This window comes from Hermetia illucens, chromosome 7 (assembly GCF_905115235.1).
Source record: "Hermetia illucens chromosome 7, iHerIll2.2.curated.20191125, whole genome shotgun sequence".
Lineage (NCBI taxonomy): Eukaryota > Metazoa > Arthropoda > Insecta > Diptera > Stratiomyidae > Hermetia > Hermetia illucens.
This window is the reverse complement of record NC_051855.1, coordinates 4,604,756-4,676,844: the sequence shown is the minus strand read 5'-3', so window position 1 is coordinate 4,676,844 and position 72,089 is coordinate 4,604,756. Positions and strand designations below refer to the sequence as shown.

The 72,089-nt window shown below is 45.1% G+C and overlaps 2 protein-coding genes across 6 annotated transcripts in view; both read right to left on the bottom strand.

Annotated features, from left to right (window-relative positions):
- The window catches only part of LOC119661026, a 25,329-nt gene extending 13,358 nt beyond the window's left edge, over positions 1 to 11,971 (bottom strand). The window contains exon 1 of one of the 2 annotated variants that reach the window (XM_038070182.1): positions 11,539 to 11,971. In XM_038070182.1, the coding sequence (XP_037926110.1) occupies positions 11,539 to 11,712 (174 nt within the window). In that variant the 5' untranslated portion in view covers positions 11,713 to 11,971. Of the gene's footprint in view, positions 1 to 5,056; positions 5,622 to 11,538 lie in introns of those variants that run through there. The other variant, XM_038070183.1, reaches the window with a different exon arrangement.
- A 4,696-nt stretch (positions 11,972 to 16,667) lies between these two features.
- On the bottom strand, positions 16,668 to 41,337 carry LOC119661025. 4 transcript variants are annotated; one of them, XM_038070178.1, is made up of 3 exons: positions 41,106 to 41,337; positions 40,806 to 40,995; positions 16,668 to 16,946 (listed from the first exon to the last, which is right to left on the bottom strand). In XM_038070178.1, exons 2-3 carry the CDS (start codon positions 40,977 to 40,979, stop codon positions 16,785 to 16,787), a joined length of 336 nt encoding a protein of 111 aa, XP_037926106.1. In that variant the 5' UTR covers positions 40,980 to 40,995; positions 41,106 to 41,337; the 3' UTR covers positions 16,668 to 16,784. The 4 variants fall into 4 exon arrangements, with proteins under 4 accessions (XP_037926106.1, XP_037926107.1, XP_037926104.1 ...); XM_038070179.1 differs by having other exon boundaries at positions 40,806 to 40,991; XM_038070176.1 differs by having other exon boundaries at positions 40,806 to 41,337.
- Between the last annotated feature and the right edge of the window lie 30,752 nt (positions 41,338 to 72,089).

Sequence of the window (72,089 nt, the reverse complement as noted above, 5' to 3'; positions counted from 1 at the left end):
CTACCTGTTGGCAGCGAGAATGACAAAGCTGCAGGATTTCCCCTATATCTTTCTGGTGCAAGAACCGTGGGTTCGTTTTAGCAGAATCTGTGGCATTGGATCAGTAAAGGGGGCTAGGATCTTCTACGACGAAAGATCCATAAGACCGAGAGCTTGCATCCTGATGTCAAGACGGTTAGAGGCAACTATGCTGAGACAATATTGTTCCCAGGACTTAGCTACGGTCATCATACAATACCAAATAAATGGCGAGAGGAAAAACATCATAGTTGCCTCCGCTTATTTACCCTATGATTCTTTGTATCCTCCACCGACGCAAGAACTGAGGGATCTGGTGGCGTATGCAGAATCAAGTGGTTTCGAACTCTTAATAGGTTGCGATGCGAATGCTCAACATATTTGTTGGGGCAGTAGCAAATGCAATCCAAGAGGAGAGAAGCTATTTGATTTCATCACTTCAGCTGGTCTTATGACTGCAAACGTAGGGTGCGCCCCTACGTTCGTGGGACCGAGAAGAAGCGAAGTAATTGACCTAACAATCTGTACCCCAAAATTGTTAGAGTTGATTACACACTGGCGAGTGCTAGACGAGGCCTCACTGTCAGATCACCGATATCTAAAATTTAATCTGACTATTGCGGGCGAACAGCCTGCAGCACAAAGACGTAACCCTAGGAAAACGGATTGGGCAAAGTTCAATGAACTTCTTGGCAATAAAGTACAGTTCCCTAGGCGACTAAGGACTCCTTTGGCGCTGGAAGATGAATTGAAAACTCTGAACGGCACACTTTTAGAGTGCTATGAAGAGGCTTGTCCTATTTCCCGAGGCCAAAGCGGTAAAACGGTTCCTTGGTGGAACCGAGAATTAAAAAACTCAGGAAATCAACCAGGTGACTTCTAAATCGTGCTTGCAAAAGTAACAAGGACGAAGACTGGTTAAATTTCAGGAACTCACAACGTGAATATAAGAGGCTCGTGAGGTGCTCAAAACGAGACTCCTTTAGAGCGTACTGTGAGAAACTGGAAGGCGAAAGAGAGACTTCAAGGCTGTGCAGAGTCCTCAAAAGGAATGAGTCGGTCAAGTTGGATTCTCTTAGAAAACCCGACGGTACTTTCACGAGCTCCAGACTGGATTCAGTACAGACCCTCCTGGAAGTACACCACCCGGGAGAACGGGTGAGAGAAGTGGTAGGTCGAGAGTTTACCGTTCTTGCAACCCCTTCAACACGCAAGTGTTGCAAGGGGAACTGGAACACTGCGAAAGCGGTTGTTACCCATGAAAAGGTGAGAGCTGCCATACTGTCCTTTGAACATTTCAAAGCACCTGGCATGGATGGCATCTATCCGGCAATGCTAAAGGAGGGTATGGAGCATTTAGAGCGACCTCTAAGAAATATTTTTCAAGGATGTCTTGCTCTGGGCTACGTGCCTTCTTCTTGGCAACAGGTTAAGGTAGTTTTCATACCGAAACCTGGGAAAGATGACTATTCTAATCCAAAGAACTTCAGACAGATCAGCTTGACTTCATTCTTGCTGAAAGGTTTGGAGAGACTGGTGGAGCGTCACATTCGTGGAAACGCACTTAGGTCACACCCACTTAGTGAAAACCAATATGCTTACCAACGTGGAAAGTCCTGTGAGTCTGCTCTTCATTCTTTGGTCACAAAGATAGAGGATGCAACTTTGAATGGTGAATACGCGATGGGGATGTTCGTGGACATTGAAGGGGCTTTTGACTGTGCGCCTTTTCAAAAACTTCGTGATGCCGCCAGAGCGCATGGTGTTGATGATGCTTTAATTAAGTGGATCCATGCTATGCTAACGCAAAGATTGCTGTGCGCTAAGGTAGGGGTCGATCGCTACCTGACTACCGAAGCGACGAAGGACTGCCCCCAAGGAGGTGTGCTTTCGCCGCTTCTGTGGAGTATGCTGATCGACTCACTGCTATTCGAACTGCAAAATTTGCGAATACACGCTCAAGCTTATGCTGATGACGTGGCTGTACTTGCTGTTGATCGGGATCTTGGAACGGTGTGTAGAAATATACAGGGTGCCGTTGATTTGATAGACAGCTGGTGCCTTAGACATGGTTTGTCAGTTAATCCAAATAAAACCACAATGGTTTTATTCACAAAAAGGAGAAAACTGGATGGACTTTGTCTCCCTGAGATGAGGTGTACTACCCTACAACTCTCCGAAGAAGTGAAATATCTGGGGGTCACTCTAGATAAAAAACTTCTTTGGAACAAACATGTAGAGGTAAAGATGAAACGAGCTCTCACAGCTTATGGGCTGTGCAGACGGACCTTTGCCTCGACATGGGGACTCAGGCCTCATGTGGTAATGTGGATATACGTTGCCATCATTAGGCCGATGTTGGTATATGCATCCGTAGTGTGGTGGGTTAAGGTGAGACAAAAAGGTTTTCACCGTAAACTAGACGCACTGCAAAGAACTGATTGTCTGGGTATCACTGGTGCCATGAGCACGACATCCGGCGCAGCTCTGAATGCACTACTCAATTTGCAGCCCCTGGATATATTTATTCAAAGCACTGCAATGAGAGCAGCTCATAGGCTAATTCGATTAGATCTATGGGAAAAGAACGGATGTGGGGGGCACAGAGCATTGGAATAGTAACTGGGAGGACTAAATCCAGTTCTTACAATGCCTTCCGATTCCCGTGTCTCCATGCATCTGTTTGGTAGAAGATATGTAGTTACCCTGAAGCGTAGAGAGGACTGGGAAGACCCAGACGAATGCGTGGCGGGATATACGGAAGTCTTCTACACCGATGGCTCAAAAACAGTAGAGGGTTCTGGAGCCGCAGTCTACCTCTCGAATAAAAACGAGAAATGGGCTTTTCCTTCGGGACAATATGCAACGGTTTTTCAAGCCGAAGTTTATGCAATTCTAAGGGTGGCAAACTGGCTGATTGACGAGCGGTTGAAGGGCAGGCGCATCGCAATCTGCAGTGACAGTCAAGCTGCACTGAGGGCATTGAGCAGTCCTTTGATCACCTCGAAAATCGTTCAGGAATGCAAAAACCGTTTGAATTCTACGTCTAGATTCAATACGGTGGAACTACTCTGGGTACCTGGTCACTGTGGCGTAGAGGGAAATGAAGCGAAAAAGAGGTCAATCTCCCCTATGTAGCATTACTTCCACTAACGGAAATCCTGCGATACGTTAACGAATCCGGAATATTCCGTTAGACGGGGGAGGCGAGTACAATGGGCCAACACGGCCTGAGTGCTCAGAAGCTGTAGCTTCTCCCCCACCAAACACACACATACACACACCAATGCTTTTGCCACTTGGTGGAAACCCCAACACACAGGATTGAGACGAAGTTTACAGCCACTAGTTGCCGCACGACATGACGTCCAGCAATAAAGTACAACCACGAACCTTGGGGTGGTTTGTAATGCATCTTAACAGACGCCATCAGTACTAACTCTCAACAATATCCCTCTGACAGGGTCATGCATTCAGGAGAGCCTATTCCGCACATCTATGAGATGGGGAGTTCATTGACACCTATGTCATGATGTCGACATCAAGAAAATGAATAGGCAAATAAACTTGGATTTTCGCGGAAAGGATTATCAGGGCATACTATGCTGAGGTCATTTCTTGGAACTGAACAAACACTACAAACTTACTATGGTCGCTCATTGGACCGCTAGTGACCGTACTTAATGTTAAAAATATTGCGGCAACAAACGAGGATGAGCATCCCATTCTTCAACTTCTACGTAGACGACGCGCTGACTGAGAGAGATTCCGTTGCCTGAATGAGAGGACTTAAGTAAAACTTAATGACAGCATCCAAAGGGGAGGTTTTAAATTACGGAATGGGGTGCCAGCAACGACCCCCTTTTAACATCATTTCACTACCGCGACAGTGAATGACCACATTAAAGAACTTAGATTTCGGTGTCACCTAGCCTGAGATTTGCTTTCTTTCAAGGTACAGTATGAATTACTGAGTGAGGAAGCATTTATGCACAGACAATTTATCTTTGAAGTTGTCAAACTATTTGGTACAATGGGATAATAACAACTATATGTAGAGATCGACAAAATCGTCAGGCAGCAGTTGTGGCACAATTACTGGATACGTTGGGTTCCAGGCCATGCTGGGTTGGAAGGCAATGAGGCAGCGGATGAACTAGCCAAGAAGGGAGCAGGGATGCCTTTACACGGACCAGAACCCTTCTGTGGAATCGGAAACGGTTTCATGGCTATGAATCTAAGAAACGAAGAGAAACGGTTGAGGGAACTATATTGGGCGGGCCTACCAGGGATGGAGCAGTCCAGGGTGCTTATTGGGGGATATGAACCCATGCGCACAAAGGATTGCTTAAACCTCACCAAAAAGAACCTCCGAATCATAGTGGGAATTCTCACTGGTCATTGTCGGCTGAACTATTACCTAGGGAAGCTAGGAATATCTACGGACACTGCCTGCAGGTTCTGTGAGGAGGAGGACGAAAACTCTATGCACGTCCTGGGACAGTGTCCGGCACTTGTGCAAAGTAGGTCGATACATCTGGGAGAACACTTAATACCAGATGCAAAGCTGAAACTTCTGGAAGTGGGGAACATACTAAAGTTCCTAACGGTTATAAGCCTGCTTGAGATACTATGATCAAAAGGTACACTATAACTAGTAAAAGGGGCACAATAGTTCTTCAAGGACGCGGTGCGACTTTCCCTTAACAGAATAATAATAATGGTCGACAAAAAGTTACTGTAGAAAGGCCCAACGGAGAATCGACAGATTGGACGGCTACTGGGGCAATTATCGCAAAATGACCCACAGCTTATGTTTCGTTAGCACTGAGAGTGAAAATAAGGTGGATATTTTAAAAAGATTCTCATTAAAGTGTTAAATGTATATATTATAAATGTCTTCTAATTGACTTCTAATTCAACTCTATCAACGTTGTGAAGGATAGTTTCAGCAATTTACTTATTCTCTTTTAGAGTTCGAGACTCCCAAGACCAACAGGATTACTGAACACACCCAAAAAAAATTTGAAAAACTCACCTTCAACAATCGGAAGAAGAGAAAGAACAAAAACAGGATCAATGTGAATACAAGATGTATATAGGGCCCAATCGGGAATTCATTCTCTGGAACTGCTAGTAATCCTTCTGTATTTCTACCGAGGGGCAAGTCACTAAACACAATAGTTCCACTTGGCAGCGTGTATCGAAACATGTTCTTTTGTAACTATCTTTTCCGGGAGAACAGAAAACGGGTTAGAGGGAAAACTGGAGCAAAAAATCTAGATAACAATCACTATCCCGGTGGGGGAAAGGATGATACTAACATTTAGTTTGATGTAAGTCTACTTTAAATGAAGGTTTACAATTTGCCAGAAGATTACACATAAATAGATGTTAACTGATACACTTAGAAAGGATTTGCGGTTTGTCACATTATCTCACGGAAGGTCAAAAAATGCAAATTGGATATTATCCCGGAAATTAGATGAAAGGCTTTTAAGGTCACTACATCACAACTCTAGAAACGCATCGTCCAAATATTCAATACATACTGAATAGTCCTCAAACCGTTTGGAAAAATAGACATCACATGCGTTGCCATGGTTTCGTGGTTCGAAAATCACAGCCAACTATGCAGGACTACTATGATTCGAGTAAGATGCTGTCAATTAAGACACAATCTATCTGGGAAACTCATGGCCATCCTAGATTTGAAATCAGATAAGGATTCATTGTAAAGAAGTGTTACTTCTGTTTTAAGGTAAATAGTTTGGTGACCTTGTAAGTTTATAGGAAACGCAGGTAGAAGAGGCGATAGGTGGGTATAATCTTATTGCTGTAAGACAGATTTATGGATTTGCCAGAGAATCAAAGATTCAACCGAATTTGACAGAACTTCACATACTGGAATTTTGTGTATTTGTGGTCTGTGTTCTCCCTCCGTCCATTCACAGCTGTAGTTCCCACGCCGCCGCTTTTGTTTTACGAATCGTTCATCTCTGTATACGATAGCTGTTTGTTTGAAAATGTGGCTGAAAATAGAATAGCCCCTCTTCTTTTGTCAAGATTATATTAATTAAAATTATTGGATAACTTCATTTTTGATTGATTCTTTGGTGATGGATTTGAATGAATCGATTTAATAAAGTTAGGTGTTCGCTCTCTATGGTTCTGAGTGTTGGCCGACTAGAAAAGACAATGAACGGCGTCTTGCGGTAATGGAGACGAAGATGTTACGTTGGACTAGTGGCGTTACACGTTTAGATCACATCCGAAATGAGGATATTCGCGACCGTTATGGGGTTGCACCGATCGTGGAAAAGTTGCGAGAGAGGCGTCTTCGATGGTATGGTCACGTAATTCGTGTTAACGAGAATTCACTTGCCAAGTCTGAACATCGAAGTTGATGGTAAACGACCGAAAGGCAGGCCTAAACAACGGTGGCTTGATACGCTGGATGGGGATTTGAAAGCCTCGAAATTGCACGCAGATCAGGCATTCGATAGAGCCAAATGGCGAAACCGATCACGACGAGCCGACCCCGTTTGTGAATGGGACAAAGGCTGAAGAAAAAGAAGAGGAGGTTTTCTAAAACTCGTCCAGTGTCGATTTATACTGACGAAAAGTGACGTATGACCTGAAAAATCATTTCAACATCATAAGGCAAAAACTTTGTGTTTCAGTTCAATTAGGATTCAAAGCAAAACCATTGCAATTCCAGGAATCAGGCAGAAGCTAACAAGGAGTGAGTCCAGGTTCAAGAAAATATGTATCCATACAAATTACCCACTGGTCATTATCTCTATTCAGAAGAAGAATTGGGGTCATTAATTGATGGTCTGACGATCCGGTTCCGAGGAACATTTAGAAACCATCCAGCGATGGATTAGTAGCCTTATTGATATTCGTATCCAATTATATCTGCAGGAAAGTATATATTGAACAAGTTGGAATACCGGAAACTGGGCGCTTCGGCTTTAAAGGTTTTGTGTTCACCTATGCATGATTTTCCATTCGTGCATGTGTGTGTGTGTGGGGGGGGGGGAAGGTAAAGCCTCTGAGCACTCAAACCTTAGTGGTCCATAGATTTTATTTATTTAAAGATACACACTTGTTTCGGACACAACCTGTGTCCTTCTTCAGTGCTGGTTCTGTAAATCAGCACCAAAACTCAGATATGAAATGTTCCGTGAATCTGCTTCCTCATTACAGGATGGACACGTATCATCTTGATGAATTCCTATTCTGAGCATATGCTCGGCTAATGAATTATGGCCAGTCAGAATGTCCCCAACACTTCTGCATATCTTCGTGCTTTTCTTCTTGATAAACTTGGGCGTATGTTTGTGTGGTTCTGGCACGAAAAGTTTGGTGTGTTTAGCAGCATTAAAACTCAGCTACCTGTCATTATGGGAAGCTTGTTCCCAGTTTTTAATTGCAGCAATACCCCATGCTACTAGTACCACAATTGCTAGTTTCGGCCCGGACAAGGGAAATTGAATCCTCTTTTGTTAAAGCATAGTGGATTTCATTTCCCTCTACACCGCAATGACCACATATTGAATCTAGAAACAGAGTTCAATCGATTTCTACATTTCTGAATGATTTTGAAAGTAACCAAAAGGCTGCTCATCGCCCTAAATGTTGCTTGACTATCGCTACAGGTTGCGATGCGCGTGCTTTTCAACCGTTCGTCAATTATCTCGGTTGCCGCCCTCAGGATAGTAGACACTTCCGCATGAAAGACCGTTGTATATTGTCCCAAGATAAATGCCCATTTCTCGTTTTTATTCGAAAGGTTGACTCCTATTTCAGGACCCTCTTTGAGCCATCAGACGTCAGTATATCCTGACACGCATTGTTCTGTTTCGTCCCAGTTTTCTCGTCGTTTCAAGGTAACTTCGATCTTCTACCAAACGGAGCCGAGAAAGAGAAGGCATTACGAGATTTGATGCTAGAGCTGAAGAAGTCTCCGGGCAAAACAGTGAAAAATTTCCTTGACAAAGCGGAGAAGTCCTTAGGAGAAGAAGCACAAGTACGGACCAGAAAGCAGGAGATTGTTATACGATGTATGAACATTGATGAAATCACGATCGGGGAAGATATCCGCGACGCTTTAGAAATGCAGTTCGGGCCACTTGGTTTGCAGGATTCTGCAATCAGAGGACTGAGGAAGGCATACGAAGGCACGCAAACGGCAGCGTTCAAACTACTGGCGGTTGGTAAAGTAAAAGTAGATCGAATCGTTTGTCGACTCAGGGAGCAGGTGTCCCTCAAGCATAGGTAACTGTGACACGTCAAAAAGTTGTAGAAAATGTGGGGGAGAAGGTCATATATTCAGGGAGTCCAAGGCTGAGCCTGAATGTATGCTTTGTAAGGAGAAAAAGAGCGTGAACTGTCGGCACGTAGCAGATAGCAGCAGATGTCCAGTGTATAGGAGAGCGTCGAATGCGGTAAAGAAATGAGGTTGATACAAATCAACCTCAACCAATGCGAGGCAGCGCAAGACCTTCTTTCGCAGACCATCTATGAGAAGGGAATCGAAGCCTCCATAATCGGCGAGCCTTATGGGAATAATAAAAGCGGTGTCTGGACTATAGATGTAACTGGCAAGGCGGCAATATGGGCATGTGGAAATCAAGTCATTCAAGAAATGATGGAGTTTCCAGGAGTTGGATTCGTCAGGGTAAAAATAGCTGGTATCTATAGTTGCTATGCTCCGCCAAGCGCGACGATACCAGAAATCGAAGGAATGTTAGGTATGCTAGTGTAAGATGCAAGAAGTCCAGACCCCAAGATCATAGCGGGTGATTTCAACGAGTGGGCCGTGGATTGGGGCAGTCGCATTATGAACACCAGGGCCCGTATCCTACTCGAGGCTTCCGCGAAGCTAGACTTGGCGCTTGCAAATACGGGAAATGTTTCCACTCGAGAACAGGGTCGGGATCAATAGTCGATCTGACATATATCAGCACTACATTGGCGAGGAGAATGGCATGGTTTGTCAGTAAGCATTATACTCATTGCGACCACCAGGCGATTTTCCTCCAGATTGAATATGGGCCATGCGGCGATGTGCGTTCCCGTGAAGCTGGAAACCAGGGCTGTTCCGTGGAAAAGTGTGAAGAGGATGTATTCATAGAGATGCTATTATGAGGCCACAATTCCGGTGATGCTACAGAAAGGTAAACCAAATGATACATGCGACGCTGCTATGCCGAGGCGGCGGGTTCTCGCAAAAAGGCGCTGAAACTATTGATGGAGTGAAGAGATCGCCGAGCTGCGGTGTGTATGTTTTCGAGCTAGAAGGATCTGCCAACGATCTAGAGGAAGACCGGACTTCGACTTGAAACAGTAAGTGTATGTGAACCTTCGAGGTAGGCTTAAGTAGGTTATATCGAGCAGCAAGCGAGAATGCTTGAAGGAACTTTGCGCGAAGGCAGATCAAAGACCCTGGGGAACAGCGTACAGTTTAGTTATGAAGAAGATGAGATGGCGAACGCCACAAAATAGTTTCTTTCAAACTTCCCAGAATTATGGACTATTATATCGTTTATATTAATACCAAATTTTAAACTTCTACGATACACTCAAAGGTGTTGTCGAGTAAATTCCTAAAATATGGCAATATACCATTATTGACTTTATTTGAGCAGTTATCTGCACGGGATATATTTCCAGGCCTAAATTTCGTAGATGCACCATTGTGATATTTTCTGAATTTTTGAGCAGACTAGGTTCTGAAAATGAGACCTGTTTGACATTTTGAGGCCCCCCAATATCAAAAACAGGGCCAATTTCAAAAAGTGCTAATCGAGCCCTTTCATTTGGTATCCCACACTGCCGTATTCTGAGGAAAAATATTTCACTTTCACATGGGGAGCCACTCCTTAAATTCAATAGAAATTGGCGCCACTTTCTATACGTAAAGGTATTCGCAGACCACATGTTCTCGCCGACGATAGGTTCAACCCTTTCCGAGTGGATCGGTTGTGAAGGACCGACAGACAGGCAGACATGCAGACAGGAATTCCACCGATTTTAATAAGGTTTTGTTTCACAGTGTTGGAGTTAGTGTCGGCTGGACACTGCCGGACTAGTGCGCGCAGATCAAAAAACAAAAGCTGCTTTGATAATAGGCCGGAGGATGCTGTAGTACTTCAAAAATTGGGTTAGAAGCCACATCATAAGAAGCCAGGATGCGGTTAAATACTTAGGTGTGACCCTCGACAATAGACTCAAATTCAAAGTGGATGTTAAGTACGTAGGAAATAAGTCAGCACCTAAATATATCAGTAGATTGTTGCTAACTCGAGTGATTAGTTCCGTCTTACTCTATGCCGCTCCAATAACATATGGGTTGCAACACTAACAACTAAGGAAATCAGGAGAAGCCTATTGCGTTCGTACAGATTATATGCCCTGAGAGGGATTTGTGACGCTAGTTATAGTCGGGTTGTTTCTGGTACACATCTTGACTGAAGAAATATCACGAATCTACATCAGGAGCATGTCAACCTAAGGCGCTGTGCAATTGATCAAGAGCGAGGAGAGGGCATCATCAATGGTCAGATGGCAAACCCGATGAGATAGCTGAACGAAAGGCCGATGAACGCATAAGCTTATTCCGATCATCGGTATGTGGGTCAATCGTCACCACGGAGCCTTTAGTTTCCAGCTAACGCAGTTTCCATCTGGTTACGGTTGGTACTGCTAATATCTACACATGTTTGGGCATGATGACTTGCCAAAATGCCCAACCTGCCTAGGCGAGGAGGAAGAAGCAGAGCATGCAATATTCTATTGCAGTTGCCTCGTGGAATGGAGGACCAACATTCCGAGCGTACATCTGCTGGTAAAGCGCATGCTTTAGTCGGTAGACAAATGGCAATTAGTGACATTCGCAAGAAGACCTTCGTATAGCCGGAAGGGAAGGGTGAGCGGCAGCCATACATGAATGACAGCATAATTCCTAACCACCCACGAATCGTGCACGTAAGTGGATTCTGATTTACTCATGATAGTTGACAAAAATGTTATAGAATATGCAGGATGAGAAAAGTGCCGTGGGTCGTTCAGCGTTGTGCCTCGCATCGAAAGACGGTCTTGCACCTTACACCGGTGTCGGTGCTTTCTACCTCCGAAGTGGAAGGGGAGGGGGAGGCTATTTCTTTTACTTACTTCTGACACCCCTTAATCTACCACTCAGCCTTCTGAAAATATTGTATACAGCCCCAACGGAAAGTTGACAGATTCAACGGCTTCTAACGCTGGGGCAGTCATCGTAAAATGACCCACAGCATACGTTTCGTTAGCACTGAGAATGAAAATAAGGATATTTTAAAAAGATTCTCATTAAAGTGTTACCTGTATATAAATGTTTTCTAATTGACTTCTAATTCAACTCTATCAACGGTGTCAAAGATAGTTTCAGCAATTTACTTATTCTCTTTACAGAGCTCGAGACTCTCAAGACCAACAGGATTACTGAACACACCCAAAAACATTTGAAAAACTCACCTTCAACAATCGGAAGAAGAGAAAGAACAAAAACAGGATCAATGTGAATACAAGGTGTATATAGGGCCCAATCGGGAATTCATTCTCTGGAACTGCTAGTAGTCCTTCTGTATTTCTACCGAGGGGCAAGTCACTAAACACAATGGTTCCACTTGGCAGCGTGTATCGAAACATGTTCTTTTGTAACTATCTTTTCCGGGAGAACAGACAACGTGGTGGGTTCGAGCGAAAACTGGAGGAAAAAATCTAGACAACAATCACTAACCCGGTGGGGGAAAGGATGATACTAACATTTAGTTTGATGTAAGTCTATTTTAAATGAGGGTTCACAATTTGTCAGAAGATTACACATAAATAGATGTTTAGTGATACACTTGGAAAGGATTCGCAGTTTGTCACATTATCTCACGGAAGGTCAAAAAATGTAAATTGAATGTCATTCCGGATTAGATGAAAGGCTTTTAAGGTCACTACATCACAACTCTAGAAACGCATCGTCCAAATATTCAATACATACTGAATAGTCCTCAAACCGTTTGGAAAAATAGACATCACCTGCGTTGCCATGGTTTCATGGTTCGAAAATCACAGCCAACTATGCAGGACTACTATGATTGGAGTAAGACGCTGTCAATTAAGACAACCTATCTGGGAAACTCATGGCCATTCTAGACTTGAAATCAGATAAGGATCCATTGTAAAGAAGTGTTACTTCTGTTTTAAGGTAAATAGTTTGGTGACATTGTAAGTTTAGAGGAAACGCAGGTAGAAGAGACGATATTGCTGTAAGATAGATTCATTGATTTGCCAGAGAATCAAAGATTCAACCGAATTTGACAGAACTTCGCATAGTAGAATTTTGTGTATTTGTGGTCTGTGTTCTCCCTCCCTAAAGTATATATTGAAGAAGTTGGAATCCCGGAAGCGGGGCACTTCGGCTATAAAGGTTTTGTGTTCACCTATGCATGATTTCCCACACATATACATGTGTGTGGGTGTATGTTTGAGGTGGGGGAGAGTCAAAGCCTCTAAGCATTCTAACCTTAATAGTACATAGATTTTATCTATTTAAAGTTAACAGACACTTATTTCGGGCACAACATGTGTCCTTCTTCAGCGCTGGTTTTGCAAATCAGCACCAACAATCCTATGCCTGTCGGGGCACTCATTACAGGATGGACATGGATCATCTTGATGATGAATGATTTATGGCCGGTCAGAATGTCCCCAATACTTCTGCATATCTTCGTGCTTTTCTTCTTGATAAACTTTGTCTTATTTTTTTTTTGGTTCTGACACGAAAAGTTTGGTGTGTTTAGCAGCATTAAAGTTCAGCTACCTGTCATGGCGTGAAGCTTGTTCACAGTTTCTGATAGCAGCAGTAGCCACTACTAACACCACAATTGCTAGTTCCGGTCCTGACAGGGGGGAAAATGAAACCTCTTTTGTTAAAGGATCCGAGATTTCATTTTCCTCCATACCGCAATGACCACGTATTGAATCTAGAAACAGAGTTCAATCGATTTCTACATTCCTGAACGATTTTTGATGTAATCAAAAGCCTGCTCAGTGCCCTAAATGCTGCTGGACTATCGCTACAGGCTGCGATGCGCGTGCCTCTCGACCGCTCGTCAATTATTTAGGATACCGCCCTTAGGATTGCATCCACTTCAGCCTGAAAGACCGTTGTATATTATCTTAAGTTAAATGCCCACTGCTTGTGTTTATTCGAAAGGTAGACTTCTACTCCAGGACCCCATGTGGGCCATCAGACGTCAGTATATCCTGACACGAATTCTTCTGGTTCGTCTCAGTTTCTTTGTCGTTTCAAGATAACTTCATATCTTCTAACAAACAGATGAATGAGGATTTGAGAATGAAAAGGCATTAAGAAAACTGCATTCAGTTTTCCTAATCACTCTTTCAATGCCCCCCCCCCCGTGTTGAAAGGATTGCAGAAACCGCCAATTCTCTTCCTCCCACTTCTGAGACCTGTTCTCTCAGGTGGGGTACTTCCGAGAGAGCCTGTATAGACTCAGCTATGGAGTTTGTGAAAGCACTGCGGTTTGCTTAAAGAATCGAACCTGGCGACTTATCCTTATTAAGGACTCTGCACAGTTCCTCACAGTATGCTCTAAAAATATCTATTATTAACTTCATATGAACAGGTATCGATATGTAGTATATTTCGGAGCCTAGACACCATATAGTGATAGTCTTCCGATTTTTTGCAGATGATTCGGTTGGGAAGTTTCTAAGCCGTCCCCATATTTCCAACAAATGTCATAATTAAAACCTGCTTCGGAAAGTACTACTCGAGACCTTTCAGTTCATATCCCATTTGACTACGTTTGGTGAAAAAAATGCACACCCTCCTTATTACTGTAAAGTTTTATGATTCTGGTATGAACTTACGAACAGTTGTTCAGTCAATTGCTAAAAATTGTGGTAGCAAATTATACTATTATTGACTTGATTTGAACAGATATCATTATGGTAGGTATTTTGGAGCCTGGGCAACGTATAGTGGCAGTTACGTGATTTCTTTTAGATCTTTTCGGTTGGGCAGGTTCTGAGATTAAAAAAAATGATTACTTTCCAGCCCATATATTTCACCCAATATCAAAAGCAGGGCCAGTTTCGAAAAGTACAAATTGAGCTCTTTCATTTGATATCTCTGACAGCGGCATTCTGAGGACAAAGGGGGAGCCACTCCCCCCCCCCCAACAGAAATTGGCGCCGCTTTCTATTTGTAAAGGTACTGGCGGACAATATGTTCTCGCCGACGATTGGTTCAACCCTTTCCGAGTAGATCCACTGTGTAGGACAGACAGGCAGACACGCAGACAGACTTTCCACCGATTTGAATAAGGTTTTGTTTGGCAGTGTTGGAGTTAGAGTTAGCTAGAAACTGCGGGAGTAGTGCGCCAGAATCACAAAACAGAAACCGTTCCGATAACAGGCCGGAAGACCCTGGAGTGCTTCAAAAATCGGGTTTGGAAGCTACATCATAAGAAGCAAAGATGCGGTTAAATACTTAAGTGTGATGCTCGACATTAGACTAAAAGTGAAAGTGCATGTTGAGTATGTAGGAAAAAGGGCAGCACTTTCGCGAATATTGCCAAATATTGGCAGACCCCCCCGTTAGTAGAGTGTTGCTATCTGAAGTAATTAGCTTAGTTTTGCTCAATTCCGCCCCAGTAACATATGGGTTACAGCAAAGAAATCAGGAGAAGGCTGTTGCGCTCGTACAGATTATATGCCCTGAGAGTGATTTGTGGCGTTAGTTATAGCCCGACTAGACATCTTGGCTGAAGAGCTATCACGAATCTACATCGGGAGAATCTATTTGCTCATTGTGGGTATCACTTATATCTATACAGGTTTGACGACTCCCCAACATGCCCAACCTGCCTAGCCGAAGAAGGTGCGGAGCATGCAATATTCTATTGCAGTCGCTTCACGGCGAGGAGGACCAACATTCCGAGCATGCACTGGTGAAGCGCATGCTGCAGTGGGAAGACAAATGGCAGGAATTAGTGACATTCGTAACTAATTTGCAAGAAGACTTCCGTATAGCGGGAAGGGAAGGGCGCGCGATAGCCATACATGAATAACAGCGTAATTACTAACCGCCCACGTCAAAAATATTATAGAATATGCAGAATGAGAAAAGTGCATTGGGTCGGTTAGCGTTTCGTCGCGTACCGAAAAACGGTCTTGCATTTTGCAGCCTCGAATTCTCGTGATGCATTCTCTTTTACTCGCGGTTGGTTACCACTCCCGAATTGGAGAGGGGGAGGCTATTTGAACTCTGACATGTCGCAAGTGGTTTATTCTACAAGTGAACGATATAGACGGGAATTTTTACAAGTAATGTTTAATATGTAAATTTTACGTGTTTTTCACAGCATTAAGCCTTCTGACAGTCCTTTGTCTTCCCCCCAGCCTTCTGACAATATTTGCCTTGTGTCTGCCGGTCTTTGTTAGATATCTATGCGAAAATTCAATCGTGTAAGAAGCCAGTCTTTAGTCAGTTTTGCCAGCCCGCCTACGCTTTAGCCTTCCAGGAGGCCTTCTGACTGTAGCTTCACCGACAAGAATTCAGTCGTTTTCAGGTAACATTTTCCATGGAACGAGTGAGGCACATTTTCATGGAAGCCAGCTCTGCGTCTATAAGTCCAACGTTGGTAAGTTGAAAAAACCAACACTGACGAAGGTCAGTGAACAGAAGGAAGAAACCAACGAAAACGAAAGAAGATGTCAGCAAAATATTGCTGTGTTAATTCGAATGTGACGACATGAAAAACTTTTATGGAGAATGTGGAACGGCCGAAAAGGTCGTTGCGAACTGTCTGTCGCTCAGGTGTTTGCTCTTGCAAGACCTTTTCTGATTATTAATGGCCGACTTCCCGGATTTGCGGTTCTAATCTCCTTTTTCGCGGGACTTTACACTTCTATTCCATTCTATAAGCACTAAACTGATAGAGAGTTGACGGTAAAAAAACTAGGACACTTCTCAGATCAGCTTTACTTCCCATTTCTTAAAAACTCGTAACCATTTTTCTTCCTGAAAACCGCTGCATATCCTGTATTCGTCGTTCTGACTCCTTCCCTTTTGCTCTATTCAGAAAGCTGGAATCGAGTGGAGAAGTGTTCGGGATCACCAATTACGTAGATTCGTTCATTTATTTTATATTATTTTTACTTTTTTTTTTTTTAATTTTTTATTTTATTTATTTATAATACAACTGTCTAATTCTATTAAAAATGTAAAATTAGGAGTATTTCTTCTCTCCGTTATTGGCAAGCAAAATCTCTCTATTCAATTACTTTTCAAAAATTTTACATGCCAAAATGAACTGCCAAGGTCTAATTCACAAGATTACTCTGACCGGCCCTTTCCGCCAAGTTGGAATAGTCTGCAAATTCGCATCCAGTAAAACTACCCCAACCATCCAGCTGCTATTTTTTAGAATCCTGACACTTCATAGTCTTCAAACTGTCTGAAACAAACCAAACACCTTATTCAAATGCAAATCCAATGTTAAGAAAGATACAAAATATATTTATTTATTCTCAATTAACATAGATACAAAAATATATATTTGACAATATATAACTGTAGAATTCGGCGTATTAGCGACATTTATGAATTTTGTCTGTGTGTAGTGAACCATAAAAAAATTTTGAAATCCAATGCTTAGCTCATTTCTCTGCATATCTGTTTCCTTCTGGGTTCGAAATTACATCCAAATTCGACGTTCGTGACGAATTTCCTGACGAAATCTACGCCAAAAGCAATCATAGAACTCCGGAGATCCATCGGCAACATGTACCGGCCTAGGTTGTATACCACGTATCTCATTCCACCAAGTTCCAAATCCACCAGCTAGAGAGATCTGAGTCTGTTAGAAAAGAGAAACAGTAAATATTCAAATGTTACAATGAAGGTTGCAGGTCCTGTTTTAGTTTTTCCTTTGTTTAATTCTCCAAAGGTATCTTCTGCAACTGTACCTATACCAGGATTTCTTATATTGCATTCAAGAGACAAGTCGGCAAACCGAAAGCTGGGTGCTTCAGGTATGAAAGGTTTTGTATATTTCCTTTATAAACTGTGTGGAGTTGCCAAATCTCCCATCAGGCGCGTCCCTTCGTGCGGATAAGGGAATGCTCGGCGAATGTGTCATGGGCATGCACATGCGCGCATCCGGAGATGTGCGTGTATGGGCATGCTTATGCGCAGGCCGGGTAGATGGGAAGTAAACGCCCACCCGTGGATGAAAATTGGCTATGGGAAGGACACCCAGAAATTAAACCAAATATGGAAGAGGAGAAAAGTAGTTTTTTTTACGGTGCAGGGCTTCGGAAACCCAGTGCCGGCGGTTTTTGGGAGTGAGCAAGCGGGCTCCCGGCCGTCGATATCCAACGACCGCAGTGCCTCAGTAGTGAGAAACTTGGCTACTGTGGCATCTAATGCTACAAGAGATAATGGTGGAGTGGAAATTAGGTCCACACCGGATGCTTTTAGGAGGAGTTCGAAGCTTGGGAGATCACCACCGAGAACAATGGTTCTTTCTGGTAGTCGAGATTCGTCGCGGGACTCTGAAAGAAATACGAATAGTCCCTTAATCGAGATCATTCCTTGTGGCGCAAGGCGCGAAAGCAAACGGGAACATACCGGAATGGCGTTCGTTACACTCGGGGAACGAATAAATGAACTGTGCGAGCTCATCAAGGAGAGGCGGAATATCCACCAAAATATCCGAGCCTTGATAAGAGGCATTAAATTGTCTTATATCAAGGCCCTCGAAGAAAAGAATTCCCAAGCGTCAGTTGGCAAGGTCACAAGGGAAACGCAGGTGACGCCTCCCCGTGATAAAGCAGGCGGGAAGACAGGAAAACGGGCCAGAGACGGTACCAGCGAGCCTCTTGGACCACAGAAAGTCCCGAAGAAGAAAAAAGCCTCTTCACCAAAGAAGGCGGAGCCGGCGAGGGTACCCGCGAAAGTCGGTAATCTCACGATTGCAGCCAGAACACCTACAAAAGTGGAAGAAACCAACGCCCGGAGGCCCGAACAATGGACTAAGGTGAGCAACAAGAGAAAAAAGGACAAGAAGAAGCTCCGCCCGGAAATAATAATTATTTCCAAGAAGGGAAATATGTCCTATGCTGACATCCTCCGAAAGGTGAAGTCAGACCCGGAATTGAAGGATTTGGGGGATATTGTGAGCCGTATCAGGTGAACACAGAGAGGGGATCTGATGCTGGAGTTAAGTAGATCCGCCGACAAGTCGGCTGATGACTTCCGCGGGAAGGTGGAAAGTGTACTTGGAGAGGAAGCTGAGGTAAGAGCTCGGAAACAGGAGATAGTGGTTAAATGCAAGGACCTAGATGAAGTCACCTCACGGGAGGACATCTGTGCTGCGTTAAGGCAGCAGTTCAACCTTGGCGATATAGACCAGAGTGCCATAAAAAGGATGAAGAAGGCATATGGTGGCACACAGACCGTTATTATTAGTTTGCCGGCGGAATCAGCTATTAAGTTAATTACCGCGGGCAAGGTAAGAGTAGGTTGGGTCGTGTGCAGGCTCAGGGAGCAAATATCTCTAAAGAGATGCTTCAGATGACTCGATTTCGGCCATTTTGCGGCGGCATGCACTAGCCAGCATGATAGGTCGAGGAGTTGCAGGAAGTGTGGGGAAGAGGGCTACCTCATCAAAGATTGCACCGGAGATCCACGGTGTATGTTATGTAGTGGGAAAGAGGGCGTGGACGGCCGGCATATTCCGGGAAGCAGCAGATGTCCGGTATATAGGAGGGAGCTGAACCGCACAGGCAAATGAGATTGAAACAAATCAATCTCAATCACTGTGAGGTAGCTCTCGCAAACCATTCGAGAGTCGAATGTCGATGTTGCGGTTATTTGCGAGCCGTACAGAAACTACGGCGGTGCGACTTGGGCGGTGGATGCGTCTGGCAACGCCGCAATCTGGGCGTGCGGAAGACAGGCCATTCAAGAAGTCATGGCCCCCCCGGCAGCCGGTTTTATAAGGACGAAGGTCAACGGTGTCCATATTTACAGCTGCTACGCTCCTCCTAGTGCAACCTTAGCACAATATGAGGAGATGTTAGACAGTCTGGTGTTGGACGCTAGTGACCGCAGCCCTAAAATCATTGCGGGCGATTTCAACGCGACGAATACCAGAGGTCAAATTCTGTTGGAGTCATTTGCGGAGCTGGACATCGTGCTGGCCAACGTTGGATGCGTGCCCACCTTTCGAGGAAGAGGGTCGGGTTCGATTGTTGACCTGACATTTGTTAGCACTTCACTGGTGAGGGAGATGGCTTGGCAAGTGAGTAAGCACTACACCCACAGTGACCACCAGGCCATCTTCCTCCGCATTGGGAACCGGGGAAGCAGTCAACGACGCTCTGGAGGTGGAAAGGCTAAGGCGGCTGGCTGGTCTATCGGAGCTTTCGACGAGGAGACATTCCTAGCCGCATTGGAGGGAGCCCATGATCCGGATGGAACAGCGGTGGAAAGGGTCACACAGCTGTCTCAGCGTGCAATCGAAGCATGCGACGCTACGATGCCACGACGACGTTTGCATCACGGCAAGAGGCCAAACTACTGGTGGAACACGGAGATCGCTGCCTTGAAATCCTCTTGTCTCCGAGCGAGAAGACTTTCCCACAGGACAAGGGGAAGGCCGGAGCACCAGGAGCGTGAGGAGGAATACAGGGATATGCGAAGCAACCTTAAGAAGGCCATTCGGAGAAGCAAGCGGGAATGCTTCCAGAAGCTCTGCAAGGAGGCTAATACGAATCCGTGGAGTACAGCCTACCAAGTTGTAATGAAGAAGATCCGCGGGCGAAAATCACCTCAGGTGACATGCCCACGGCTCTTGTTGCAAATAATTACAACTCTTTTCCCGCAGCAGGAGCAGGACGAAAGAGAACTTCAACTGGCAGCTCAGCAGGACGTCTTCTCGATCCCTGATGTTACCGAAGAGGAACTTTGGGAAATCTGCAGACGTATTGGGGACAGCAAGGCTCCGGGATTGGACGGAATTCCGAACAGGGCTCTGAAGGTGGCGGTCAAGGCCAGACCAAGGTGGTTCGCAAGCACATTCGAATCGTGCATGGCGGAAGGAGTGTTTCCCGCTCAGTGGAAGAGGCAGAAGCTGGTCTTGCTACCGAAGCCCCGAAAACCACCCGGCGTGCCCTCTTCATATCGCCCCATTTGTCTCTTAGACACCATGGGGAAGATGTTGGAGAGGGTGATATACAACAGGCTGCTCCCGTTCATCGAGCTTGCGGGTGGTCTTTCGGAGCGGCAATATGGGTTTCGGCGAGCCCGTTCTACGGTCGATGCAGTAGCAAAGGTCGTGGAATTGGCTCGAAATGCAATGGCCATGGGCAAATGCTGTGCTCTCGTGACGCTGGACGTCAAAAATGCTTTTAACTCAGCCAACTGGGGCTGGATTAAGGGCGCTTTGGCCAAACTGGGTGTTCCTAGCTACTTGGCTCGGCTCATCGAGAGTTACTTTTCGGACAGATTTCTCTGGTACGAGACGGACGACGGGCCGAAGGAGAACATTGTGACAGCAGGTGTGCCTCAAGGTTCTGTATTGGGACCGCTGCTGTGGAACATGTACGACAGAGTGCTTGGCCTTCGCGTGCCGGAGGAGACAACGCTGATTGGTTTTGCGGACGACTTGGCGGTAGTTGCAATTGCAAAGCATCCCGAGGACGTGGAGCTTTATGCAAATGAAGCCATTCATACCATCAAGTATTGGTTACGAATGGTCAAGCTGGACCTGGCGGACGAAAAGACGGAGGCGGTCCTCATTACCAACCGTAGGAAGAACAACACGGTTACCATCCAGGTTGGTAATCGTGAGGTCGTCTCAAAATCGGTTGTCAAATACCTGGAGGTGATGATCGATGCCAAGCTGAGTTTCAAGGGACACTTGGATTATGCGCGAGAGAAGGCAGCAAATGCCAGCTCATCCCTTGCAAGGATGATGCCTAACGTGGGAGGGCCGAAGTATAGTCGCAGGCTACTCATCGCGGGACTGGTGAGATCGATCTTGCTATACGCGGCCCCTGTCTGGGCGGGAGCGTTGAACCACGCTGTCAACCGGAGAAAGATATGTTCGGCATACCGGCCAATTGCGCTAAGGGTGTGTAGCGCATTTAGGACGGCGTCGACGGGGGCAGTGTGTGTTATCGCAGGAATGATCCCTATAGATCTTCTAGCGAGCGAGGCACACTGGCTCTACGAAAAACGGAAGGCAAATCCAGCCGAGGTGAATGCGGATTTCCGAAAAGCCATCAGGAGGGAGTTGTGTAGCAAGTGGCAACAACGATTGGATAACTCCGACAACGGCCGGTGGACCCATACATTGATCCCGTGTATCGAGAAATGGGTCAACCGAAAGCACGGAGAATTGAATTACCACCTGACACAGTTCCTTACGGGACACGGTGGCTATAGGAAGTACTTGCATCGCTTCGAGTTGGACGAGTCTCCCAACTGTCCTGAATGCGGTGCTACACCCGAGGACCCGGAGCACGTTATGTTCCATTGTCCCAGATTTCTGCAGCAGAAAAGGAGGTTGAACAGCATCTTAGGGGTGGACATCGAGGCCTCCAACCTGGTGGAAGAGATGTTGAAGTCGGAGGAAAACTGGATGGCGGTAAATGAGGCAGTAGCCGTGGTGCAGACAAAACTCCTGGAGTTGGATCGAGCTCGGAAGGCGGCGCGACGGAGACGTGACATGGACGAGCTGGTATAGCGAACCAGAGCCTCCCCCGCGAAGTAATACTTCACGGTGGTCCCGCGAGGAGGGGCGGAAGAGTGGGGGTGGTTTTAGTGGGTGTGAATCCCACACACTGCTGCAACCTGGCGCAGCAGCGTCTTTCTAAGATTTCCACCTCCATCCATAACAAAAAAAAAATATTTCCTTCATAAAGACATTTGAGTGTGCGTTTGTCCCATTAGTAGATAGCACGTAATATATGCATATATTATGTGAGAATATCCACTTTCAGATGATATATGACACTCAAAGTCTTGAATTTGCAAAGAAGCGACAAATATTATAACTTTGTTAGTAATAGTGCGTTTTCCACCAAACTTGGTAGGATCATGTTCTATATTTTAGCCTACATTGTTGCAGTAGGATGAACTGAAGGGAGTTTTCCAGCCAATTACTCAAAATTGTAGTAATATACTATTATTAACTTTATTTAAACAGATATCGGTATGTAGTGTATTTCGGAACCCAGGCACCATATAGTGGTAGCCTTCTGATTTTTCAAGTATTTGGGTTGGGTAGTTTCTGAGAATGGGTCCGCTAAGGAAGTGATCACTTTCGACCCCCAATCTCCCCACCTTTCCAACAAATGTCAAAATCAAGACTGGCTTCGAAAAGTAATAATCGGAGGCCATTCATTTGATACCCCACAAACAATTTACACTCCTCTGTTGCATGTATGGGAACCCCGCCCCTCTCAAATTCGACGGAGAATAATGTAACTCACTGTATACGTCACATTTCCCAACTTTCCACCAAATTTGGTGTAAATCGCTACAACCATTTCCGATAAAAACGCGATTTTAATAAGGATTTGTCTTACACAACATCCTACATAGGATATGTTCTACATTATTGTAGTATACATGTACACCACAATAAAGTCTAGATTAATGAACTTTCCAGCTCAAGAAATTAGGAGAGTGAGGCTCCAAATGATGAAGATTCACTCGATGGGAGAAGGCTTTCCTTCCATTAATTTCACTAAGTAGCTTTTTGTCGTTGGGTGCCCAACGGTTAACTGGCTGAAATTGTAGAAACCTAATGAAGATGAAAGGTATGCCGGTGCTAGAGGGTCGGTAGAAAATGACTTTTTATTGGGTCTTATCATTGATAGCGCGAAATCGTGGCTGTCAATGTGGGAAAAGACCTCTTGGCATCTTTGTCAGATAAAAACTAACTGAAGAACAGGACAACTGGCCTTCAAAATACCGGTATTTGTGGAATAAAAACTCACTATTGGGTATTTAAAAAACAAAATTGGTCTTCTTTTTCATTATAAAATAATCCGATAAAATGACACAGACAACCGAAGCAATAGTGCTGGTAAGCCTCCTGGTGAAATATCCTTTTACAGACCCATATGCTATTGGAAACTATAAGGAAAATGGTGGAGCGAACAACTTAGAATATATTGTTGCCTGCTCAGAGAATCTAGGACACTTACAAAACCAATAAGTCGACTATCGTGCAGGCAAATCAACGTGGCTGTAAATTGAATGCATGGAAATTATCGCGGCATGATTGCCCTTGATGTCCAAAGTACATTCAACTAGCCTAATGGGAACCTAATAAGGATGTAAATCCCGAGGTCTGGTGTGGTCAGTTATTTGATTGCGCCTATTGGTAGTTGTCTAACAGGAGAATGCACTGGTAACAATAGACATTGAACAGGTGTTTATGGCTGCCCATATCCCTGCCCCCCGAATCAACCAACAACATCAAACCGCACTGGTCAAACACAAACACGAACAAGAATAAGGATAGGAGAATACAACTTTGAGACCGTTGACAATTTCTCCTATCTAGGGTTGAAAGTCACAACCGATAACAACTACGATAATGAAATCCGCGCACGGTTGTTGTCAGCCAACAGAGCCTATTTCAGCTTACAAAGACTGTTCCGCTCGAAACGTCTCACCATAGGGTCAAAACTCTTGCTGTACAAGACTAAGATCTTGCCAGTCCTCATGTATTCCTCGGAAACTTGGGTTCTTAGCAAGAAAAATTGCGAACTCTTGGCCGCATTCGAGAGAAGAATCCTCCGAAGCATTTTTGGCCCCCTACATGAGGATGGACGATTCCGTAGCCTACACAATGACGAAATCTATGAGCGATACCATGACCGTCCGGTTGTGGATAAAATCCGGCTCAATAGGTTACGGTGGGCGGGTCACTTAATCCGTATGGATGAGGATGATCCCACCCGGAAAGTCTATAAGGGCAATATCTATGGTAGGCAAAGAAGACGAGGCAGACCCTGCCTAAGATGGAGCGATGGCGTGGGCCAGGACGCCAGACAGCTTTTAGGGATATCGAATTGGTGGACCTCGGCGCAAAACCGGGATGTCTGGAGTTCCTTATTAAGGCAGGCCTAGACCGGATACCGGTTGTTGCGCCGTTGATGATGATATCCCTGCAGGAACCAAAGGCAGAGTTCATTAAAGATTCACTTCGAATTAATGGTAACAGATCTTAATGGAATTAGTGTGCGAATTATGCTTCAAATTCCTCTATGGAAAGTTTGGTGGAAGTCAACACGCCTAAGATTCTCGGCAATAGATTCATGTTTGCTCTCCGGGGAAATGAGGAGGAAACAAGTAGATGGATCCAAGATCAATCTTTGGGATGCGTCTGTTTCCTGCAAGGATAAGGGGAGGAAAGGCACCACAAGAAAACTATCTAGGCGACATCAACACACCGACACATAAATACATTAACCACATGGGCTTCGCGTCATTTATCTACCTCGTGTCTACCTGAAAGTTTCACAATGACATTCCGTGCCCCGTTGCCACGAAAGCTGTCTTTTTGCTTTGTTTGCGCAAATACCATATCGTTAATAATTACTCATCCACGTCCAGAGGTCGCATTTTAATTAGATCCAACCATACGTTACTTTATAACAAGCATGTGGTGCCCCCTAATGAATTTCTAGTAGCACCAATCAAAAAGACATTTTTAGCCAAGAAGATCACACACACAAATCAGTACTAAGCCACAGTCAGGGTATAGTGGTCAACATCCCTTCAGAGTGAATGTCAGAGAGAGAACTAGTTGACTTCGGCTCACAGTGGAGCCTCATCATTAAGTCAACGCCTCAATTGTTGTGTCTAAAACGTAATTATAGCAATGTTCGGATTTCTGATCTTTGAGCAGGCTACAAGTGTGAGGCATGTTGCCTGAACTGGAGATGAGTTCATTAATGTAGCCGCCATGATCAATGCAAATACCACCCAGCAGTCCCAAGATCACGCTGCTCTGAGTAATCAGTACTCACCTAGGGTTTGACTTCAGCAGAAGCAACCACGGTCGATTGCTGCATAAATGATGGACTCGGCTTCCATTGAAGGAGGATTCTAACTCCAACGTTCTTCTCAACCGAAAACCCACGTAACTGTCTCTCAATTGCAACAGAGGTTAGATAATAAAGAAGTTTTAAGGGGTACTATGAAATCGATATCTTAGTAAAGTATCATTGCTTTTGCCACTTAGTGGAAATCCCAAGACACAGGATTGAGACGAAGTTTACAGCCACTATTGCCGCACCACGACATGGCGTGCAGCAATGAAGTACAACCACACAGTTTGGGGTGGTTTGTAATGCATCTTAACAGACGCCATCAGTAATAACTCTGAACAATATCCCGCTTACAGGGTCACGCATTCAGGAGAGCTAATTCTGAACATTTACGAGATGGGGAGTTCATTGGCACCTATGCCATCATGCCGACATCAGGAAAATGAATAGGCAAATAAACTTGGATTCCCCCGAAAAGGATTTTCAGGGCATACTATGCTGAGGTCACCCCACTGAACTGAACAAACACTACAAATTTACTACGGTTGCTGCTAGGACCGCTAGTACCCGAACTTAGTGTTAAAAACATTGCGACAACAAACGAGGATGAAAAGCCTATTCTTCAACTTCTACCTAGACGACGCGCTGACAGAGATAGATTCCGTTGCCTGAGTGAAAGGACTTCAGTAAAACTTAATGACAGTATCCAAAAGGGAGGTTTTAAATTACGGAATGGGGTGCCAGCAACGACGCCCTTTTAACATCATTTCACTACCGCGACAGTGAATGACCACATTAAAGAACTTGGATTTCGGTGTCACCTAGCCTGAGATATGCTTTCTCTCAAAGTACAGTATGAATCTCAGAGTGGGGAGGCATTTATGCACAGACAATTTATCTTTTTGAAGTTGCCAAACTATTTGGTACAAAGGGATAATAACAACCATACATAGTTGTTGTGGCACAATTACTGGCGTTAGAGAATGCAATGCGTACGCGGTTGTAATTTACGCACAAAAGTGAGATGAAAAGTCTCCGTTGGAAAATTAGATAGAGTCTAATACGGCAGTGGAGGTAGTAGGTATCAGGTAGCAAGATGACATCTTACTCCACGGATCACTTCCTCATGCACTGGTCGACAAAGAGTTACTGTAGAAAGGCCCAACGGAGAATCGACAGATTCGACGGCTGCTGGAGCTCGAGCTCGAGACTCCCCAGACCAACAGGATTACTTAACAACACCTAAAAAAATTTAAAAAACTCACCTTCAGCAATTGGTAGATGAAAAGGAACAAAAACAGGATGTATGTGAATACGAGGTGTATATAGGGCTCAAACGGAGATTCAATCTCTGGAGCTGCTACTAATCCCTCTGTATTTGTACCGAGGGGCAGGTTACTAAACACAAAAGTTCCACTTGGCAGCGTGTATCGAAACATGTTCTTTTGTAACTATCTTTTCCGGGAGAACAGAAAACGAAATTAACGTGGATGGTTAGAGCGAAAACTCGAGGAAGAAAATTAGCCAGCAATCACTATCCCGGTGGGGGAAAGGATGATACTAACATTTAGTTTGATTTCAGTATATTTTAAATGAAGGTTCACAATTTGTCAGAAGATTACACATAAATAGATGTTAACTAATACACTTGGAAAGGATTCGCGGTTTGTCACATTATCTCACGAAAGGTCAAAAAATATAAACTGAATGTTATCCTGGAAATTAGATGGAAGGCTTTTAAGGTCACTACATCACAACTCTAGAAACGCATCGTCCAAATATTCAATAAATACTGAATAGTCCTGAAACCGTTTGGAAAAATAAGCATCACCTGCGTTGCCATGGTTTCATGGTTCGAAAATCACAGCCAACTATGCAGGACTACTATGATTCGAGTTAGACACTGTCAATTAAGATACAACCTATTTGGGACACTCATGGCCATCCTGGACTTGAAATCAGATAAGGCTCCATTGTAAAAGTGTTACTTCTATTTTAAGGTAAATAGTTCGGTTACATTGTAGGCTTAGAGGAAACGCAGGTAGAAGAGGCGATAGGTAGGTATAATCTTATTGCTGTAAGATACATTTATTGATTTGCTAGAGAATCAAAGATTCAACAGAATTTAACAGAACTTCACATAGTGGGATTTTGTGTATTTGTGGTTTGTGTTCATCCTCCATCTATTCTCGGCTGTGGTTCCCACGCTACCGCTTTTATTCTCCGAGTCGCTCATCGATCCCCTCTGTATATGATAGCTGCTTGCGTGAATATGTGGCTGAAAATATAATAGCCCCTCCCCGTTTGTCAAGATTTTCGATTGATTTTAGATTTGAACGAGTTGATTTAGTAAAGTTACGTTTTCTAAAACGCGTCCTGTGTCGATTTATACTAACGAAAATGGCGTATGGCCTTAAAAATCATTTCAATGTCATAAGGCAAAAACTTTGTGTTTCAGTTCAATTAGGATTCAAAGAAAAACCATTAAATGTCCAGGAATCAAACAGAAGCTAACAAGGAGAGAGTCCAGGTTCAAGAAAATATGTATCCATACAAATTACCCAGTGGTCATTATCTCTATTCAGAAGAAGAATTGGGGTCATTAATTGATGGTTTGACGATCCGGTGCCGAGGATCATTTACAAACCATCCAGCGATGGATTGGTAGCCTTATTGGTATTCGTAGCTAGGAAAGTATATATTGAACAAGTGGGAATACCGGAAGCTGGGCGCTTCGGCTATAAAGGTTTTGTATTCATCTATGCATGGTTTCCCATTCGTTCATATGTGTTTGTGTTTCAAATGGGGGAGGGTATAGAAGCAAAGCCTCTGAGCACCTAGACCTCACTGGTCCATTGTATTCGATTCTTCCGTGTAACGGAATATCTCGGATTCGTTTATGTATCGCAGGATTTGCGTTTGTGAATGTGGTGCTACCCGCTGCAGTTGAAGCGCACCAACACCAAGTGCTACCGGAAGTGACGAGGAAAAAAGTGGATACATCGAAGATCAATTTTTCGGATGCATCTGATGCCTACTGGTCTATAATGAGGACAGGCACCCAAAAAAACCATCTAGGCGACATCAACTCACCAAAACTTTAACCACATGGGCCTCGGGCCACTAAGCTACCTCGTCCCTATTCAAAAGGTGCACAATGAGATTTCATGTTCCGTAGCCACGGAAGTTGCTCCTCATGTATAAAGCCTTCTTGCTTGAGCTTGCCAAGAAAACACAGACATGGAAGGTATGCAATCCACTCCACAGTATACATAGTGTGCTTCAAATGCATACGCAAATACCATATCATTAACAATTGCCCATCCATGTCCAGAGGCCTCATTTTAGTTAGATGCAACCATACGTTATTTTACCACAAGCATGTGGTGACCCCTAATAAATCTCTAATAACGCCAATCTAAGAGACATTTTTAGCCAAGGAGATCTCAAAACACAAATCAGTCCTAGGCCACAGTCAGGGTTATAGTGGTCAACATCTCCTCCACCACCCCCAATTTTTGTGCCGAAAAAGTAATTACAGCAATGTACGGATTTCCGATCTTGTAGCACCCCAGAAGTGTGAGGCATGGGGTAGGTAGGTAGGTATCAGTGGCCGCTCCGAGGAGCCCAATTAGCGCTTTGGTGCGCCGTTTTGATGCCACAAACTCCTAAGACCGTGACTGTTGTTATAGGAACAGGGAAGCAGAGTCCAGCTGGCTCGGATCTTGAGAGCCAGCCCGTAGCATTCACGAAGGAAAGCAGCTCTCCGACCCTGCAGCTAGAAATCTCACTGAGGTCCCCAAAGAATGGTTTACCCAGTGTCCGCAGTCTGACTCGAGCCAGAGCCGGGCAATCGCAGAGAAAGTGCATGAGGGTTTCCCTTCCTTCTCCGCAGCTTCGGCAATGCGAGTTGTAGGGTAAGCCGAGCCTAGCGGCATGGTCCCCTATGGGCCAGTGCCCCGTGCAGACCGCCGTAATCTTGAATGCATTTGCGCGCGTCTGGCACAGGAGCTCTCGTGATCGGACTATGTTATAAGCGGGCCAAATTCTCCTTGATTTGGCACAGCTTGTAAGCCTTCGCCATCTCAGGCCCGCCGCTGCTAGGTAGTGCGAGTAGACTCGGCCCCCGACAGCCACCAGCGGAACACCGACTGTGTTCCCCGAGGGACTGCAGCAGAGCCTTGCCTGGCCAATCCGTCAGCCCGCTCATTCCCTTCTATGTGCCTATGCCCGGGAACCCAGAGGAGAGTGATCTTGAGCGTGCCGCCCAGATGGTTGAGCGTATCTCTGCACTGCCCCACCAGCCGGGAAGATGTCGTCGTTGAGTACAAGGCCTTGATGGCCGCTTGGCTGTCGGTCAGAATGGCTATGTTACGCTTGGGGCTCGAATCACGCTCCAGCCATCGACAGACTTCCAATATCGCCAGTACTTCCGCCGGGAATACACTGGTGAAACCTGGGAGACCATACAACTTGGATACACCGTGTGTATTCGAGAAAACCCCCGCGCCGACTCCATAGGCCATCTTTGATCCGTCCGTAAAGAATACCGTGTCATAGTCTTGCAACACGCCGCCGGTCTTCCACTTTGCCCTGGTTGGAAGGTCCACAGCAAAGTTTCTCGTGAAGTTCAACTTGCGTGTGACATAGTCCGTGGGGGATGCCCAGATTTCTCGAGGTATTTCATCTAGAATGTTGCTGTGGCCGTAGGACTTCGCTGCCCAGAATCCGGACTCACGTAGTCTGACGGCACTGCACGCTGCAACATATTTGATGTGGAGGTCAAGGGGGAGGAGATGCAGGAGTCCATTGAGAGCATCTGCCGGGCAAGACTGCAGAGCCCCCGTAGCACCTGCACACGCGGTTCTTTGAATCCTATTAAGCTTCGTTCTATTGTATTTCTTCTTCAAAGCCTGCCACCATACAATAGATCCGTACGTCAGGATCGGACGCACTACAGCGGTGTACATCCAGAGAACCATCCTCGGCCGGAGACCCCATTTCTTGGCAAAGGTTCTCTTACAGGCATAGAAGGCTATACAGGCCTTCTTAACCCTCAGTTCTATGTTCAACCTCCAATTTAGATTAGGATCCAGATTACACCCAGATACTTCACATTAGAGGAAAGAACCAGTCTTTGTTCATTCAGCCGTGGTAGATGGAATTCAGGTATCCTTGTCTTGGTGGTGAATAACATCAGTTGCGTTTTGGTTGGGTTTATGCTGAGTCCGCATCTTGCGGCCCACAGGCACACCTTTCGCAACGCTCCTTCCATGATGTCGCTCATAATGGACAGAAACATCCCAGATACTAGTATCACCAAGTCGTCGGCATACGCCACGACCTTCACCCCGCTGCTGTCTAATGTACGTAAAATTTTGTCCATTACTATTAACCAGAGCACCGGTGAGATAGCACCACCCTGGGGCGTGCCTCTGTTCACAGCTCTGGTCAAGTGGTTGCCTCCCAGATCGGATTGGATTATCCTGGTACTCAGCATGGATATAATCCAATGCGTGAGACACCCCTCCAATCCAATACCGGTCAAGGCTTCCTTGATGGCGTTGGTACTGACGTTGTTGAAGGCTCCTTCTATATCCAAGAAGGCAGCAAGGGTATACTGCTTGTACTGCAGCGACCGCTCAACCGTGCCAATTACCTCGTGGAGGGCGGTTTCTGTGGATTTTCCTTTGAGGTAGGCATGCTGGGACTTAGAGAAAGGCGTTCTCTCCATAATCGTCCTTAAGTGAATATCCAGGACGCGTTCTAGGGTCTTCAGCACGAAAGAGGTCAGGCTGATTGGCCGAAAGTCCTTCGCGGACTCATGACCGCGCCTGCCCGCTTTCGGTATGAAAACCACCCGTGCGCGCCTCCAGGACTGCGGTACGTATCCTAAAGTGATACAGCTCCGGTAAATCTCAACAAGCCACGGCACAACCCTTTCCTGCTGCTTCTGTAGCATGACTGGCATTATGTCATCTGGGCCTGGAGATTTGTATGCGGAGAAGCTGTTTATAGCCCAGCCGATCCTATCCCCGGTAATTACCGATTTGATAGTCTCGCACAGCTGGGGTTGCCGCAAACCCTCCAAGCGAGGTTCTGACTCACAGTCCTCCTCGCTGGAGGGAAAGTGCGTTTGCACCAGCAGCTCCAAGGTTTCACTAGAAGATTCCGTCCAGCAGCCTTCCGACTTTTTAAGGAAGGATGGACTCTTATGTTCCTTGGACAGAATCTTACTGAGCCTCGCGGATTCACTAGTGCTTTCAATGTTCTGACAATAGTCTAGCCAAGACCGCCTCTTGGCGGTTCTGATGGCCGACTTGTACCTCTTTAGGCAGTCCTTGTATGGCTGTCAGTATTTTTGCCTGTAGCAGATGTTGAAGATTTTTCTGGTCAACTTCCTGAGACTAGAGAGATCTTCGTTCCACCACGGTGGCAGGGTCTTTTTGCTGTACTTAGCAGGGCACGAGACTTTGAAGGCGGTATCAAAAGCCTTCTCCAGAGCCCCGACCTTTGACTCCAGTTCGTCTGTCGTGCCAATCCTACCAATTTGCGCACCGGAGAGTTTGTTCTTAATTACCTGACCAAACCTTCTCCAGTCGATCCTCCTGGGGTCTCTAAAGGGCTTGGAGACCTCTGCGGCGAGATCTAGACTGAAGAGTATCCAACTGTGGTCAGAGAAGGATCTCTGGTCAGACACTCTCCAGTCCTCCACCGTAAGAATCCCGTTGTCGGTTATTAGGGTGATACCAAGGACCTCCTCCCAACCGTCACAGTTCTCCGAGCAGGGGAAATGAAAGGTTGGTGTACTGCCCCTGTTACACACCGATAGATTTGAAGTAATAATAATATCAAAGAATGACTCACCTCTTTCGTTGATTTCAGAGCTGCCCCAAAGCGTATGCCTTGCATTTGCGTCGCAGCCTATCAGCAGGTTGGCTTTCTTTGGTGTTATGGTGTTCGTCAGATGTTGTAGTTCTTGTGGCGGAGCTGATCGGTCGTGAGCCATGTACGCCGAGGAAATATACACGTTCTCTGCCCCCACCTGCTCCAGCTTGACTACAACTAGGTCACTGGAACTCAGGTCCGGGCACAGAAAATCGTGCAGACTCTTCCTCGCAAGAATACACGCTCTAGGTTTAGCCTGATCAGCGTCTCCTGTGCTGTGGAATAAATTAAAATATTTGCTTTGGAGCCCTTTGATGGTTCGGTCGCTTCCGACCCAGGGCTCCTGTATTAATGCGATGTCGATGTCTTCCTCTAAGAGGAAGACGAGCAGATTAGCCGAGGCACACTTCGAGTGCTGCAGATTTATCTGCGTTACCCTCAGCATGATCTGCTTGCGTGGGGGGTTCGTCAGTCCCCGTCGGACCGTCGATCGTCATCTCCTCCAACAGCTCGTTGGCGGCGTCGATTGGGTCAAGGTCGTCGTCCGGTTTTGCAGAGCGGAACACTTTTACTTTGGCATTCCTGACTCCGAACCACACTTTGTAATCGGCCTTTTTCAGTGCCTCCAGGCACTCCTCGTTTATGCGGAGTAGTACGGGCTGGCTGTTTATCTGAGGTTCCTCCTCCTTTATAACAACCCAGTCGTCCATGGGAATCCCGGGGTTGTGAAGGCACAGGAAATGGACCAGCTTGTCCTTCTCCATGCGGATCTTCGACAACCAAATGCGAGCGACCGGTCTCCTGGGAATCTCGTCGTAAGGGATAATCTTGAGCTTGACGCCCTCCCAAGCGTCGCTGATCTTAGCGACGCACGAGCCGAGAAAGTCCTTAGAGAACTGGTCCATGCAAGCTATTACGTGGAACCCACGGACCACATGAGATGAATCAAAGTGGGGAGTGAGTCCCGGGTGTTTGCCTCCGGTTTCCACGAGATGTTCATAGACCATGCCCGACAGCCTAGCCTCAACACTGGTCCACACCTCCAGCGTTAGTATGCCGCTAGCAGAATTGCCATCCGCCAGCGCCACCCATAAGTGGTGACCAGCAGACAAGCAGATCCTCGTCAGTTGGATGAGCCTACTCCCTGCCCGGCCCTACACACTCTTGGCCCGCCCGAAGACGGTTTCCAGCGGCCACCACGCGGAGGTCGTGTGAGGACTTGCCTAATTATGCAACTTTAACCTGAAGCATAATCAGAGGCATATTGACGTTGAAGGTAAATCTCAGGACTGGAGATGAGTTCATTAATATGTCCGCCTTGATAAAAGCAAATATCACCCAGCGGTCCCAACCAAGATCAATACTCAGTCAGCCTTTGACTTCTGCAGAAACGATCACAGTCGAATGGTAGAAAAACCACATACACACGTGATGAACTCGGCAGATACAAAGGGAGGCTTCTATTGAAGGAGGATGCTAACTCCAACGTTCTTCTCAACCGAAAGCCTATATAAGTGTCCCTCAATTACAGCAGGGGTTAGTCAACCTATCCACCACTCATCCAATTCCCATTCCTTCCTTGACCTATTCTTCGTGAGTAATAATCTCCTCACCCAGTCCCACTTCTCTACAGTTCCTTCTGATCTCCCGACTGTTCCTGGCCTCAGCGATCATGACGGTGTAGTTCTAGAGTTCTTCATTAACGATCAATTCCCTAGAATCCAACCTAAAGTCCTTCCAGATTATTCCAAAGCCAATTAGAATCTCGTCAACTACAGGTTAGCTGACAAACTTTCATCCATCTCTCTTCCTTCCTACTCTTCTCCAGAGTATTTAGACAATACAATATCCCGGATAACCGAAATCACCTAAGAAGTTTGCAACCAAACCATCCCTATGCGTCCCCTAAACTACAACAATCTCATCACCCTCCCCACCCTCCCCATCCTCGACCTAATCAAACTCAAAACCACCCTCCGTCGACAACTCCACCACAATAGATACAATCCCCGCTTCAACTTCCTTAAAATCCGCATTGATTCCCTAACACATACCATCCGATCCGAAATCCGATCCCTCTACGCCGAACACCACACCGTCAAACTTTCAGGTATCTCCATAAATAACCAAACATGCAACCAACTCCGCCACACCTGTCCCCACCTCGCCAAATCTAAAGCTCCTACCACCCTTCCACACAACACTTCTCCTAAAGACCATGCCGACCAATTGGCGAAAGCCTTCCTCGCAGCTCATCGCACTACCCTCCATCTTTCAGACCCTTCTACCGAATCATCGGTTTCCCAACACCTCTCCGACCTTACGTCCAACTTCCCAGTTTACACCAGCCTACCAATTCCACCCCCAGGTCCCGCTCCTCATTTTTGCGACCCAATCCCATCCCTTTCCCAAGAATCCATCGAATCCATAATCCTTTCCGGTAAAAACAAAAAATCCACAGGTCCTGACAAAATCCCTCCTCTCCTTTCACAACTTTTCAATCACTGCTTCATCCTAGCACATTTCCCCGCTCCTTGGAAACAAGCGCACATCATCCCCATCCGCAAGAAACAAGAACCCTCATCCAATCCCAATAGCTGCAGCCCAATCTCCCTACTCAACTCCCTTTCCAAGATTGTTGAAGTCGCCATTCATGACCTTATACTTTCCCACATCTCCGATCACGATACCATCCCTAGCTTCCAATTCGCCAACAAAAAAGGTCATGGCACATCACATGCCCTCCTCGTCCTCAAATCCGACGTCTACAAAAACCTAAATAAATAACATCCCCACCACCGCCTGCCTCCTAGACATTCAGAAGGCCTTCGATTCCGTATGGCACGAAGGCCTTATTTTCAAACTTTCCTTTATCTTTAAATTTCATCCCCACCTTTGTCGTCTTATCCTTAGTTTCCTTTCCAACCGTCATTCCCAAGTTAGAGTCCTCCACTCCTTATCCGATTCCTACAGTCCCCCTGCAGGCATCCCACAGGGCTCGGTCCTCTCGGCAACCCTTTTCTCACTCTACAATGCAGATATCCCCCTTCACCATTCCTCTACAACTCCGTACACAGTGAAAACTCTCCAATATGCCGATGACCTAATTCTCTATACCCCATCCAGAAATATCCGTGCCGCCCAGTCCCGTATAAACCTCTCCATACAATCCCTCAACTCCTGGAAACTCCTACTCAATCCGTCCAAATGCCATGCCATCGTCTTTCGAGGCAGGATAAAACTCACTTTCAAGATGCGCTGCGATATTTCCGATCTCCTCATTAAAATTGGCCAAGATCCAATCCTCACCGTCACCTCCACTAAATACCTAGTCATCCCGTCTCTCCCCGATTCCTCACGTTAATTCGATCCTCTCCAACACTTCAACTGGTCTTAAATCCCTATGGCCCATCCTTAACAACAAGTCCTCTGTCCGTCCCGACGTTAAGCTCTACTGCTACAAGCTGCTAATACGTCCTCTAATGACGTACGGCTTTGTAGCCTGGTACGATCTAACCTCGCACCAAATGGAGCGCCTACGAGCTAACGAAAGGAAGTTCTTCCGAATATCCCTAGGCCCTTCCCATCCCCGTTCCAACCAAGCCGTCTACAACCGGGTCAACTCGACCCTTTTAGACGTGTTCCTCATCAAATCCCTCATAAAGTTCCTTTACCAATCCCTAAACCATGACCCACACCAGTCCTACTGACCGCCCATTTCGAACCCATGTCCCACCCTCCGATATCCTAAACCTTCACTCCTTAGGTCGCGTTTTTTCGCAACGGTAGACTAATGCCTTACCATCGGCCCTACAACGAACATCGCTCTGACACTGTTTACTCCATCTCCCAATAATTTTAGCCCTCCCGTTATGCATCCTTCTCCCATCCTCTTACCGGTAATCTTTTCATACACAATCTTGATATTATGGGGGGTTTTTCCTGGCTTTCCCCCCCACTAGCTAGTAAGCTTAGGTTAAGTTGATCTGTATATTACTCGTATTATTAAGCTTTAGGTTAATTTCTAGATAAGACTAAGTCGTTAGAAATAAGTTCTAGTGTTAAGAAATAGCCTTAAGCTCATCATTGTAAATATTAAGTGGAATAAATTGAATGTGTCAAAAAAAAAAGCAGGTGTTAGCTAGTAAAGAAGCTTTATGGAGTCAACATATCGACTTGATGGTAAAGTATCAATTTACAAGTAAAACCATGAAGTTTAGGGTGGTTTATAATGCATCTTAAGAGACACCATCAGTAATAACTCTCAACAATATTCCGCTGACAGGGTCATGCACTCAGAAGAGCCTATTCTGTAGAATCATGCGATGGAGAGTTCATTGATACCTACGAGTATGTCATCACGGGGGGTCGTCAGCAACTTTTAACGGGTCGATTACCATACGGGTTGTGACGGCCCAGACGTACCCGAGTAAGTAGTTCTGACACCCTAACTGGCAGTATACCTGCATCCTAGGTAGTAGCCTTGAGAAAGCCTCTCGGTGAAGAGCGAAACGCGAATGACCGGTACACGTCGGGACACACTGTGAGTCCCCGTACATTGAACCGGTATTAGTAGACCGCGTTGTCCCGTGCGAGTGCTGATTCGTCCGTGAATTCCGATTAGGTCTCAGGGAATTGGGGTAGGAGCGAGGAGGAAACGAAGAACTAGACCGTCGGCTTTGCCCATTAAGCCGACGGAAGGCAAGACATTTACCAAAGTCCTTAGTGAAATTCGCTATAGAATAAAACCCAAAGACAATGGGGTAGAAGTGTCTTCCATACGGAAAACGAGGGGTGGCGAAGACGACTAAGAAGAGAATATTCCGCGAAGCGGTTAAAAGGTTATTGGGGGAGAAGGCGCTCGTTTCTAGCCTAGACCCCATATGCTCTCTAGAAATCCCGGATCTTGACTGCCTCACAAACAAAGTCGCAGTGGAGGAGGCGATAAAGCATGAATGCCCAGAGGTTACCAATGCCCGCATAGGTATCACCTCTGTAAATGCTCGACACCAAAAACTCGCCGTTGTGGAAGTCCCCGAGCAATATACGAGAAAACTCCTTAGCTGCTGAAAATTGGATGGGTAGTATACAGGGTGCGAATGTGGATAGTCGCCACCAAGTGCTACAGATATCTGGACTATGGACATACATCAGCAATTTGCAAGGGACCGTGCAGGAGGACAGCATGCCGGAGATGCGACAAGTTAGGTAGGTAGCATCAAGCGAAGACCTGCAATGAAAGCGAAAGTTGCTCCCTCTGTAGGGATCGTGACGCATCTGGTAAGAGCGTCGCAACAACTGCTGGCTCCGAACGGTGTCCAATCTTCAGGGCGAAAATGGAGCGGGCTAGGGGGCGAATGGTATCATCCGCATTTTACAAACTAAAATGCACCGAATTGCAACCGCTCACTAGTTTTTAGCAGAGTTCGCTGCGAAGGCAAATGCTCATCTAGTGCTAATCAGTGAGCAATAAAGAAACTGGAATCCGACTTCATGACATCTCGATTTATTGGACACCGCTGCCATGTGGGTTCGGGACGACGTTCGCCAGCTTGATCCTCTGGAGGACGCTGTTTCGGGCACGGAGGGACAAATCCTGGTAGGTGGTGACTTTAATGGCAGGGCCCTTGAATTGCGCATGGCTCAGGCAAACTCCAGAAGGAAGCGGATTCCGGAAATGGCGGCGAGAACCGGGCTCGTTGTCTTAAACACCGAATCCATGCCAACGTTCTGGCGCCCAGACTGTGAAGGAAGCATTGCTGACATCAGTTTTGCGTCAGAATCTCTGGCATCATCATTGGACGGGTCGCGAGTCTTGGAAGACTTGTCGGCAAGTGACCACAAATACACCGCGTTTGAAATGGTTGACGCAACTTACTGGCGAGCAACCCAACCTGTGGAATGCCGCGAGGGTGAACAAAAAGAAGTTCACCGAAGTTCTTGGAGCAGGCAGTGCCGCGCTGAAGGGCACTCCGCAGCTGACACCGTCGCAAATTCGGTGATGACCCTGATAATGACGGCATGTGAGGCTTCCATGCCCCGGACAGGCTCCAGCACAGAAATTGTCGACCTACGGAGGGAGTGTCATAAGCTCCGCCGTTTGGTACAACGTCTACATGCCAACGAGAAGCCATGTGCCAATAAGGGACAGTGTAGATCAGCAAAAAGGAGCCTCCGCAGCGCGATAAATAAAAGCAAAACTCGCGGCTGGCTGAGCCTTGTCAACGAGATGAATGAAGACCCGTGGGGACTTGGCTACAAGCTGACTTTTACTGGGAGAAAATCGGGGCTTTGCGGAGGTCCTGCATACTAAGTATCAAGCAGATCGAACGCATTGTACAGGCATTATTCCCAGACATCCTGTACGAGTTGATGTCAATAGCGCGGAAAGTATCGAGGATTGCTCCCTTTTCACAATGAAGAAAGGGTTCTCACTATGAAAAAAAAGAAGGTGCCAAGTATTGATGGGATCCCGGTGAAAGCTTACAAACTGGTGTCCCGCCAACGGCCAGACTTGCTGCTTGAGGTGTTCAACGCTTGAAAGAAGCAGGTCATTTGGCGCTGGAGGTGGCCAGACTCGCGTTAATCAGCAATTGAGAAGGAGAACCGGAGTTCCTACCTTTATACTTGACCTCTGAAACGCTTTCTACGATAGTCTGCTGAGGCTCGATATACCTGGAGAGTCACGCCTCGTCGGTTATGCAGACAACGTTGCGGCAATAGTTCCCGACGCACTGTTGAGCAGGCGCAAAACAGACTTGGCATATTGATGCGACTGGTAAGAGGATGGATGACTCCTCCTCCAAACAACTTGACCAAAAGGTGAATCCCGACCATGCGACCCATATCGATCGGCGAGTTGACTATAGAGCGGTTAAATATTTTGGTTTAATCCTCGACTCGAAGATGAGCTTCTCCGGGCAGATCAAAGCAGCAGTGAACAGGGCGACAGGTGAAGTCTCCGCGTTGAGTCGACTAATGCCGAATGCAAGGGGCCCGATATCTACTAAGAGACGTCTCCTAATGGGAGCAACGCAGCCTCCCTCAAGTGCAGAGACGGGAAGCTTTGCGAGTGGCGTATGCTTATCGCACTGTCTCCGAACCGGCTGTGATGGTGATTGTGGGAGCGATCCCCGTTGCCCTCCTTGCCAAGAACCGTAAAGCTATTTACCACCGTAAGGGCGAAAACTGGAGAGGTGGTTGCCCGTGAAGAACGTGAACGCACCCTTACCTCTTATCAAAATGAGCCAAGGGGCAGATAGACTGCGTGGCTCATCGACAATTTAAACCCGTGGCTCGGTATCAATGTCACCGTGCATTGATATCGAGACCGAACTTCTAAGCGGGCATGGATGTTTTCAGTCTTTCCTGCGCAGAATTGGAAAGGGGCGATCTCCTGATTGTGTGTTCTGCACTGGAGTGGCAGACGCTGAATACACCTTTTTCTCTTGCGAAAATTGGGACGGCTTTCGTCAGCAGCTTTATGCAGACACAGGGGAGCTGCCTCCAGACAGCATTTCCAAAGAGATCCTGAAGGGCGCTGGCAGCTGGAGTCGTATTGCATATTATGTTCGGGCTCTTTTTATTGCGAAGATGATTGAACTCGACCGGCGGAGGGAGCGGGTGGCAAGAGGTTTCCTGTACTAACAACCCCTTCCTCCCTTCTCTTCTCGTTGGTGAAAGGGATTCCCTCACTTGAAGAAAGGGAGTCACAAAGCCGGGATAGCGGGAGGGATAGCCATAGTTATGTGTCAAATGGTTCCAGGCCAGCCCTCTTAGGATAGGGGGTGTTTAGTTGGTAGTTCGACAGCGCACTGCTGCGGCAGTCCAACATCCCCTGGAACAGAACAAACACTACAAACTTACTACGGTTGCTGATGGGACGGCTAGTGCCCGTACTTAGTGTTAAAAACATTGTCGCAACAAACGAGGATGAGCAGCCCATTCTTCAACTTCTACGTAGACGACGTGATGACTGGGACAGATTCCGTTGCCTGAGTGAAAGGACTTCAGTAATACTTAATGACAGTATCCAAAGGGGAAGTTTTAAGTTACGGAATGGGGTGCCAGCGACGACGCCCTTGTAGCATCATTTCACAATCGCGACAGTGGATGACCACATTAAGGAACTTGGTTGGCGGTGTCACCCAGCCTGAGATTTGCTTTCTTTCAATCGCTGAGTGACGAAGCATTTACGAACAGACAATCTATCTTTGAAGTTACCAAACTATTTGATTCGGTGGGATAACAACAACTGTACATAATGATCGAGAAAATCGTCAGGCAGCAGTTGTGACACAATTACTAGCGTTAGAGAATGCAATGCTACGCTGTTGGAATTTACGCACAAAAGTGAGATGAAAAGTCTCCGTTGGAACAAGAATTTGATACAGTCTAATATAAATATACGGCAATGGAGGTAGGTAGGTAGCAAGATGACATCCTACTCCACGGATCACTTCCTCAAGCACTGGTCGACAAAAAGTTACTGTAGAACGGTTCAACAGAGAATCGACAGATTCGACGGTTGTTGGGACAATTATCGTAAAATGACCCACAACGTACGTTTCGTTAACACTGACAGTGAAAATATAAGATATTTTAAAAAGATTCTCATTAAAGAGTTACCTGTATATAAATGTTTTCTAATTGAAAGATAGTTTCAGCAATTTACTTATTCTCCTTATGGAGCTCGAGACTCCCAGGACCAACAGGATTAATCAACACACAAAAAAAAAATTTGAAAAACTCACCTTCAGTAATCGGAAGAAGAGAAAGAACAAAAACAGGATGAATCCGAATACAAGGTGTATATAGGGCCCAATCGGGAATTCATTCTCTGGAACTGCTAGTAATCCTTCTGTATTTCTACCGAGGGGCAAGTCACTAAACACAATAGTTCCACTTGGCAGCGTGTATCGAAACATGTTCTTTTGTAACTATCTTTTCCGAGAGAACAGAAAACGAAATTAATGTGGAGGGTTGGAGGGAAAACTAGAGGAAAAAAATTAGACAACAATCACTATCCCGGTGGGGGAAAGGATGATACTAACATTTAGTTTGATGTCAGTCTATTTTAAATGAAGGTTCACAATTTGTCAGAAGATTACACATAAATAGATGTTTACTGATACACTTGGAAAGAATTCGCGGTTTGTCATATTATCTCACGGAAGCTCAAAATATATAAATTGAATGTTATCCCGGAAATTAGATGAAAGGCTTTTAAGGTCACTACATCACAACTCTAGAAACGCATCGTCCAAATATTCAATACATACTGAATAGTCCTTAAACCGTTTGGAAAAATAAACGTCACCTGCGTTGCCATGGTTTCATGGTTCGAAAATCACAGCCAACTATGCAGGACTACTAGGATTTGAGTAAGACGCTGTCAATTAACACAAAACCTATCTGGGAAACTCATGGCCATCCTAGACTTGAAATCAGATAAGGAGTGTAAAGAAGTGTTACCTCTTTTTAAGGTTTTGTGTGAAACAAAACCTTATTAGAATGGTGACGGTGTCTGTCTGTCCGTCTGTCCGTCTGTCTGTCTGTCTGTCTGTCTGTCTGTCACACCCGATTTATTCGGAAACGGCTAGACCGATTGTCACGAAAGTTGGTGAGAGTATGTAATCTGGTGATCCCTTTACATGCAGTAAGTGGCGCCATCTTGCGTTAAGTTTAAGGGGGGGCTCTCCGTACATGTGAATGGAGGGTGCAAATTTTTTTTTCACAGAATGTAGCCAAGTAGGGTATCAAATGAAAGGTCTCAATTAGTACTTTTCGAATCTGGTTCAATATTTGATATTAGATGAAACATAGGGGAGTCAGGGTTGAAAATATGACCCACAAAAAGTGTAACAGGTCTCGTTCTCAGAACCTATCCAACCGAAAAATCTGGAAAAAATCACAGTAGTGCATCTCTATGAAATCTAGGCCTCAAAATATATCCGGTTCCGATATCTGCACAAATAAAGTTAATAATAGCATATTTCCACATTTTAGAAATTTACCCGGAACCCCCCCTTATGTTCATCCCAGAAATACAAAATTTGGCATGAGTGTAACGAAGAATATAATGCACAGTTTGGTCAAGTTTGAAGAAAATCCAACTATTATTAACAAAGTTATTGGGGGTGAAACTTTACAATTTTTTGTGAATTTCGTGCACTCTACAACCCGCATGACGTCATCATCACATATCAATTCGTCAATACCACAACGAAATGAATTTTTACGAATTGGGTCGCAGACAATTATTTTGTTTTAGTTTTTTAGTTATTTGTCAACCAGACATGTGTATATGTAGGTATATAATATATGCGTGCTAATGAACTTTGCGGCTAGTGCCTAATTCAGATAGATATAAGACGTAAATCGGAAATATGAGTACGATAAATTTAGATATGTGCATATATGTGTACAGCAGGTAATAGGCAGTTTGTTTGTTTAGGGTGAGCATGATATCTATGGCTCTAATATGTACGTATGTCTCGTAGTTTGGAAAAATATGAAGGATTATGTTGGATTTGTAGCTATATACGGACAGAGAAATGTGCGTCTCTTACATAACACAAAACCTTTATACCCGAAGCGCGAGCTTCCGGTATTCCGACTTGTTTTCTTTTTTTGTGCGTACACGGAGGTGGAAAATCTTAGAAAGACACGTCCGCCGCAGGTCCGCCGCCCGAATGGCGGAACTACAGCGGGCGCGTGTGGGATTCACACTCACTAAAAACCACCCCCGGTCTCTCCAGCCCCAGCCCCGCGGGACCACCATTGAGGTATTACTTCGCGGGGTAGGTTTGCCCTTAGGCACTCATCCTTCTCCTATTTGCAGCTTTCCTCCTTCTTTGTTCCTTCAGCAACTCCTCCTGCATTTGGATGATTGCGGAGCCAACCGCAAGCCACTTCTCCTCGGACTCCAGCATCTCAGTAACCAAGCTCTCCGGGGTCCCGCTCCTGCCCAGCACCTGGTTTAAGCTCCTTCTCTCCATCGCAAATCGTGGGCAGTGAAACGGTATGCCATCGCATCTGGGACAGTTCGGAAAATCATTCAACCCAAAGCGGTGCAGATACTGCCTGTAGCAACCACCGTGCCCCGCGAGGAACTGGGTAATGTGGTAGTTGGTCTCCCCATGTTTTCGCTCAAGCCACACCCTAATGTTGGGAATGAGCCTGTGCGTCCACCGACCTTTCGCAAACTCGTCCCATCTGCGTTGCCAGAGATCAAGCGACTCTGACCTTGCCGCATTTCTACGCTGTGCATGCCCCTCCATATGTCTTGCATTATACAGGACACTCATTTCTTTGGCCAGAATGTCAACCGGGATCATGCCTGCCACCACCAATACTGCTTCATCTGATGTGGTTCTAAAAGCTCTGCAAACCCTCAAAGCCATCCGCCGGTAAACCGAGTTCACCTGCTTCCGTCTGTGAGAGTTTGCAAGCGCCTCTGCCCACACAGGCGACGGGTAGAGCAGGATGGAGCGCACCACTCCGGCTAGCACCAACCTCCGGCAATGTTTCGGCCCACCAATATTTGGCAACATTTTTGCAAGTGCCGTGGTGGCACTGGCTGCCTTTTGGCATGCATACTCTAGGTGTTCCCTAAAACTCAATTTGGTGTCAATTATTACCCCCAGGTATTTGATAGCCGGCTTTGATACGATCGTATGTCCACCGACCTCCACTTTTACAGTGTTATTTTTCCTGCGTTTCGTTATTAAGACCGCTTCCGTTTTCGCGTCCGCCAAGGTCAGCCCGGCCTTTTCTAGCCAGGACTTTATCGCTCTCACTGTTTCTGTTGCGTAAACCTCCACATCTTCTGGGTGTTTTGCTGCAACAACCACAGCTAGGTCATCAGCAAAGCCGACAACCGTAGTCCCCTCTGGGACGGGAAGAGCAATCACCCCATTATACATGATATTCCACAACAGGGGACCAAGTACCGATCCCTGTGGTACCCCGGCTGTGACAATGTACTCTTTGGGGCCCTCATCCGTCCCGTACCAGAGAGTCCTCTCTGAGAGGTAGTTTTCCACCAAATTCGCTAAGTATCCGGGGACACCTACGTCAGCCAACGCCCCTTTAATTCTATTCCAGTTGGCCGAGTTGAATGCGTTTTTCACATCCAACGCCACCACGGCACAGCAGCCACCAGAAATCAGTGCACCTTTTGCCAGGTTTACCACCATGCCAATTGCGTCCACCGTAGAGTGGGCGCGTCGGAAACCAAACTGGCGTTCCGACAAACCATTGCTGGCTTCGACGATGGGCAGGAGTCTGTTGTAGATGACCCTCTCCATCATCTTTCCCATTGTATCCAACAGGCAGATAGGACGGTACGACGCTGAGTTTCCAGGTGGCTTGCCAGGCTTCGGAAGCAACACCAACTTTTGCTTTTTCCACTGGGCAGGGAATATTCCTTCTTTTAGGCACTCCTCGAAGGTGTTGGCGAAAAGGTCGGGCCTAGTCTTCACTGCCAGTTTCAAAGCTCGGTTGGGGATGCCATCCAACCCTGGGGCCTTGTTGTCACCGAACCTACCACATATTTCCCGCAGCTCCTCCACAGTTACAGGCGGTATTATGCCGTCATTTAGCTGGAGAAAACTTTGCCTTCCCCTATTTTCGTGGTGAGGGAACAGAGTGGTAACAATCTGTTTCATGAGGCGCGGACAGGTCACCTGGGGTGATTTCCGCAGCCTTTTCATCACCACTCTGTAAGCCTCGCCCCAAGGGTTTATGTCGGCATGGTCGCACAGCTGTTTGACGCAGTTCTATTTGCTCCTCCGAATGGCTTCCTTTAGGCGGCCACGCAATTGCTTGTGTGCCTACTCTCGACCGTCGCCGCCGGGTTTTCCCCTGAGCCTCTGGCAAAGCCTCCTTGCCCGAAAACATGCTGCTCGCAAACTTGGGATTTCGTTGTTCCACCAGTAGTTGGGTTGCCTACTGGGGAGCAATCGCCTTCTGGGCATAGTAGCATCGCATGCTTCCGTCACCCATCGAGTGATCTGGGTGGCTTTCTCTCCAGCCGTACCATTCAGGGATATGTCGGATTTGAGCACCGCGGAAAACGTGTCCCCCTCGAAAGCTTTCACTGTCCAGCCAAGCATACCACCCGGCATTCTGCGAAAATTCTTTTTCGAGCTCGATCCGCCCTTGATCTCTATGCAGATTGCCTGGTGGTCGCTGTGAGTATAGTCCTCACTGACATGCCAAGCGATTCTACTGGCTAAAGTGGCACTCACGTAAGTCAGGTCCACTATAGACCCCAGGCCCCTTCCCCGGAAAGTGTACGAAGACCCAACATTCGCCAGTACCACGTCCAGCTCCGCGAATGCTTCGAGGAGAACACGTCCCCTGACATTAGTTACCCGGCTGCCCCATTCAAGAGCCCACGCATTGAAATCGCCTCCTATTATGATCGGCCAACGTCCTCGTGCATCCAAAACAAGAGCAGCAAGCATCCGCTCATACTCGACGAGTGTAGCGCTGGGTGGAGCATAGCAGCTGTAGATGTGGATGCCCTTCACCTTCGCTCTGATGAAGCCCTCCTCCGGGTGCTCCATTATTTCCTGGGAGGCTTGTTCTCCACAAGTCCACAACGCTGCTTGGCCCGTTTGGTCTTTGACCCAAACGCTACCACCGCGGTTTCGGTATGGTTCACTTAGTATGGCCACATCGATGTTTTTCTCGCAGATGGTTTGCGTGAGTAGATCCTGCGCCGCCTCGCAGTGGTTGAGGTTGATTTGTGGCAACCTCATCTGCGATTCGTGCTAAGGGCTCTCCTGTATTCCGGGCACCTGCTGCTGCCCGCAATGTGCCGATGGTCCACACCCTCCTTTCCTTTGCACAGTAGACAATTGGGGTCAGCTCCGCAGTCCTTGCCGATGTGGCCTTCCAATCCGCATCTCCTGCATTGCTTTGACCTGTCATTTGGGTTAGTGCATGACTTCGCAATGTGACCAAAGCCAAGACATCTAAAGCACCGTTTTAACGCCACCTGTTCCCTAAGGCGACACATAACCCAGCCTATTCTCACTCTCCCTGCTGCTAACAGTTTGAGTGCGTTCTCCACTGGTAGGCTGATGATGGCGGTTTGTGTTCCCCCATAGGCTTTCCTTAGCGTTTTCACCACTGACTCTTGTAGTCCGGCAAGATCGAACTGTTTCTCCAACGCTTCGCGAATCTCCTCCTTCGTCGTGCTTTCATCTATATCTTTGCAGATTATAGTGATCTCCGGCCTGCTAGCTCTTATGTCGGCTTCCTGCCCTAAAGTCTTCCCGATTTGGCTTAAGAATTTGTGCGCGGTTACATCCTTGGATTTCTTAAGTTCCAATATAAGATCTCCCTTCTGCGACCGTCTAATACGGCTGACGTTGTCTCCCAAATTGGTGAGTTTGGGGTCTGCCTTCACTTTCCTGAGAATGTCGGCGTATGACCCTTCGCCTCGTTTAGAAATGAAAATCACCTCCGGTCTAATCTTCCTCCGATAATTTCTTTTCCGTGGTTCTACCTTTCTCCAAGCTTCCGCATCCGCCTTTGGAGGTTCGATCCCTTTTCTCGAGGTAGCCGCTGCAGTATTTTCACTGGTAGCTTCAGACGTACTTTTCATGAACTCCGCCTTTCTGGGAGTTGAGTCCTTTTTTCTTTTCGGGGTTTGCTGGCCTGTTGAGTCATTCAGCTTCTCGCGCAGCCTCTTTCCCGGTTTCTCCCCTTTTGTGTTTTGAACCGGCGTTACTTGAGTTGCCTGGTTCACTTTTCCAATCGGCGACTTCCCTACTCGTTCATCCTGGGCCTTGCTGTACGTCAAACGGATGCCTCTTATCATGGCCCTTATATTTTGGTGAATGTTCCTGCGCTCCTTGATAAACTCACACAGCTCCATGATCTTTTTACCGAGGGCAGTACAGGCAGCTCCTGACTGATCATTGCTCAAAACATCGCTCGGGTGAATCGGCGTCAGTGATTCTTCCTCATCGAAGACTCCCGCTATACGCTTCCCACTGGGGGTAGCGTGCCCGTGTGGGAGGGGATCTGCGAAAAATCGAGCTCCTTCTGAACGGATCCATCACTGGAACCAGTTCAAGTTCCTCCCGTACGCTTGTAACATTAGATGCCACAGTAGCCAAGGTTCCCACTACTGAGGCACTGCGGTCGTTGGATATCGACGGCCGGGAGCCCGCTTGCTCACTCCCAAAAACCGCCGGCACTGGGTTTCCGAAGCCCTGCACCGTAACTTCATTCTTCTTCTGCTCCTCCATGTTTGGTTTTATTTCTGGGTATCCTTCCCATAGCCAATTTTTATCCACGGGTGGGCGTTTACTTCCCACCTACCCGGCCTGCGCATAAACATGCCCATACACGCACACCTCCGGATGCGTGCATGTGCATGGCCATGACACATTCGCCGAGCATTCCCTTATCCGCACGAAGGGACACGCCTGATGGGAGATTTGGCAACTCCACACAGAAGTGTTACCTCTGTTTTAAGGTAAATGGTTTGGTGACATTGTAAGTTTATAGGAAACGCAGATAGAAGACGCGATAGGTAGGTATAATCTTATTGCTATAAGGTAGGTTCGTTGATTTGCTAGAGAATCAAAGATTTAACAGGATTTGACAGAACTTCACATATTGGAATTTTATCTATTTGTGGTTTGTGTTCTCCCTCCATCCATTTTTGGCGGTGTGGTTCCCACGCTGCCGCTTTTGTTTTACGAATCGCTCATCGATCCCCTCTGTATATGATAGCTGCTTGCTTGAAAATGTGGCTGAAAATAGAATAGCTCCTCTCCTTTTGTCAAGATTATCTTAATTAAAATTATTGGATAACTTCATTTTCGATTGATTTTTGGTGATGGATTTGAACGAATTGATTTAGTATGGTTAGGTTTTCGAAAACGCGTCCTGTGTCGATTTATACTAACGAAAAGTGACGTATAGCCTTAAAAATCATTTGAATGTCATAAGGGAAAAGCTTTGTGCTTCAGTTCAATTAGGATCCAAAGAAAAACCATTAAATTTCCAAGAATCAGGCAGAAGCTAACAAGGAGATAGTCCAGGTTCAAGAAAATATGTGTCCATACAAATTACCCACTGGTCATTATCTCTATTCAGAGGAAGAATTGGGGTCATTAATTGATGGTCTGACGATTCGGTGCCGGGGATCATTTAGAAACCATCCAGCGATGGATTGGTAGCCTTATTGGTATTCGTAGCCAATTATATCTGTCAGGAAAGTATATATTGAACAAGTCGGAATACCGGAAGCTGGGCGCTTCGGCTATAAAAGTTTTGTGTTCATCTATGCATGGTTTCCCATTCGTTCATATGCGTGTGTTCGTTTCAAGTGGGGGAGGGGGGAGAAGCAAGGCCTCTGAGCACCTAGACCTTACTGGTCCATTGTATTCGATTCCTCCGTGTAACAAAATATCCCAGATTCGTTTATGTATCGTAGGATTTGCGTTTGTGAATGTGGTGCTACCCGCTGCAGTTGAAGCGCACCAACACCAAGTGCTACGGGAAGTGATAAGGAAAAAAGTAGATACATCCAAGATCAATCTTTCGAATGCATCTGATTCCTGCTGGTCTAAGATGAGGACAGGCACCCAAAAAAACCATCTAGGCGACATCAACTCACCAAAACATTAACCACATGGGCCTCGAGCTATTAACCTACCTCGTGCCTATCCGGAAGGTGCACAATGAGATTTCATATTGCCGCGGAAGTTGCTCCTCCTGTATAAAGCCTTCTTGCCTTGAGCTTGCCAAAAAAAACACAGACATGGAAGGAATGCAATATTTGCAATCAATTCCACAGTATACAGAGTGTGCTTCAAATGTCTACGCAAATACCATATCATTAACAATTGCCCATCCATGTCCAGAGGCCAGATTTTAATCAGATGCAACCATACGTTACTTTAAACCAAGCATGTGGTGACTCCTAATGAATCTCTAATAGCACCAATCTAAAAGACATTTTTAACCAAGGAGATCTCAAAACACAAATCGGTGCTAACCCACAATCACGGTTAGAGTCATGAACACCCCCCGCCCCCTCTCCGCCCTCCACCCAATTGTTGTGTCGAAAAAGTAATTACAGCAATGTTCGGATTTCTGATCTTGGAGCACCCCACAAGTGTGAGACATGTTGACGTTGAAGATAAGTCCCCGAACTTGAGATGAACTATTAATATGTCCGCCTTGATGAAAGCAAATATCACCCAGCAGTCAGCGTTTGACTTCAGCAGAAACGATTACAGTCGAATGGCCGAAGAAAACATCTACACACGTGATGAACTCCGCAGACACAAAGGGAGGCTTCCATTGAAAGAGGATGCGACATTCTTCCCAATGGAAAGCCTATATAACTGTCCCTCAACCTCATGGTAAAGTATCAATTTACAAGTGAAACCACGAAGCTTAGGGTATTTTATAATGCATCTTAAGAGACGCCATCAGTAATAACTCTGAACAATATTCCGTTGACAAGGTCATACATTCAGGAGAGCCTGTTCCGTACATTCATGAGATAGGAAGTTGATTAATACCCAGGTCATCACGCCGACACCAAGACATCAAACCCACAGGAATCGTCAGCAACCTTTGGCGGGTCGGTTACCATACGGGGTGTGACTTCCCCGACGTACCCGAGTAAGTAATTCTGACACACTAACTGGCAGTATACCTGCATCCTTGGTAGTAGCCTTGAGAAGGCCTCTCACTGGAGAGCGAACTGCAAATGACCGTTACACGTCGGGACACATTGTGAGTCGCCGGAGACGAGTATTTTGTGAGAAGCGGCCAAGGGCTCTTGTTTCTAGCCTAGAGCCCATATGCTCTCTAGAAATCCTGGATCTTGACTGCCCCACAGAAAAGTCGCAGTGGAGGAGGCGATAAAGCATGAATGTCCAGACGTAACCAATGCCCGGATAGGTATCACCTCTGTAAATGCTCGATGTCAAAAACTCACCGTGGTGGAAGCCCCCGAACAATATGCGAGGAAACACCTTAGCTGCCGGAAAATGAAAATTGGATGGGTAATATGCAAGGTACGTATGTGGATAGTCCCCACCAAGTGCTACAGGTGTCTGGACTATGAAGACACGTCGGCAATTTGCCAGGGACCGTACAGGAGGACAGCATGCCGCAGATGCGGCTAGGTAGGTAGCATCAAGCAAAGACCTGCAATGAAAGCGAAAGTTGTGCCCTCTGTAGGGATCGTGGCGCGTCAGGTGAGAGCGTCGCACACACTGCGGGGGGGGGGGGGGGTCCGGACGGTGTCCAATCTTCAGGGCGAAACTTGAGCGGGCTAGGGCGCGAATGGTATCATCCGCATTTTACAAACTAAAATGCACCGGATTGCAACCGCTCACCAGTTTTTAGCACAGTTCGCTGCAGAGGCAAATGCTCATCTAGTGCTAATCAGTGAGCATTAAAAAACAGGAACCCGACTTCATGGCATCTCAATTTATTGGCACCGCTGCCATCTTGTTTCGGGACGTCGTTCGACTTCGAGTTCTTGCTGAAGGCCGAGGGAATGGATTTGCCTGGATTCGGTGTTTAGGGTTAACGCTTTTTAGCGGCGCCAGCTTGAACCTCTGGAGGACGCCGTTTTGGGCACGGAAGGACGAATCCTGGTAGATGGTGATTTTAATGCCAGGGCCCTTGAATGCCAACGTTTCGTCGCCCAGTCTGTAAAGGAAGCATTCCTGACAACACCTTTATGTCGGAATCTCTGGCATCATCGGTGGACGGGTGGCGAATCATCGCGTTCGAAGTGGTTGACGCTACTTACCGGCGAGCACAAACTTAACTGTCGCGAGAATGAACATGAAGAAGTTTATCGAAGTTCTTGGAGCAGGCAAAGCCACGCTGGAGGGCGCTCCGCAGCTGACATCGTCGCAAATTTGGTGATGACTCTGATAACGACGGCGTGTGAGGCTTCCATCCCCGGAGGGGCCCCAGCCACGATAAACCTTCTATGTACTGGTGGACGTCAGAAATTATCGACCTACGGAGAGAGTGCCATAAGCTCCGCCACCTGAAACCACCTGAAACCCTTCAAGACACAACATTAATCCGTATTAGAATCAAGGTCGTCTTCCTTTTCTTTAGCCTTTGTCCCGTTCACAAGCGAGTTCAGCTTGCATCTCAACAATCAAGGTAACCTCCCGTAATAAATGGTTATGGTATGGGGGCATGGACCCCCTCACGTAGAATATACGGAATTCTTTTCTCTAGTACGAACTGTCGCATGTTCGGTTATTCAGATATTCATCTTCGTTTTCGTTGCACTCGACAATAACATGATCGATGAGTTCACTGACAGGCAACACAACTCTGCTATCACGAGTAAATTCAGAACTCTGAAGGCCAACGAGGAACTGGTTCTGAGGGAAAGAAATTGCATAGCGTACTTACTGGTGCTCAAAATGAAGTCCGATCAGAAAATGAAAAGCTTCCCTTGGGCGCAAGAATCGCGAATAAAAAGGCTCCTAGTTGAACTGAAGTTACTGCTTCTTAAAATGCATTGGTAATGTCATGGCAATGAACCCTAATCCAAATGTAATGACCCATACACTGCGTATTACGAACATACAATTATTATATTATGTGCATATAATAAACCGAACCCCTATAAAATATTGATTGTAAACATCAAACCAAATCGTTAAGCATTTTACGTGCTTTCTCAACTCATTCACAAATTAATTGGAGTCTTTTATTACAATAGAGTACAATAGTTCAGTAAAACACTGGGAATGTGTATTAATCAAGTAATTGCAATGTCATGCTTGCTTGCTTTGCTTAAAAGACTATATAGCTCTGAACGCGGTCTATTATTTTATGTCCTAAATCACCCACACCGATATAGCGGTCAACCCTCGTGTTTGTGCATATATAGCGCTTTCGCGGTGCTATTCATCTGGCTGATTAAAATTAAAGATTAGTTCCTCAAGTACATCGTGCCACAAAAGTCCAGGAAATTACTTTATGCTTTTGAAGTTGCCCTGGTCCATTTAGTTCACAACCGTCATTCTACTAATAAGGACACCTTAGCATTGCAGTCACTCAAGAAGAAATCAGAAATCTCTTACCGTAATCATTGCGATCCCTAAGAGTGTGTTTCCTCATCACATGTCATCAGATTATCGGGGGGTCAAAGGGTAGCATAGGTAATACAATATAGGTTGGACAGGGACCGGTTTCCTGGAGAAGAGTCACTACACCATATATTATAGCGGCCATCCAGTAAACCATGTGCTCAGACTAGGTTCCTTAGTCACCCAAAAATGAAACCTGTCGTTATCGTTTTGAAAACATAAGCGAACGGCTATGCACTCTGCGTTTCCGAGGCGAATTTAGAAATATAAGCCTCATTAACGTTCATGCCCCGACAGAGGAGACTGCAGAGTCGAAGAAGGATACCTTTTACGAGTCAATAGAACGAACTCTCGAAGCGTGTCCCAAGTATGATATGAAAACCAGACTTGGGGATTTCAACAGCCAAATAGGGACGGAGCGCGTATTTAGGCGATACGTTGGCTCCCATAGCTTCCATCAAAATACTAATGAGAACGGACTGCGGATTATTCAATTAGCAGTGTCACACGAAATGGTTTTTGGGGGTATATCGTCGGCCTGGAAAGCAGTCTACAAACAAAAACGTGGGCCTCTCCAATCTCAGCCCTGGTGAATGTCGGAACAAATAAGGAGGCCAATCCAGACTCGGATCACAATCTCGTTGGCATGGTGCTCCGGGCTCGATTAACAACACCACCCACAATCCCCTCTAACAATCAGTTCAGAGTTAACACCGACGCCATTCATAGCACAGCCCTCCGTAACACCTATAAAGGGGAAATGGATGTCGCAATAACCGCAGTCAACAGAGATTCTGGAAATGAAGCATCTACAAATGATCTTCACAATCACCTCAAGAACATTATCATAAATACCGCAAAAAGAGTCGGAACAGCTGGTTTGAAAATGAATGTAAGCTAGAAAAGGAACGGAAGACTTATCACGAACTCCGGCGAGCGAAGAATCGACTTCACAGACGGAAAAAGGAAGCCTGGGAGAACCAACAGGTCGCAAAATACAGCGAGCAACCGCACCAGTTGCAGAAGTTTTACCAACAAGTCAGCAGAATGAAGCCATTTACACCGCGATCGTCCTGCCAAGACAAAGAGGGAAATCTGATTTCCGACAGAATAAGCATATTCGAGCAATGGGTTGGCTATTTTGATGAACTGCTGAACAGCCAGAATATCGGGGAGTTGGAAGTCCCACCAACTGAAGACGACTGACAAATGCTGCCACCACCAAGCAGAAGAGAAACAGGCCGTGGAATGTATCGGCTTAAAAACCATAAGTCACCAGGAGCCGATGGAATTACAGCCGAATTGGTTAAATATGGAGTTGACCAATTACACCAAGCGGTTCATCATCTGATGCTCAAGGTGTGGGACAGCGAATCACTGCCTGACCACTGGCAACGAAGCAAAAGCTATCCCATTCATAAAAAGGGGGATATCACGCAGTGCAGCAATTATAGAGGTATACCATCTATACCACCATCTGTACCATCTATAAAATATTCTCCGCTACATATCTTGCAAGGTCGGATAGCCCCATACGCTCAGAACATCATTGACCCATACCAAACAAGCTTCGCTTCATGCAAATCAGGAACAGATCAGATTTTCTCTCTGCTTTATGCAGATGACGTTTTCCTAGCGCCTAATAGCAAAAATTATCTCAAGCAACTTCTCCTAAAATGGAATGATCGCCTCATGCAAGAAGGTCTCGGATTGAATCTGAATAACACTGAGTCTATGATGACCGATCCCCATGAAACAGGAACAATCACTGGGTTCGGGTCAGTGCTATCAGCCAACGGAGAACTGCGTTATGAAATAGCTTCACACATTAACACAACCTGAATGAAGTGCCGTTCCACAACTGGGGTTCTTTGTGATCGACGTATCAACAAACGTCTGAAATCTAAAATTTACCGCAATTTCGTCCGTCCTGTCGCTCTCTATGGCTCTGAGCGTTGGTAGACTATAAAAGACAACGAACGACATTTTGCGGTAATGGAGACGAAGATGTTGCGTTGGACTAGAGCCGTGACACGTTTTGATTACATCCGAAATGAGGATATCCGCGGTCGATATGGGGTTGCATCGATCGTGGAAAAACTGCGAGAGAATCGTCTTTGAGGGTATGGTCACGTAATTCGCGCTAACGATTTCTCAACATCGCAGCCGATGGTAAACTACCAAAAGCCGTATCAGGCATTTGATAGAGCCAATTGGCGAAACCGATCACGATGAGTCAACCCAACTTATGAACGGGACAAAAGCTGAAGAAAAAGAAGAAGAAGGCCACCTATGACAGCATAGCCTGAGTAAAACTGTACACGGCCATAAGAGAATTCGGTATCTCGAAGAAATTGATAAGAATGAATAGGTTTATCCTGACCAATGTGCGACGCCAGATAAAAGCAGCAGGATCACTATGGGGAACATTCGACATCAATAACGATCTAAGAAAATGGGATGCGCTATCATGTGTCTTCTTTAACCTGTCCCTGGAAAAAGTAATTCGCGATGCTAAGGTAAACGCGAGGGGTACGATATTTTTTAAGTCCACGGAACTGTTGACCTATGCTGACGATATCGACATCGTGGGAAAAACGATCCGAGACGTACAAACTATCGACATTTAGATCGAGATCTTGGACTGCACATTAATGAAGGCAAGACAAAATATATGGTGACAACGTCAGCACCAAAAGCCAAGCAATCAACATCATCAAACCGCACTGGTCAAACGGAAAGAATAAAGATAGGAGAATACAACTTTGAGACCGTTGATAATTTCTCCTATCTAGGGTCGAAAATCACAACCGATAACAATTACGATGATGAAATCCGCGCACTGTTGTTGGCAACGAACAGAGCCTATTTCAGCTTACAAAAACTTTTCCGTTCGAAACGTCTCTCTATAACGTCAAAGCTCTTACTTTACAAGACAATGCTTTTACCAGTCCATGGCATATTTATTCCTCGGAGACTTAGGTTCTTAGCAAGAAAAACTATGAACTCTTGGCGGCGTTCGAGAGAAGACTCTTCCAAAGAATTTTTGGCCCCCTACATGAGGATGGACGATTCCGTAGCCTACGTAGCGACGAAATCTATGAGTGATACCATGACCGTCTGGCTGTGGATAAAATCCGGGTCAATAAGCATGCGGTGGGCGAGTCACTTAATCCGTATGGATGAGGATGATCCAGCCCGAAAGTCTATAAGGGCAATATCTATGGTAGGAAAAGAAGACGAGGCAGACCCTGCCTAAGATGGAGCGATAGCGTAGGCCAGGACGCCAGACAGCTTTTAGGGATATCGAATTGGTGGACCTCGGCGCAAAACCGGGATGTCTGGAATTCCTTATTAAGGCAAGGCTAGAACGAATATCGGTTGTTACGCCGTTTAAGATGATGATGATCAGGTTACCTTTAGAAAGCCGTTCCTGGCCAGCAGTCAAATCCTGTCTGATATTGATTTCCGGAACATGACGGCACACCTTGCAGATGCTGTTAGTATCGATTCGACACCGAATTCATGCGTGCTTTCGGGAGGTTTTACTAAATGCAATATAATCGTGCTGCAAGAGTGCTTCTTCAAGAGGGGAAGTAGAATCGCACAGGAATGCCCAACCTCCCCAGTTGCAATTAACGCTGCGAAAGCGAGCATTCTGGAGTGTGTGGATACCATTGCCGAGGAAGTTATGTAAAATCCAGAATCCAAACTTACTTTGTTAACAATAGGACGATTTTTAAAATTTGCAGGTTAGCTTGCAGAAAGGAATATTTCGAGCGAATTATCAATCGTCGACTGAAAAGGGGCCACTATGACGGTGGGTTTCTACAACACGAGTGAGATCTACTAAACCTGCAACACATATCGGTGTTACACCGCCACTCATTTTTTTTGGATAACTCTGCCCTCGTGATTGATTACAGTCGGCTAACTACATATACGTACATATAGTAGGCTAAACGCATAATTGGACAAACAGTGCTCCATGTTTTAAACATGTTTATTTGTATTAAATCATAAGTTTTTTTCTTAAAACTTATATGGAGCTTTTAGATAATAAATCTTTCAAGAGATCTATATATCATAATACATTTTCATTCAATATTATTGTAAACAAGTCGGGAAACCGGAAACTATGCGAGGAACGATGAGTGCATGACAGTTCTGCATGACAGATCCGTTTACACAAAAAATTGATCTGGAGAGCACTGTATTGATCATAAACAACCTCATACGCCTCACAGTCGGAGTTTAATATTATTAGCAAATGTGAAGAACTTAACCTATACGCACGATACTGTCCTCTATGCCGGTGCAATTTAGTACTCCTAGGATGGAGTTAAAGGGGGTTTTTCAATCAATTTCTAAAAGTTGGTAATATGCTATTATTAAGTTTATTTGAGTAATTACCGAAATGGCACATATTTTGAAGCCTAGATTTCATCTAAGCGCACCACCCTGATTTTTTTTTCGGATTTTTAGGTTAGATACTTTCCGCAAGTGAGTTCTTTTTCACTTTAAGTGTGTATATTTTACCTCTTTACTCGCGCACTTTGACGTCAAAACTAATATCAGTTTCGGAAAGTACTAAACGAGGCTTTTCATTTGATATTCACACGATTATTCTCCGCTCCGCGAATAATTTGGGGTAATTGATATAATTGAAAAGGACAATGAAGAAAAAAATGGCGGTGTGAATCTGTTGCGGACCTTCGCATAAATTAGCCAATTATTTAAACAACAATCAGTCCCTCTGTTCCTTTTTTCATCTGACTTGATATAAGGGTAATCGACGATTACTAAATGTACTGACCGCCGGCTGTGAGCTGAGCTAGAGTACATTGAAGGTTGAAGCGCGCTAGCTCGTGAATTCTTAGGACTCAGGTTCGATTCTAACTTAGATCAATTCATAAATAACTTTTAATGTGAGGTTTGTACTTGTGGGCCCATAGGTTTGAGGTTTGATACTCAAAAAACAAGTCGGAATACCGGAAGCTCGCGCTTCGGGTATAAAGGTGTTGTGTTCATCTTACAATATGTGAGAAACTTCTACGCATATTTTTTCATCCGTATATTGCTACAAATCCAACATATTCCTTCATTCTTTTCCAAACTACAAGATATGCATACATATTATAGACATAGATATTATTCTCACCCTAAACAAACAAGCTGCCTACGACTGAGTACTGTATATATCCATCTTTTCTTTTTTTTTTTTCTTCAGTCTTTGTCCCGTTCACAAGCGTGGTCGGCTCGTCGTGATCGGCTTCGTCACTTGGCTCTATCGACTGCCTGATCTGGGTGCAATCTCGAGGCTTTCAAATCCCCATCTAGCGTATCAAGCCACCGTTGTTTAGGTCCGCCTTTTGGTCGTTTACCATCGACTTCGATGTTCAGACCAATCTTGGCAACTGAATTGGCACGAATTGCGTGACCATACCATCGAAAACACCTCTCTCGCAACTTTTCCACGATCGGTGCAGCCCCATAACGATCGCGGATATCCTCATTTCGGATGTGATCTAAACGTGTGACGCCACTAATCCAACGTAGCATCTTCATCTCTATTACCGCAAGACGCCGTTCATTGTCTTTTATGTTCGGCCAACACTCAGAACCATAGAGAGCGACTGGACGTAAATTTTAGATTTGAGACGTTCGTTGATACGTCGATCACAAAGGACACCAGTTGTGGAACGCCTCTTCATCCAGGTTGCGTTAATGCGTGAAGCAATTTCATAACGCAGCTCTCCATTGGCTGATAGCGTTGACCCGAGGTATTTAAATCGCTCAGTTCTGGGCAGATCACTGCCGCTGACAGTGATTGTGCCTGTTTCATGGGGATCGGTCGTCAAAAATTCAGTTTTGTTTAAATTCAATCTGAGACCGTGTTGCATGAGGCGATCATTCCATTTTTGAACAAGTTGCTCGAGATCATTTTTGCTATCAGATGCTAGGAAAACATCATCTGCATAAAGCAGTGTGTAAGGCGCTGGACGTTGGATATCCCGTGTGACGGTGTCGGTAACCAGAACAAAGAGGAGTGGTGAGAGGGCACTTCCTTGATGAACACCAACAGAGACACGAAGCGGTTTGTTGTCGTAAAGCATACCAGATGAGGTCGTGTGGTACACGGTCAAACGCTTTCTTTAGATCCAGAAAGACAATGTAAAGAGGGCGATGTTTCTCACGGTGTTTCACCATGAGTAACCGCGCAGCGTGTATTGCGTCAGTAGTTCCGCAGTTCTTGACAAATCCGCCTTGATTCACGGTTATTTCCGCGATTTCGCGAATGTCAAGAATGCATTCAAAAATCTTCATGGTATGTGAAAGTAACCGGATCGGACGGTAATTTGAACATTCTGCTGGACTACCTTTCTTTTTCCATATTGGAAGAGTGGTACTTTCTTGCCAGTCAGATGGTGTTCTTCCTTCCTGGATAACCCGGTTAAAGAATTCACTGAGCCACAGTGTTGGGTTCCAGCTCTTCGCTTTCCAGAGCTCAGATGCGATGTTGTCAGGTCCTGTTGCTTTCCCCGATTTCATTTGTTTTATTGCCTCCTCGACTTCAGTTGCGCTGACTGGTGGAACTGCTCCAAATGTCGGCAATGATTGTAGAAGTGGAGGATGAGCAAATTCTTCAGTTCAAATCTGCTCGAAGTATTCTCGCCATCTATCCGTTGCGGCTCGACGGTTGGTAAGCAAAGTACCGTTCTAGTCATTAACGCGGCAGAAGTATTCGATATCCTGTGTGCGTTCATTACGGCTTTTAGCAAGTCAATACAGATCTCTCTCACCATCCCGAGTGTCCAGTTTATCGTAAAGATTTTTGCAATGGTTCGCTCGGGTGACAGTGACCGCTTTCTTTGCTTCCCGGTTGGCATTCTTTTAAATTTGCCAATCAGCAGGCGTTTTATTGTCGAGAAATTTGTGGTAGAGGCGTTCCTTTTCACGAAACTTCATTTCAACATCACCATTCCAAAGCCAAGTATCTCGGTTGATGTAACGCTTACCCGGCTTGGTGACCCCGAGGGTTACAGAGGCCGCTTTGTGGATCGTATCTTTCATTTGGTTCCATGATTCTTCCACATTCGTAATGGTCGACAATCGTATGAGTGCGACCATGTCTTCTTTCTTCTCACCAAATCGCCACCATTTAATGCGCGGCCGGCCAGTGCGTTCCTCACGCTGTTTTATTGGTGGCTTAATTCGCAGGATGGCAATCAACGGTCGATGTTGAGATGCGATGATCTCATAGGGAACAACTTTGCAATCAGTGACAGTGGTAAAATGTTGGCGTCTTACGAGGATCGATTTGCGTTTTACTGTTCCCACTATAAAATGTAGGAAGATGAGACAATCGTTTGATGATTCATAAGTACAAGGTCATGGGTGTCCGCAAAATCGATTATACGCTCGCCACCCTGATTGCGCGGTCCGAACCCCTTTCCCCCATGGCACCTGTTACCGTCTGCCTTTTCACCCATATGACCATAATAATATAACAACAGGCAGGTCAACAGGCACGTGACAAGTCTTTTCATCGAGAAGTTACCAGAAGGCATCTTTCTCGGCATCAGGTCGACCTGTCTGTGATGCATACGCGGTGAAGAAGTGAATAGTACGATTAGCTGATATAATGGTGAGCTTCATCAGCCGATCATCAAATCGTTCGACTTCTTTAATGGCATCAAGGAAACCCTCTGATACGGCAATGCCAACACCATATTGAGTGTGTGGGTTACCAAAATAGAGAAGTAGCCATTTTTACCGCGTTCGCGTTCAATGTCGCAGCTTTTGGCACCAGACCATCGGGTTTCTTGCAGAGCGCAGATATCAATGCGCCTTTTCCGAAGGGCTCTTGCGAGTTCCTCGGTCTTTCCAGTTAGGGTACCAACATTTAGCGTGCAGACAGGTATTTGTTTTGTTCGTTGTGTACGGACTAACTTGCTTACGTCCTGACGCCGTCCATGCGTCAAGAACCCTTGCCCATTTCTGGACAAGACCGGGGCCCGTCCTGCTGCGTCGACTGAGGTGGACGCCCTAGCATTTCTCCGAGGCTTGTGACACAATCCGATCATCATGTTTGTAACGACATTGTATGCATTTTCTTGGTCGACCTGTCGCGGGGCCTGTCACCAAGAGAGATCAGGTAGGATTTAGCATAGTAGAATAACTCCAACTATACTCTATTTAACTCTTTCCCTGATCTCAGCATTTTATTTTTGTTTTACTGAGGATAGTACAGAGTACGTTGCCTCAAACCCTCCTCCTTTACCTGGGCTTGGGACCAGCATACTATGTTAATAGCATGGCACGTATATAAATTGATCGTACCTATATTTCCGGTTTACCTAATGCACTAAAGTATACATATATAGTACGTATGTTAAATACCGCTGGTTTAATGTACAAATATAGAAATATATCTGTCTGGATTGACTATCCGCAAACATCATTATCAAGCATATATACCTACATACACACATGTCTGTCTGGAGTAATTAATATTGATATACAAATGACCCAAAAACTTAAAATATGTAGTTTTGACGATTTGATATGGGATGATGACGTCATACACGTTGTATCATAGAATGCACGAAATTCACAGCAAATGGTAAAATTTCACCCTCTATAACTTTGTTAATAATAGTTGGATTTTCTTCAAACTTGACCGAATTGTGCCTCATGTCGTCCATTACACTTAAGAGGGGTTTCCGGCAATTTTTTTAAAATATGCTAATATACTATTATTAACTTTATTTGTGCAGATATCGGAACCGGATGCATTTTGAGGCCCAGTTTTCGTAGAGATGAACTACGTGATTTTTTTCAGATTTTGCGGTTTGATAGGTTCTGAGAACGAGACCTGTTACACTTTTTGATGGTCATATTTTGAGCCCTCATTCCCCTATGTTTCAGCCGATATCTAATAGTTTCGAAGAGTACGGTCAGATTTTATGAAAAGAAATATTGCCACCTCCATTCACATGTATGGGGAGCCCCCGGTCAACTTAACACAAAATGGTGCCACTTGCTGCATGTAAAGGGAACAACAGACCACATACTCTTACCAATTTTCGTGATAATCGATCTAGCCGTTTCCAAATAAATCGGGTGTGACAGACAGACAGACATCGACTCGATTCTAATAAGGTTTTGCGTTTTTCTGCTATTTTTTCTGCAATGAACTACAATTGTTTGGTAATCCTAAACAGTGGTTGTGTATATGTAATAGTAACTCGAACAAGCATTATCGCTCGCGGTATCTGCAGTGGCTAATTTTATAAATCGTCAATTCTTAATTTAAAATTTTAAAGATAATTAGAGGATGGATGAGGAGATTCAGCACGAAAAAAATATGTCTACCCCGTTGTTGAAGGATATCGCGGCAGCAGACGTGCAATCAACTAGTGAATGTGGTACAGTGGAACCGTTTAAAAACGTTAATGATTCCTTCAGGCGCAGCCATAGAGTATTGAGATCACCGACAGGGAAAAGTGATGGAGATCGGAGATTGGAGCGCACATCAACTACAAGGGTAACGAAAAACTCAGCAGCAAAAGGCGTTAATGGTGCAAATGGCGAGGGCAAAGATGCGTTTACAAAATTAGTGGAGATGATTTTGAACCTGATGGAGTTGGTAGGTCTCCGATACAACGTGCACGGCGAAATAAAAAGCCAAGTACGTACTATCTATGTATTTTGAGGCACGAAATGAGCTAAACTGCTCTAAGAAAAAAAAGTTACAGTAGAAATAGCAACATAAACGTCCTCCAAATCAATACACCTGATAGGAACTCGGACTAGAGCTGATAACCTAGTAGTGGATCGCCTTCGTGACGAAAAGGAAATAGCAAAGCCCCGCAAATGACATAGGGAGACTGATAGAGAATCCCCCGAGGCGGACTCCAAAACACAAAAAGGATAAAAAACAAAAGGTGCAACCAGCAAACTTACCGTCTACCAAACTATCTGGAGATACGCGTGACTCTACTTGGACCAAAGTAGAGGGAAAAGGTAGGCCGCAAAAGAGGTCGCGGCCAGATGGGCTGATTATAAGATTAACAAGCTAGTCAATACATGCGGAGAGTGAAGACTGACACTTCCCTCCTGGATCTGGGTGAGCACATGAACCAGATAAGACGCACACGAAAAGTCGATTTGCTCCTTGAGCTTACGCCTGGGGAGAGTAAATCCCACGATCTATAATACATAAAAAGATCGAGTCGTCACTGGACAAAGCAGCGGAAGTAAAGGTAAGCCAGGACTCAATGTTGATTGAATGCAGAGATCTGCGAGGCCTTAAAGGCTCAACTCGGGTTAGATTCGATCCTTGAGTCCAATGTGATAAGGGTCCGTAATGCATATGGTGGTACTCAGACGGCCACAATAACCTTTCCATTCGAAGCAGCGAAAAAGGCTATTGCTGTTGGTAAAATCCGCATTGGCTGGGTAAGCTGTCGACTGCGATAACAGTTATCACTAAAGAGCTGCTTCAAATGCCTGGACTGTTCAAGCAAGTAAGATAGATCTAAGTTGTACCGGAGATGAAGGGCATATTGCCAAAAAATGCAATGGGAATGCCTAATGGCTGCTTTACAGAGAAACACAGGAGGGTAACATCGAACATATCACAACATGTCCGGCGGTTAGGAAGGCAATATCAGCTTTTCGTAAATGAAGTTCCAACAGCTGAATTTAAACCATTGCCAGGCAGTTCAGGAATCGCTCTCTCAGAGCGTGCTTGAAAATGAAGTTGACGTTGGCATTATATGCGAATATAACAAAGATTTTCACAGTGGTGTCTTTGTATCAGACAAAAGCGGCAAAGCGGCAATCTGGACTTGCGGAAACCGAGCAATCGAAAACACGAGCAATAGACCAAAAGACGGATTCACACGAGCTAAGGTAAGCGACATTCACATATTCAGCTGCTACACTGCGCCGAGTCTCAGGCTAGATGAATTCGTATTGATGGTAAAAAAATGGCTTTCGAAGCAAGTCGCCACAACCCAGTAATGATAGCTAGCGATTTTAACGCATGGGCCGAAGATTGCGGTATTCGTGAAACAAAAGCTAAAGGCCACATATTGCTCGATTGCTTCTGACAAATATAGGCGGCGTCAACAGTTTTCGGAGACGGAAATGGGATCGGTGATAGATTTTACGTTTGTTGGCGATACATTATCTAAGGACCTCCAATAGCAGGTGAGCGAAGAATATACGGACAGCGACCATCAGACTATCGTCTTTCAGATGGAGCATAGGACAGGAGCAAAACGTATCAAAAAAACTTCAGTAGCGGGTTGGACATCCAAGAAACTTGACAAGCAAATGTTCGAGGAAATACTTCTGCTGGAAGCAATACCGATGGGAAAAGCAGAATAAAAGGTGACGCAGGTTCTTGGAAAGAAACAAAAAGCATGTGACGCTTCCACGCCACGCCGCACTGTACTCAAGAAACGAATGCCCAACTTCTGGTGGAATACCGAAATCGAAGAACTTCGTAAAGTTTGCCTTAAAGCCTGGAGACACAGCCAACGTAGCAGAAACCGGCCTGAGTCTGAAGAGTTGTACAATCGAAATAATAAGGTGAGGAAAGAACTGCAAGCAGCCATCTCTAGAAGGTAAACTGAACACTTCAAGAGTTTATGCAAGAAAGCCGACTTCGACCCATGAGGAGGTGCATACAAGACAGTTATGGCATCAATCAAGGGTATGCGCTCACCGCCAATCACCAACCCTGATTTTCTGCAAGTTATCATTAGTACTCGCTTCCCACAAGTTTCAAGTGAATCGAAACTACCCACTGTCCAGAAATTCGCGAGGTAACCATTGAAGAAGTCCCGGAAGTCGCAAAGAAGATTTCCCCAAATAAAGCCCCTGGTTTAAACGGCATTCTGAATAAAGCACTGACAGTGGCCGTCAACATAGTTCCAAGATGGTTCGCTGAAACATTTACGACGTGTCTCAAAGATGGGATGGGATCCCGGAAAAGTGGAGGAAAAATAGGCTTGTGCTAATCCGGAAGCTAAATAAACTTCTGGGTGATCCTTCGTCTTATAGGCCTATATGCTTACTAAATGGTATCGGCAAACTTTTCGAACGGATTATCTTCAACAGGCTTGTACCAATCACAGAAAATCAGGGTGGTCACTCAGACAAGCAGTTCGGATTCCGAAAGGCAAGATCTACTGTCAATGCGATCAGCCCGGTGACGGAAATTGCGAAAAAAAAACAATTGAGGCCAATAAATCTTGCGCAGTAGTTACTCTCGACGTGAAGAATGCCTTCAATACAGCAAAATGGAGCAAAATAATTGCCGCTTTAGCCAGATTGGGCGCTCTTAAATACCTGGTGCATATAGTCACGGAATTTCCCCGTGTTACGATTCGGACAATGGACCTAAGATGTATAGAACAATTTGCGGGGCTCCACAAGCATCAGTCCTCTATTGTGGATAATAATGTATGACGGAATTTTAAAGTCGCAACTTCCTAAAGGAGTGACAATCATTAGCTTCGCAGATGACATCCGAGTGACTATTGTGGCACAAGATATTGATGAGATCGAGGTACTCACAAACGAGGTAATTTTTGAAATAAGGTCTTATTTAGAGGAAACTGATCTGGCGCTCGCAAAGCATAAAACCGATGTGGTTTTGATCACCAAGCGGAGGAAGCAAACGTCGATAAAGATCAGGATTGGTGAACACATCATACAGTCGCAGTCAACGCTTAAATATTAGGAGCCGTGGTTGACCAAAGATTGAAATGCTTCTGGGATGGCTACATTTCTGGCAAGAAAGTTACCAAATATAGGTGGTCCTAGGCAAAGCCGTCGGCTCTAGAGAGTGGTCAGCTTCATCTTGTTTTATGCAGCTCCAGTCTGGGCACCGTCTTTGAAGTTGGAAGCAAATTGAAGGAAAATCGCAGCTCTATACTGATTGAGGGCATTGCGAACGTCGTGCGCTTACCATACAACATCAAACGAAGTATCTTGTCTGATAGCAGGCATGATCCCCATCGACATCTTGGCGAACGTGGGTTGACGCCTCTATCTCCCACCATATACAATCGACAAGTCCCATACCTATCGTCAGCAATTAACACCAAGTGGATCTATTTTGTAATGACAAAAAAGATGGGACGATTCACCTAATAGACGCTAAAAAGACAGGATTATAGCAGGTGTCTCAAAATGGATCAAACAAAGGCCCGGTGAAGTTAGTTACCCCCTAACTCAATTTCTAAAAGGTCACGGAGGGTACCGTGCATACCTTTATCGTTTCGGGCGTGACTACTGTCCGTATCGCCCGACATACAGAGGATGCGGAGCATGTTGTTTTTAACTGCCCGGTTGACACCCGAGAATATCGTGGACCACACTCTAATCTCTGAAACATCTTGGAGGGCAGTGGAAAAATTAATAAAGGCGATCCACAATCTGCTGAGGAAGGAAGGGCTTCGGAGGCAAGTTACAAATAACGACAAGAAACGTAGTTTGTAACTGATCCTGCCCCGCGACATAATATCGAAATGACAATCCCGCGGGGTAAGCGAAGGAGCTCATTATGGATGGCGTATTTTAAAAAGAAGCTAATAAAATTATCGATTAACGGCAAATGAATTGAAAAATAGTCCAAAACGATTTAGAAAAGGATGTTTGTGCAGAAATAGTTGAATATTTTCTTGGGAAATATGATTTCCATGGCAGAGTAGCCGGAAAAACGCCATACATCAGTATATAAAAAAGGCTTTATCCCCGGAAGGAAGCTTTTATAATTTAAATCATTTTTAACCTTTTCTAAGATAATACAGGAATTCTTTACACAATTTAATCTACATGGCTTTGATGGTAAAAGATACATGTGGCGGAAACCTTATATAGAGTTTAACCCACATAATATTTAGGCCACTATTAAGCATGGTGGAGAGTCAGTGATTGTATGGGAGTGTTGTTCCAGCGCAGGAATATGGAATATTTATATTATAGACGGTAAACTAGATAGATTCCAATATTTACAAAACAAAATGTGAGGCAAAGTGCTGAGGAGGTGAATACATTGGGTAAATTTGCCTTCTATCAGGATGATGATCCCAGGCATATTTCTTATGGTCCCAAATTGTAGCTCATCTATAACTGCTCGAAATATCTGAAAATTCTTTCGCAGCCACCAAATCTGAGCGTTATAGAACACTTTTGGGAAGAATTAGCACGAAAAATAAAGGAATAAAGATTTAAAAATATAGAAAAGATTAAGTTTAAGAAGGAGTGGAATAATATATCTCCAAAATTTGGTGCAAATCCGGTGCGTTCGATATCCCGACGCTTAGAAGCAGTGATAAAGGAAATGCATCAAAATATTGAAATCCCACTTTTGAAACGTTTTATACGTTCTATACCTCTCCTTCTGTGGATACCATATGTTCCACAAAGAAGTAAATAGGAGACATGCAAAGATTTTACAAAACAACTTTGAGAATCCGTTCTTTGGATGTTCTTCCGATTAGCTGGCCAAACCAATAACCGTGGCATTTTGTGTAATAGTCCCTTGTAATCCCAGAAATCCAGAAATGTATAAATTTTTTGGCCAGTAAGGGTTATAAGAGGTGAAATAACCGTACAAAGTTTTGGGGAAAATCGCGTTTTTTGCATGTAACTTCATAACGTCAAAGTCCTGTGAGCTCAAATTCAGCATTTATATGCACCTATCGTTTGACACCACACTTGACTGAATATAGTATTGCATGAGGACATTAAGGGCATTTTCCCAATTTTTTATATCTACCGTTGCAGTTGATTAATGCTAAATTCGTCTTGTCAGTTCATTGCACTGACTGCCAAGGGGCAAGTCGACTGCGCGGTCCATCGACAAATTAGACCCATGGTTGAACAGAAAGCACGGTGAGATTGATTACTTCCTTACCCAACTTCTAAGTGGGCATGGAGGTTTTCAGTCTTACCTGCACAGGGTTGGGAAGGCGCGATCTCCTGATTGTGTGTTCCGCAATAGAGTGGCGGATGACGCTGAACACACCTTTTTCTCTTGCAAGATGTGGGACGACCTCCGCCAGCTTTATGCAGACGCAGAGGAGCTCTCTCCAGACAACATTGTCAGAGAGATGCTGAAGAGCACTGGCAGCTGGAATCGTATTGCGCATTATGTTCGGGCTCTTCTTACTACGAAGAAGATTGAACTCGACCGGCGGAGGGATCGGACGGTAAGGGGTTCCCTGAACTAACAACAACTCCCTTCCTCCCCTCCCCTCCCGTTGGTGAAAGAAATTCCCTGACTTGAAGGCTCCCAAAGCCGGGAGAGCGGGAGGGCTAGCCCGAAGTAATGTGTCAAACGGTTCCAGGCTAGTTCTCTGATGACAGGCAGGTGTTTAGTTGGTAGTCTGCCAGCGTGCTGTTGCCGGAGTCCAACACTCTGTGCGTAAACGCATTCACCTACCCCACTCTCAAACAAAAAAAAAAAAATTTCGTTGCATTAAGGCGCCCCAATTTTTTCCTGGTATATCCTTGGTTAAGGATTTGATGACTGTGAAAAATTACTCAAAGCAAAACATTTTCTCCATACCCTGTAAAAGGAAAATCGCAAGTTTTCATGAATTTTCAATAAAAGATGGAGGAGGTGTTTACGAATTTTGAATAAAATAAGGAGGTGTTGCTGGTTGTGTCAGACGGAACCGGGAATTTAGAATATTTTTTTTTTTTAATTCACAAATTGCCTTGAAGGCAAATTACCAGTAATTTGCTGGAATTTTATAGAAGGTAAAGCAGATTTGGTGCCGAATTTTGCATGCAGTATACAGTAATAAAACTGACTTCGTTATGGCTTGAACATGTCTTCATTCTCCAAAATAAATTGTTTTTATATTTTGCAAAAGGAATTCAAGTATATCCATGCCACTTTTTCTAATATATGGATGCCATAGAAACTCACATAAATGTAAGTATTAGGTTGTTGCATATGAAATGGCCGATTTGGCAATCAAGTGAAGTTAGTTGCGATTTTGCTGTATCAAACCACCACCAGTTGGCGCTGTTGGTGTCCGATAGTGAAGTATAAATACTCCTACATTTAATCAAGGAGTCATTTCAGTTCTGACCATCGTTGTGATAACAGTGAATAAAAAGGAAACAAGTCGGGAAACCGTAAGCTGGGCGCTTCAGGTATGAAAGGATTTGTTTGCTTCTTCTGTGAGTACATGTAAGTGTAGAACTATTCCATTTGTACGTAGCCCGTTATATATTTGCATTTGGCATGTCTCACTACCCACTTCAATGTGATATTGATATTTAATAATATAATAATAATCGTTGGCGCAACAATCCATATGGGATCAGGGCCTTGAAGTGTGTTAGAGCACTTCATTCAAGACCGTAACGGTACACCACAGTACACTGTGGGAGGCAATGTGGTCAGCATTGCGCTCGCCCGATATTGATATTTAGTTGTAGTAAATTTACAGGGGAGAGTCAACTTTGAGCTACTGTAACTTTATCAGTAGTAGTATGATTTTGATGATAACTACTACTACTACCAACTTTTACTACATAAACTTAAGGGGGGTTTTACTCAATTGTTGAGACCTGGGTACCATATAGAGGCAGCTCCATGAATTTTTCAGATTTTTAGGTTCAGTAGTCTTTGAGAATGGGTCCGTTAAAGAAATCATCACTTTCCACCCCTCCCACTCCCCGGCTTTTAAACAAATCTCAAATCTAAGACTAAGGCTTCCAAAAGTACTAATCGAGACCTTTCATTTCATACCTCATGGCAAAAAAAAATGTTATACCCCCTTTTTACATGTCATGCTTGTGACAGACAGATAAACAGACGGACAGACAGACAGACAGATAGACAGACAGACAGATATTGAACCGATTTTAATAAGGTTTTGTTTTGCAAACAAAACCTTAGAAAGGATTGAAAAGAACCAAGAACGTATACTTTTTCTGTATGAGTTCAAACTCGTTCATAAAGCAGCGGAGGCAATCGGGAACGTTAACAGCGCATTTGGAGCTGATACGGTAAGCGATCGAGCTACACGGCGGTGGTTTCAAAAATTCCGATCAGGCAACGTAAACCTTCAAAGTGAGGCACGTGGACATTCAGGACTATCAATTGATAACGACTAGCTGCGTTTGCTAGTCGAATCCGACACACGTCAGTCTGTGAAAGACATTGCAGGGAAACTGGGCGTACACTATTCGACAATTTCCCGGCACTTACAACAACTCGAAAAGGTGAAAAGGCTCGACGAATGGTTCCGCAAGCCCTTACGGAGCAAAGCATGGCGCTTTGAATGGAAAATTGCAGTTCTTTACTCTCCCGCAACAGAAGCAATCCCTTTTTGCACAGAATAGTGACATGTGATGAAAAGTGGATATTATACGACAATCGTCGCCGATCAGCACAATGGCTAGATGCTGATGAGCCACCGAAGCATATGCCGAAACCGAGCCTCCATCCGAAGAAAGTAATGATGACTGACTGGTGGTCTACAGCTGCATTTATACACTATTCTTTCTTGGCACCTGGAGAAACAATAAATGCACAGAATTAATGTGCCAAACTCGAGGGAATGCATAATTAACCGACTACCACCTTTTTAAGCATTTCGATCATTTTTTGGCGAAATAACAATTGAGGAATGAAGAGGTCATCAAAATTGCCTTCGACGAGTTTATCAACCCCTGAAAATTGGACTTCTACCAAACTGGCGTACATGCTCTTGTATCTCGCTGGGAAAAGTGTGTTGAATCGACTGGCATCTATTTTGATTAATTAAATAAATTTTTGTAAGCTTTATAGTCGTTTCAAATTTTAGTACCGAATCGGCCATTTCATGTGCAACAATCTAATAGAAGTTTTCAATTTTAAAGAAATTCATTTTGAACACGACAACTACTTTCAATATTTTGTGTATCCAGTAACAGGAGCAACAAAATGTTGGCTATGATTCACAGTTTTTGTGAGTATGTCCATGATTAGCTAGTTTCGAATATCCTATCTAGTAATCGGAAGAAATTATGGACCCCATCGCCACATGTTTTTTTTACAATATTGAAGAAAGTTTCGGAATCGCGAAGTAAATCTGGGTATATTTCAATACGATAATTATTTGAATTTCTTTCAATTATACAGACAATCCAGTGTCCATCAACCACAGGTCCGCGCACATACTTTCGCCTGTCAATTTTAGTTTCATCCACTTCTATAATTTTACCGGTACCGCCAATTTGCCCTTCTTATTCATATAATTGGTCTAAAACGATCATACAAACTTTTCTTGCATATGAATACCGATAGGCCACAGCTTCGGAATTGAGGATTTCATCAAAAACTTCCCTTACAGCATCATTGCATAGGAAGTGATGGACAAACCAACCTTCTTTTTCTTCAGCCTTTTTCCCGTTCACAAGCAGGGTCCGCTCGTCGTGATTGGTTTCGCCATTTGGCTCTATCGAATGCCTGATCTGGATACAATTTTGAGTCTTTTAAATCCCCATCCAGTGTATCAAGCCACCGCTGTTTTGGCCCGCCTTTCAGTCGTTTACCATCAACTTCGATGTTCAGACCAATCTTGACAAGTGAATTCTCGTTTGCACGAATTACATGACCATACCATCGAAGACGCCTCTCTCGCAACTTTTCCACGATCGGTGCAACCCCATAACGATCGCGGATATCCTTGTTTCGTGTGACGCCACTACAACGTAACGTCTTCGTCTCCATTATCGCAAGACGTCGTTCATTGTCTTTTATAGTTGGCCAACACTCAGAACCATAGAGAGCGACAGGACGGACGACATTGCGGTAAATTTTAGATTTAAGATGTTCGTTGGTACGTCGATCACAAAGAACACCAGTTGTGGAACGCCACTTCATCCAGGTTGCGTTAATGCGTGAAGCAATTTCATAACGCAGTTCTCCATTGGCTGATAGCGTTGACCCGAGGTACTTAAATCGCTCAGTTCTGGGCAGATCACTGCCGCTGACAGTGATTGTGCCTGTTTCATGGAGATCGGTCGTCAAAAATTCAGTTTTGTTCAAAGTGCAATGACAAAGCAATACGACAATATAATCACTTGTTGGGGACACATTCACGATGATTTAAACCACGTGCATTCCGCCCGAAAAATTTTATGGCGTTGGGAATTCTCACCGAATGAACCTCTACATACAAAAAGCAAACACACATTTCCGATCGAGAATCATTTGTTTCTTAAGTTTTCTACAGTATCTTGTCCGCGGAATTAAACTTCTTCCTTCCAACCAGGACACAAAACTATCACCATTTGGACACATTTCACTCAATTTGGATAAATTCCACATGTTATGAACTTTTCACTTGATTACACTATTTAGATTTTCAACGGGTGGCTTTCTCAAAAAAATGGCATCAACATGAATTGGTTGTTGACAGAAAATGTGTTAATTGGTTTACCGCTTCATTTATAAATAAGGAAAGCAAAAACAAATACAAACTCAAATTTTGCTGTTTTCCCATTGCATAATAAGAAAGTCAAAAAGAAACATTAAAAACACTTTGAGGTTCATATCAAGAAAGACCCGCCTCGGTGAATTGGAAAAAATTGTCTAGTCCACATGAATATTACAAAATCTTTAAACAAGGACATGCCAATCACAAAGAGGCATTATCTGTCTCATACATAAAAAGGGAGATATCACACAGTGCAGCAATTATAGAGGTACCACGTTGCTAAGTACCATCTATAAGATATTCTCCTCTATCTTGTTAGGCCGGATAGCCCCATTCGCCCAGAACATCATTGGCAAACAGATCAGCTTATCTCTCTGCGGCAAGCGATGGAAAAACCCTTGGAATATGGACATCAGTTGCACCATCTCTCCCGACGAAATTAATAAGACTG

What these genes read in the sequence shown, in the direction of transcription:
- LOC119661025 (XM_038070176.1), bottom strand. Translation starts at nt 40,979, where the DNA reads ATGTTTCGATACACGCTGCCAAGTGGAACTATTGTGTTTAGTGACTTG. An exon ending in TCTTCTTCCGATTACTGAAG is followed by an intron (nt 16,947 to 40,805) that starts GTGAGTTTTTCA and finishes CTTTTCTAACAG; the next exon opens with ACTCAGATCTCTCTAGCTGG.